The 72,089-nt window shown below is 45.4% G+C and overlaps 1 protein-coding gene across 1 annotated transcript; it reads right to left on the bottom strand.

The window, feature by feature from the left end:
• Positions 1-32,953: 32,953 nt before the first annotated feature.
• Positions 32,954-57,452, bottom strand: OSGIN1 (oxidative stress induced growth inhibitor 1). The gene is made up of 6 exons (XM_073659317.1): positions 57,217-57,452; positions 45,117-45,212; positions 41,488-41,624; positions 38,898-39,089; positions 38,611-38,702; positions 32,954-35,206 (listed from the first exon to the last, which is right to left on the bottom strand). Exons 2-6 carry the CDS (start codon positions 45,178-45,180, stop codon positions 34,219-34,221), a joined length of 1,473 nt encoding a protein of 490 aa, XP_073515418.1. The 5' UTR covers positions 45,181-45,212; positions 57,217-57,452; the 3' UTR covers positions 32,954-34,218.
• Positions 57,453-72,089: the final 14,637 nt, after the last annotated feature.

Genomic DNA, 72,089 nt, shown 5'->3' with positions numbered 1-72,089 from the left:
CCTGCCCTCTGCTAGGCAGGGACGCTGTTCCCCTCACCCCTCTGCTCCGAGCCCAGTGTCCTCCTCCCGCTCTGCTGGCAGCGCGCGCTCCTTCCCGGCCACTGTGCTTAGGGCGCGCACGCGCGCTCTCCTTCCCTCTTACAGGGGCCGCGCGCGTCGTCCTAAGGAGTCCCCGGCCAATGGCCGGAGGACTTCACCATATATAAGGCACCTCCTCCAAAATGGAGGTGCCCGAGCAATGTTGTTGCACTGTTCACTACTCTGCTTCAGCCCTCAGGTCCCGTTGCCAGTTACCTGCCAGATACCTGCCAGATTCCTGCCAGCTTGCTGTCTTATTCCTGCCTGATATTCTGCTACCTGCCTGCTAGCCTGAAGTCCGACGGTCTGCCTTACAACTCCTGTCAGTCTGTCTAAGGACCAGCTTGCCCGCTCACCTGGGAGCGCACATCAGCTACCTGCCTGCTTGCCTGAGGTCCGACGGTCTGCCTTCCAACTCCTGTCAGTCTGTCTATGGACCAGCTTGCCCGCTCACCTGGGAGCGCACATCTGCTACCTGCCTGCTAGCCTACCTGGAGGCTCCGCCGTCACGTGCTGTGACCACCTGCCTGTCCAGTGACTCCCGTCCGCTCACCTGGGAGCGCTCATCTGCTGCCTGTCTCCTAGCCTACCTGGAGGCTCTGCCGTCACGTGCTGTGACCACCCGTTTATCCAGAGACTCTCGCCTGCTCACCTGGGAGCTCACGTCTACCATCAGCCCCCACAGGTCGTACCAACCCTTTACCCAGAGACTGCCCCGGTCACTTGCCGTGACCATCTGCCCGTTCATCCAGAGACTGCCCCGGTCACTTGCCGTGACCATCTGCCCGTTCATCCAGAGACTGCCCCGGTCACTTGCCGTGACCATCTGCCCGTTCATCCAGAGACTGCCCCGGTCACTTGCCGTGACCATCTGCCCGTTCATCCAGAGACTGTCCCGGTCACCTGCTGTGACTGCCTGCCCGGTCGCCACCCGCTCCCTTACAAGGACCGCCCCCTTGTATAGTAGCTCAGAGGTTCCGCCTCCCAGACCCGTTACAGTTTGCTCGGGCCATGGAACCCGGTGGCACCCAAGCTCCCTCGCTCTCGGACCTGTGTCATGAACTGTCCCGTCAGAGATCCCAACAGGAGTCCATCCTGGGTCACCTGCGGAATGTCAATTCTCGCCTGGACACTCTGACTGCTCCGCCAGCAACCTCCGCCAGTGCCATGACTCGCAATCCAGCAGCTCCGCTGCCCACTAATACCATGGTATCCTACCCCGGACCCCGGCTTTCTGCACCTCCTCGCTTCGGAGACGACTCCGCCCAGGCTCGGGGCTTCATAAATCAGTGCACCCTGCACTTTGAACTATTGTCCCACCAGTTTAACTCCGACCGGGCCAAAATTGCCTTCATCATGTCCCATCTCACCGGGGAGGCCCTGGCCTGGCTAAATCCTCTATGGGAGAGAGGAGACCCCCTGGTGTCCGACTTGCCTGCCTTTCTCACGGCTTTCCGGAAAGTCTTCGACGAACCTGGACGGAAGACCTCATCCGCATCATCACTGCTACGCCTCCGTCAGGGAAGTCTCACCGTGGGCCAATATGCCATACGGTTCCGTACCCTTGCCTCGGAGCTGGCCTGGGATAACGACGCTCTGGTATCCGTCTTCTGGGAGGGTCTGTCCGGCCGTATTAAAGATGAACTTGCCGGTCGGGACATTCCTACCACTCTCGATGACCTAATAACTCTTGCCACCCGGATTGACCTACGGTTCCAGGAGCGTGCCAAAGAGGTCACCCGTGAGAGGAGGTTTCCACGTCTAGCTCCTACTCTTCAGAAACCCGTCACTCCCTCCGTCTCTCCCCAGGTACACTCTCCTGAGCCTATGCAGGTCGACCAGACCAAGATGGTCAAAACCCGTCAGGACTTACGCCGTGCCGAGGGGAGCTGCTTCTACTGTGGCAGTAAGGAGCACCGGATCCGTGCCTGCCCGGAGAGGTCGGGAAACGCCTGTGTCTAGGTTCGCTCAGAGAGGTCGACCTAGACAAGAATAAATCCTCTCCATCTCTGCTGCTGTCAGTCTCAATCGTCTGCGGGGAGAACCGTTATTTCGAACTAGCCCAACTTGACTCTGGAGCAGCCGGGAATCTTATTTCACAGTCCCTGGTAGAGAAATACCGCGTCCCCACCAAACCTCTGGCTGTACCCTTGTCTGTTGCTGCCGTGGATGGGGGTCTCTTACCACGCCCCATCCAACTCATCACCGAATCCATTACTCTGCAGGTGGGAATGCTGCATTCTGAGAGTATCTCCTTTCATGTTCTGCCTGGACTCTCTCACGCCCTCTTGCTAGGTCTACCTTGGCTCCAGAGACATGCACCCATGCTTGACTGGCAGACCGGAGAGGTCCTTCGCTGGGGACAGGACTGCCATAAGACCTGTCTGGTTCCCGTCCATCCCGTCCGTCCTTCTCCTACCCCAGCTAATCTACCTGGACTTCCGATTCCTTATTGGTCTTATGCTGATGTCTTTAATAAAAAGGAGGCAGAGACACTACCCCCTCATAGACCATACGACTGCCCTATCGACCTGTTACCCGGTACTACTCCTCCCCGTGGGCGTATTTATCCATTATCCGCTGCTGAGACCCGGTCGATGTCCGAATATATTGAGGAGAATCTGGCCAGGGGATTCATCCGGAAATCTACCTCCCCGGCGGGAGCAGGCTTCTTTTTCGTCAAAAAGAAGGACGGCTCTCTCCGTCCCTGTATAGACTATAGAGGCCTTAACCAGATCACGGTGAAGAATAAATACCCCCTTCCGCTCATTCCGGAGTTATTTGATCGTCTGAGGGGGGCTAGAATCTTCACCAAACTGGACCTCCGTGGGGCGTACAACCTGGTCCGTATCCGTCAAGGGGATGAATGGAAGACGGCATTCAACACCCGGGACGGCCACTATGAATATCTGGTAATGCCCTTTGGTCTCTGTAACGCTCCTGCCGTCTTTCAAGAGTTGGTCAATGACATCTTCCGGGACCTTCTCTACTCCTGCGTAGTGGTGTACCTGGACGACATCTTGGTCTTCTCTCCGGATCTCCAGACTCATCGGAGAGACGTTCGTCAGGTCCTGCTCAGGCTCAGGCAGAATCACCTCTTCGCTAAATACGAGAAGTGCCTCTTTGAGCAGACCTCGCTTCCATTTTTGGGCTACATTATTTCTCAGACCGGCCTACGAATGGATCCAAAGAAACTGTCTGCCATCGAGAAATGGCCTCGACCGGAGGGGTTGAAGGCCATTCAGCGGTTCCTGGGCTTCACCAACTACTACCGCCTCTTCATACCACACTTCTCTTCCCGGACTGCCCCAATTTCCGCGCTCACCCGTAAGGGTACTAATCCCAAAGAGTGGCCGCCCAAAGCAGAGGAGGCCTTTCTTTCCTTAAAACAAGCCTTCTCTTCCGCCCCGATGCTGCATCGCCCGGACGGCAATAAGCAGTTCTTCCTGGAAGTTGACGCCTCCTCCTCTGGAGCCGGTGCGGTACTTACTCAAAAATCATCTTCCGGGAGGATGGTAACTTGTGGCTTCTTCTCTAAACTCTTCTCCTCCTCAGAGCGCAATTATTCCATAGGAGACCGAGAGTTATTGGCCATCAAACTGGCATTGGAGGAGTGGCGTTACCTGCTCGAGGGGGCTCTTCACCCGGTAATAATTTACACTGACCACAAGAACTTGGCTTACCTCCAGCATGCCCAGAGACTTAACCCGCGCCAAGCCCTTGTTTTTTGCTCGCTTTGATTTTGTTCTTCATTTTCGCCCGGCTGACAAAAACGTCAAGGCGGACGCCTTGTCTCGATCCTTTCTGGTGTCTGATCTCGAGGAAGATCCGAAACACATCATCGATCCCGCCAGAGTAATGCAGGTGGCTCCCGGGAGTCTAAATCGTCTCCCTCCCGGAAAGACGTTCGTATCAGTACCTGATCGGGAGAAGATCCTTCACTGGGGTCACTCGTCTAAACTGGCTGGCCATGCCGGTCAGAAAAAGACCCTCCAGCTTATTACCCGGCACTACTGGTGGCCTACCCTGCACAAGGACGTAATAGACTTTGTTTCTGCCTGTGTGTCCTGCGCCCGCAACAAGGTTCCGAGACATCTGCCAGCCGGTCGCCTCCTTCCGCTTTCTGTACCTGCTACCCCCTGGCAGCATATAGCAATGGACTTTATAACTGACCTCCCAGTCTCTGCCGGTTGTACGGTCATTTGGGTGGTCGCTGACCGCTTCTCCAAGATGGCTCATTTCGTTCCCCTGCCAGGCCTCCCGTCTGCACCCGAGCTAGCTAAAGACTTTATTCGTCACTAGTGTTGAGCGATACCTTCCGATATCAGGAAATATCGTATCGGATTGGATCGGGCCGATACCCAAAAAGTATCGGATATCGCCGATTCCGATACCGGAAACCAATGCAAGTCAATGGGACACAAATATCGGAATGAAAATAAACCCTTTCTTTCCTTGTAGGTTAATTCTACATGAAGGAAAACAACTAAGAATAATGTAGAATGACATGAAAAGCCGGCAATTCATCAGCGGCATACACCGGTACCCGACAATTTACAACAGAAAGAATAGAGCTTCACACATAGATTAGATAGATAGAAACATGTCAGTCACATATATATGAAGTACAGTGACAGTGTTGCTTACTGTACTTGTCATTTAGTGTAAAGGATTTATTAAAAAAAATATTAGTGTTTTCGTGCACCGTCTCTTTAAAAAAGCCGGCCGGCAATTCAGCATCTGTACCCGACAATTTATAACAGACAGAATAGAGCTTCACACATAGATTAGATAGATAGAAACATGTCAGCCACATATATAAGAAGTACAGTGACAGTGTTGCTTACTGTACTTGTCATTTAGTGTAAAGGATTTATTTAAAAAAATAATAGTGTTTTCATGCACCGTCTCTTTAAGAAAGCCGGCCGGCAATTCAGCATCTGTACCCGACAATTTAGAATAGAAAGAATAGAGAATCACACATAGATTAGATAGATAGAAACATGTCAGTCACATATATATGAAGTACAGTGACAGTGTTGCTTACTGTACTTGTCATTTAGTGTAAAGGATTTATTAAAAAAAATATTAGTGTTTTCGTGCACCGTCTCTTTAAAAAAGCCGGCCGGCATTTCAGCAGCGGTACCCGACAATTTATAACAGACAGAATAGAGCTTCACACATAGATTAGATAGATAGAAACATGTCAGTCACATATACAGTTATATGAAAAAGTTTGGGCACCCCTATTAATCTTAAGCTTATTGTTTTATAAAAATTGGTGTTTTTTCAACAGCTATTTCAGTTTGATATATGTAATAACTGTTGGACACAGTAATGTTTCTGCCTTGAAATGAGGTTTATTGTACTAACAGAAAATGTGCAATCTGCATTCAAACAAAATTTGACCGGTGCATAAGTATGGGCACCTCACCAGAAAAGTGACATTAATATTTAGTAGATCCTCCTTTTGCAAAAATAACAGCCTCTAGTCGCTTCCTGTAGCTTTTAATGAGTTCCTGGATCCTGGATGAAGGTATTTTTGACCATTCCTCTTTACAAAACAATTCCACTTCATTAAAGTTTGATGGTCGCCGAGCATGGACAGTCCTCTTCAAATGACCCCACAGATGTTCAATGATATTCAGGTCTGGGGACTGGGATGGCCATTCCAGAACATTGTAATTGTTCCTCTGCATGAATGCCTGAGTAGATTTGGAGCGGTGTTTTGGATCATTGTCTAGCTGAAAGATCCATCCCCTGCGTAACTTCAACTTTATCACTGATTCTTGAACATTATTGTCAAGAATCTGCTGATACTGAGTGGAATCCATGTGTCCCTCAACTTTAACAAGATTCCCGGTGCCGGCATTGGCCACACAGCTCCAAAGCATGATGGAACCTCCACCAAATTTTACTGTGTGTAGCAAGTGTTTTTCTTGGAATGCTGTGTTTTTTTGCTGCCATGCATAACGCCTTTTTGTATGACCAAACAACTCAATCTTGGTTTCATCAGTCCACAGGACCTTCTTCCAAAAAGAAATTGGCTTCTCCAAATGTGCTTTTGCATACCTCAGCCGACTCTGTTTGTGGCGTGCTTGCAGAAACGGCTTCTTTCGCATCACTCTCCCATACAGCTTCTCCTTGTACAAAGTGCGTTGTATAGTTGACCGATGCACAGTGACACCATCTGCAGCAAGTTGATGCTGCAGCTCTCTGGAGGTGGTCTGAGGATTGTCCTTGACTGATCTCACCATTCTTCTTCTCTGCCTTTCTGATGTTTTTCTTGGCCTGCCACTTCTGACCTTAACAAGAACTGTCCCTGTGTTCTTCCATTTCCTTACTATGTTCCTCACAGTGAAACTGACAGGTTAAATCTCTGAGACAGCTTTTTGTATCCTTCCCCTGAACAACTATGTTGAATAATCTTTGCTTACAGATCATTTGACAGTTGCTTTGAGGAGCCCATGATGCCACTCTTCAGAGGAGATTCAAACAGGAGAACAACTTGCAAGTGGCCACTTTAAGTAGCTTTTCTCATGATTGCATACACCTGGCTATGAAGTTCAAAGCTCAATGAGGTTACAAAACCAAAAAAAGTGCTTTAGTAAGTCAGTAAAAAGTAGGTAGGAGTATTTAAAACAAGAAAATGATAATGGTGCCCATACTTATGCACCTGTCAAATTTTGTTTGAATGCAGATTGCACATTTTCTGTTAGTACAATAAACCTCATTTCAAGGCAGAAACATTACTGTGTCCAACAGTTATTACATATATCAAACTGAAATAGCTGTTGCAAAAACACCAATTTTTATAAAACATTAAGCTTAAGATTAATAGGGGTGCCCAAACTTTTTCATATAACTGTATATGAAGTACAGTGACAGTGTTGCTTACTGTACTTGTCATTTAGTGTAAAGGATTTATTTAAAAAAATAATAGTGTTTTCATGCACCGTCTCTTTAAGAAAGCCGGCCGGCAATTCAGCATCTGTACCCGACAATTTAGAATAGAAAGAATAGAGAATCACACATAGATTAGATAGATAGAAACATGTCAGTCACATATATATGAAGTACAGTGACAGTGTTGATTACTGTACTTGTCATTTAGTGTTAAAATAAAGGATTTATTTAAAAAAAAAATGGCGTGGGGTTCCCCTTAATTTTAGGCTCTAGCGGAGGTTAAGCAGACAGCTGGGGCAAATGTTTGAAGCCTGGGAAGGGGGTAATACCCACGGAGCTTCCCAGGCTACTAATATCAGCCCCCAGCTGAATACCTAGCCTTTACTAGCTATTAAAATGGGGGAACCCCCCCAAAAAAAATAACGTGGGGTCCCCCTTAATTTAATAGCTAGCACAGGCTAGGCAGACAGCTGGGGGCTGATATTAATAGCCCAGGAAGGGTGCCATGAATATTGGCCCCCTCCCAGGCTAGAAACACCAGCCGTCAGCCGCCCCAGAAATGGCGCATCCATAGGATGCGCCAATTCTGGCACTTAGCCTCGCTCTTCCATGCTGCCCTGGTGCGGTGGCAGGGGGTAATAGGGCTGGGGTTCATGTCAGCTTATAATGCCAGCTGACATCAAGCCCAGGTTAGTAATGGAGAGGCGTCTATAAGACACCCCCATTACTAACCCCATAGTCAAAGTTAAAAGAAAACACAAACACCCAGAATAAAGTCCTTTAATTGAAATAAAGACACAATTCTTTATTGTTCTAAATTAAACCATACTTACCATCACGCCCATTCCAGCTGAAGCCAACGATCTCCTGCAATAAAAGTAAAATAATAAAGCAACCTCATCCTTACCTTTCCATGGTTCCCACGACAGCTTCAGCTCTGCTACATCGAGATGACAGGCTGGACCGCAGCAGAACGCTGCCATCCAGCCTGTCATCCCGCAGACACTGAGAAGCGCAGGCATGCTTGCGCTCCTCAGTGTCTCTCTGTGACGTCATCCAGATGAGCCGAGTTCATGTCCAATGAACTCAGCTCACCTCATGCACGTCACTGACAGCGTGGGAAAATTCTCCTGCATTCAGCGCTTCAGCGTGAGAATTCTCCCACGCTGTCAGTGACATACATGAGGTGAGGTCATGTCCAATGAACTCAGCTCACCTCATGCACGTCACTGACAGCGTGGGAAAATTCTCACGCTGAAGTGCTGAGTGCAGGAGAATTTTCCCACGCTGTCAGTGACGTACATGAGGTGAGCTGAGTTCATTGGACATGACCTCGGCTCATCTGGATGCCGTCACAGCCAGACACTGAGGAGTGGAAGTATGCCTGCGCTTCTCAGTGTCTGCGGGATGACAGGATGGATGGCAGCGTTCTGCTGCGGTCCAGCCTGTCATCTCGATGTAGCAGAGCTGAAGCTGTCGTGGGAGCCATGGAAAGGTAAGGATGATGTTGCTTTATTATTTTACTTTTATTGCAGGAGATCGTTGGCTTCAGCTGGAATGGGCGTGATGGTAAGTATGGTTTAATTTAGAACAATAAAGAATTGTGTGTTTATTTCAATTAAAGGACTTTTTTCTGGGTGTTGTGTTTTTTTAAATACTTTACTAGAAATTCATGGTGGTCATGTCTAATATTGGCGTGACCCCATGAATTTCGGGCTTAGGGCCAGCTGATAATGCCAAGCTGGCCTTAACCCCTTTATTACCCAGTGAGCCACCGCACCAGGGCCCTGGATGAGTTGGGTACAGCGCCAGAAGATGGCGCTTCTATGAACGCGCCATTTTCTGGGGCGGCTGCGGACTGCAATTTGCAGCGGGGGTGGCCCAGAAAGCTTGGGTCTCCCTGCGCTGCGGATTCCAGCCCCCAGCTGCCTAGTTTTATCTGGCTGGGCACAAAAATAGGGCGAAGCCCCACGCATTTTTTTTTTAAATTATTTCATGAAATTCATGGAATAATTAAGAAAAAAAGGGCTTCCCTATATTGTTGTGTCCAACCAGGTACAAATAGGCAGCTGGTGGTTGGGGGCAGCCCATTCCTGCCTGCTGTACCTGGCTGGACACAAATATAGTGCGAAGCCCCACGTCAATTTTTTTTTAATTATTTCATGAAATAATTTTTTTAAAAAAGGGCTTCCCTATATTGTTGTGTCCGGCCAGGTACAAATAGGCAGCTGGTGGTTGGGGGCAGCCTGTTCCTGCCTGCTGTACCTGGCTGGACACAAATATAGGGCGAAGCCCCACGTCAATTTTTTTTAAATCATTTCAGGAAATTCATGAAATAATTAAAAAAAATTGATGTGGGGCTTCGCCCTATATTTGTGTCCAGTCAGGTACAGCAGGCAGGAACGGGCTGCCCCCAACCACCAGCTGCCTATTTGTACCTAGCCGGACACAACAATATAGGGAAGCCCTTTTTTTCTTAATTATTCCATGAATTTCATGAATTTAAAAAAAAAAAACGTGGAGCTTCGCCCTATTTTTGTGTCCAGCCAGGTACAACTAGGCAGCTGGGGGCTGGAATCTGCAGCGCAGGGAGGCCCAAGCTTTCTGGGCCCCACCCGCTGCAAATTGCAGTCCGCAGCCGCCCCGGAAAATGGCGCGTTCATAGAAGCGCCATCTTCTGGCGCTGTACCCAACTCATCCAGGGCCCTGGTGCGGTGGCTCACTGGGTAATAAAGGGGTTAAGGCCAGCTTGGCATTATCAGCTGGCCCTAAGCCCGAAATTCATGGGGTCACGCCAATATTAGACATGACCACCATGAATTTCTAGTAAAGTATTTAAAAAAAACACAAACACCCAGAAAAAAGTCCTTTAATTGAAATAAACACACAATTCTTTATTGTTCTAAATTAAACCATACTTACCATCACGCCCATTCCAGCTGAAGCCAACGATCTCCTGCAATAAAAGAAAAATAATAAAGCAACCTCATCCTTACCTTTCCATGGCTCCCACGACGGCTCCAGCTCTGCTACATCGAGATGACAGGCTGGACCGCAGCAGAACGCTGCCATCCAGCCTGTCATCCCACAGACACTGAGAAGCGCAGGCATACTTCCACTCCTCAGTGTCTGGCTGTGACGCATCCAGATGAGCCGACAATGAACTCGGCTCACCTCATGTACGTCACTGACAGCGTGGGAGAATTCTCCTGCACTCAGCGCTTCAGCGTGAGAATTTTCCCACGCTGTCAGTGACGTGCATGAGGTGAGGTCATGTCCAATGAACTCGGCGCACCTCATGCACGTCACTGACAGCGTGGGAAAATTCTCACGCTGAAGCGCTGAGTGCAGGAGAATTTTCCCACGCTGTCAGTGACGTGCATGAGGTGAGCTGAGTTCATTGGACATGACCTCGGCTCATCTGGATGCCGTCACAGCGAGACACTGAGGAGCGCAAGCATGCCTGCGCTTCTCAGTGTCTGCGGGATGACAGGCTGGATGGCAGCGTTCTGCTGCGGTCCAGCCTGTCATCTCGATGTAGCAGAGCTGAAGCTGTCCTGGGAACCATGGAAAGGTAAGGATGAGGTTGCTTTATTATTTTACTTTTATTGCAGGAGATCGTTGGCTTCAGCTGGAATGGGCGTGACTGTAAGTATGGTTTAATTTAGAACAATAAAGAATTGTGTCTTTATTTCAATTAAAGGACTTTTTTCTGGGTGTTTGTGTTTTTTTTAAATACTTTACTAGAAATTCATGGTGGTCATGTCTAATATTGGCGTGACCCCATGAATTTCGGGCTTAGGGCCAGCTGATAATGCCAAGCTGGCCTTAACCCCTTTATTACCCAGTGAGCCACCGCACCAGGGCCCTGGATGAGTTGGGTACAGCGCCAGAAGATGGCGCTTCTATGAACGCGCCATTTTCCGGGGCGGCTGCGGACTGCAATTTGCAGCGGGTGGGGCCCAGAAAGCTTGGGCCTCCCTGCGCTGCGGATTCCAGCCCCCAGCTGCCTTGTTGTACCTGGCTGGACACAAAAATAGGGCGAAGCCCCATGTATTTTTTTTTTTAATTATTTCATGAAATTCATGGAATAATTAAGAAAAAAAGGGCTTCCCTATATTGTTGTGTCCGGCTAGGTACAAATAGGCAGCTGGTGGTTGGGGGCAGCCCATTCCTGCCTGCTGTACCTGACTGGACACAAATATAGGGCGAACCCCCACATAATTTTTTTCTTAATTATTTCATGAATTTCCTGAAATAATTAAAAAAAAATTGACGTGGGGCTTTGCACTATATTTGGGTCCAGCCAGGTACAGCAGGCAGGAACGGGCTGCCCCCAACCACCAGCTGCCTATTTGTACCTGGTTGGACACAACAATATAGGGAAGCCCTTTTTTTCTTAATTATTCCATGAATTTCATGAAATAATTAAAAAAAAAAAAACGTGGAGCTTCTCCCTATTTTTGTGTCCAGCCAGGTACAACTAGGCAGCTGGGGGATGGAATCTGCAGCGCAGGGAGGCCCAAGCTTTCTGCCCCCCGCTGAAAATTGCAGTCCGCAGCCGCCCCGGAAAATGGCGCGTTCATAGAAGCTGGATGCTGTACCTGGCTGGCATACAAAAATATGGCGAAGCCCACGTCAAAAGTTTTGGGAAAAATTAATTAAAAAATAAATAATAATTTAGGGACTGCATCTTTATTAACTCCTCAAATGTCATTTAGTGTTAAAATAATGGATTTATTTAAAAAAAAAATGGCGTGGGATCCCCCATAATTTTAGTCTCTAGCGGAGGTTAAGCAGACGGCTGGGGCAGATGTTTGAAGCCTGGGAAGGGGTAAAACCCACGGAGCTTCCCAGGCTACTAATATCAGCCCCCAGCTGAATACCTAGCCTTTACTAGCTATTAAAATGGGGGACCCCCCCCAAAAAAATGACGTGGGGTCCCCCCTATTTTAATAGCTAGCAAAGGCTAGGCAGACAGCTGGGGGCTGATATTAATAGCCCAGGAAGGGTGCCATGAATATTGGCCCCCTACCAGGCTAGAAACACCAGTCGTCAGCCGCCCCAGAAATGGCGCATCCATAGGATGCGCCAACTCTGGCACTTAGCCTCGCTCTTCCACGCTGCCCTGGTGCGGTGGCAGGGGGTAATAGTGGTGGGGTTCATGTCAGCGCCAGCTGCCATGAAGCCCAGGTTAGTAATGATGGGCGTCTATAAGACACCCCCATTACTAACCTACAAAGTGTTAAAAAGAAAAAACACACTACACCCAGAAAAAAATAATTTATTTGAAATAAAACACACAATTTTATTTAATTCTTAGTTTACTAAAAATAATAGTTACCTGTCCACGTTCCTGCGCTGATCTCCCATGCACAGCTGTCACATCTGGAAATGGTGACAGCTGTGCATGGCTGCTGTAAGCTCACGCTGCCGGGAACACGTCCGCTCCCGGCAGCGGGAGTCACTGACTGAGGTCACCGGAGTGCATTCAGGCAGCGCAGCTCCGGAGACCTCCTTTACGGCACTGCTGTACCGTGGGAATTTCTCACGATACAGCAGGGCCGTAAAGGAGCTAACCGGAGCAGCGCTGCCTGAACTCCGGTGAACCCTTACGGCCCCGTCATTCTAGCGGCGGCAGCGGTTCAGAGCGGTCACATTCTATGTGGCTGCTCTGAACTGGAGATCTTCGTGGGACACTCGTGGACTGCTACGGAGGGGTAAGGATAAGGTTGTGGTTTATTATTTTATATTTTATTACAGGAGATCGATGGCTTCGGGGAATTAGGTGTCTTGGTGAGTATAGGTGTAGTTTTTTATTTTTTACTTTATTTTAGGTGGCGATCGGCGGGGACAGGTAATGTATGAACTAATTTCTTTTAGGTAACCACTGGCCACCAATGACATGTATTTAAAATTTATTGGGGACACAGTAGGGCAATTTAAATAGCAGGATCAGTCTGATGGGAACTACTGCTCCCATCGAGCTGATCCTGCTGGCAGGAGTGGACGGGGGACAGACATAGGCCGATGGGAGTAGTAGTGTCACATCGGCCTATGTCTGCCTGCACGCACACACCCGCACACACACCGCACACACCCGCACACATCGCACAGACACCGCGCACACCCGCACAAACATCGCGCACACACCCCGCACACACACCCCGCACACACACCCCGCACACACACTAATCATGACGGTCTGATCGTCTGGGAGGTGAGGCTGACCTGTGCGGCCGTGGGAAAGTTCATGTGAGTTCATGCAGTCAAGCATGAACTCACATGAACCCTCTGAGGGCACCGCGGCTAATTCAAATGAACAGCTGATCGGCATCAGCTGATACCTCAGCTGTTCATTTGAAATAACCAGCGGGAAAGCGCAGCACAGAACGGGAAAGCCGGCGGTGAAGTCTTTTCACTGCCGGCTTCCCCGCCCGGGTCCTTCACTCCCCGCTCCTTGGAGCTGCGCTCCCCGCCCGGTCCTAACTTACGATCGGGATGGGAGGTGGCGAGGGGAGCGGAGGATCGGGGTGGGAGGCTGCGGGGAAGCAGTATGGGGCTGTGTGATTGTTTAAAAGCCGGCGGCTTTATACCGCCCGCCGGCTTTTAAACAATCAGGAGAATTCTCCCCCGCTGGGATGGCATTCTGATGACAGGCTGGATCGCGCTGCCATCCAACTTGTCATCCTTCACAGACACTGCAGAGCGCAGGCATTATGGGAACTTCCGATTCCGGTATCCGATATTGTAAAAGTATCGGAATTAAGTATCGGAATTCCGATACCGCGAATATCGGCCGATACCCGATATTACAGTATCGGAATGCTCAACACTATTCGTCACATCTTTCGTCTTCATGGCCTGCCCCTCCACATCGTGTCGGATCGTGGGGTACAGTTCACCTCACGCTTCTGGAGAGCCACTTGTAAACTGCTAGACGTCACCCTGGACTTCTCTTCCGCTTACCACCCTCAGTCCAATGGTCAAGTGGAGCGGATCAATCAGAACCTGACCAGTTACCTCCGGCACTTCGTTAATGCTCATCATTCAGACTGGGTGGATCTCCTACCATGGGCCGAGTTCTCTTATAACAATCACGAGAGCGAATCCTCCTCCAAATCCCCGTTTTTTGTAGTCTTAGGTCAGCATCCTCAGATTCCTTTTCCTGTCTCCACCTCTGTGGACAACCCGGCTGCGGAATCTCTCGTTAGCAAATTTTCCTCCATTTGGGAGAGTACCCGATCCGCACTCCTTCAGTCGTCCGAACGGATGAAAAGACACGCTGACAAAAAACGCCTGGATCCTCCACAATTTCGTCCTGGAGATAAAGTCTGGTTCTCATCTAAATATGTCCGACTCACAGGGCCGGCCTTTGGGGCGTGCCAGCTGTGCAACTGCACAGGGCGCCTCAAACTTGAGAGTGAAGGGGGGCGCTGCGCTGGCTCCCTCCCCGTCGGTATTTTTCTTATGGAAGAGCAGAGAGGGAGCGCCCAGCGTTTCTTCTGTGCTCAGGCGCCGGCGCCCCCTCTCTGCTCTGAAATGTCCGGCCGGGACCCGGGCGCGCTGCACTCTCTCCTCCTCACACACAGGGGCGGAACTACCGCCCGTGCAGCCGGTTCATTGAACGGGGGCCCCGAGGGAGAGGGGGCCCCTTCAGCCTCCAGCAGGGCCGCCATCAGGGCATGACTGCCCTGACTCCAGTATGGGGCCCGGCCGGTAGGGGCCCCCTTGGGGGCCCCCCTCTTGTGTGTCTCTCTCCTCATGGGGCCCCCGGCCCCATGCTAAGCGCCGGGGCCGGAACATCTCTGTCATGATTTCTCTGACTTCCGGTCATGTGACGGCACCGTCACATGACCGGAAGTCAGGAGAACCTGGTGTCATCGATTTGGACGAGGATTCTGCAGGGATCGCATGGGGGTAAGTATAACAAGTTTTTTTTTTTTTTTAAATACAATTTACTAGGAGTGGGGGGAATGGGAGGTGCACATGTGGGGGAGGGGAATGAGAGAGGTGCACATGTGGGGGAGGGGGATGAGAGAGGTGCACATGTGGGGGAGGGGGATGAGAGGTGTGCACATGTGGGGGAGGGGGATGAGAGAGGTGCACATGTGGGGGAGGGGGATGAGAGAGGTGCACATGTGGGGGAGGGGGATGAGAGAGGTGCACATGTGGGGGAGGGGGATGAGAGGTGTGCACATGTGGGGGAGGGGGATGAGAGAGGTGCACATGTGGGGGAGGGGGATGAGAGAGGTGCACATGTGGGGGAGGGGGATGAGAGATGTGCACATGGGGGGGATGAGAGAGGTGCACATGTGGGGGAGGGGGATGAGAGAGGTGCACATGTGGGGGAGGGGGATGAGAGAGGTGCACATGTGGGGGAGTGGGATGAGAGAGGTGCACATGTGGGGGAGGGGGATGAGAGAGGTGCACATGTGGGGGAGGGGGATGAGAGATGTGCACATGGGGGGGATGAGAGAGGTGCACATGTGGGGGAGGGGGATGAGAGAGGTGCACATGTGGGGGAGGGGGATGAGAGAGGTGCACATGTGGGGGAGTGGGATGAGAGAGGTGCACATGTGGGGGAGGGGGATGAGAGAGGGGCACATGTGGGGGAGGGGGATGAGAGATGTGCACATGGGGGGGTGAGAGCTGCACATGGGGGAATTGGGAGAAAATGAGCTGCACATGGGGGAATTGGGAGTAGGGGGATAATGAGCTGCACATAATGAATGTGGGGTGGGGGACAGTAAATGATGATGGGGTGGGGAGAGCAGGACATGATATAATGAATTGGGGCAGGGGGTGCATGTAAATAATGAATGCGGGGAGCAGGAAGTATAGAGTAGGGGGCGTTGCGGATGCAGGAGTGTAACTGGTAACAAATTGGCGGAAAGAGTAGAGGTTCTAATTAAATTATATATTAAGTGCCTATTTACAGTTAATGGGGGCACCGTGGTGGATTACAATTTATATTTGGAATGGTAGGTTGTATAATAACTAACCATATATTGATGGTGGATACACGTCTGTATTCAGCTGCGTAATGTAGAAGTTGGGGAATGTGCTCTAGATAACTGTGTTATTTTATGCAGAGACGAGTCCTGGCTGGAAGACGTAATGGCGGTCTGTGCTGGATGAAGGAGAAAAGCGTAGCTGAAGGACTTCACCTAGAGACGTCACCAGTGAGTCAGTGTATTACATGTACACTTACACTATATACTATGTACCGGGCTCCTGTGTATAATGTCACTGGTGATCACTGTATTACCTGTACACTGACACTATATACAGAGCTCCTGTGTATAATGTCACTGATGATCACTGTATTACCTGTACACTGACACTATATACAGAGCTCCTGTGTATAATGTCACTGGTGATCACTAGATTACCTGGACACTTACATTATACATACCATGTATAGAGCTCCCGTGCATAATGACACTTATGGTAATATTAGTAATGTGGTGGTAATATTAGTAATGTGGTGGTAATATGTGGTCTGGTCATGGTGTGGCAGTTTTTCCCCCTTCTGTGTGGTATTATTCGGTCACTATGTTGTGGTAATATGTGGTCTGGTCATGGTGTGGCAGTATTCCCTGTATGTGGTATTATTGGTCATTTTTAAAAAAAAATGTATATGACACATTCCCTTAAAGAAAACTAAATAAAAATATATCTAAAAAGAGTATTGGATATTTTAAGAAAATTTTAATAGGTTAGAGTAGGGCCCTGCCAGAAGAGTCTACCTTATCGTGGTGGCGGCTTTAAAACTTTTCAACTTTTGTTGCTTGTTATTACTTGATCATTTGATTAATAAAAAATGCACTTGTTGTTTTCACCTACATGAGTTTAATTTTTTTTCTTTGGGGGGGGGCGCCAAGAGGGATTTCGCACAGGGCGCCATATACCCTAAGGCCGGCCCTGCCGACTCAAGATACCTTCTTACAAGTTAGGGCCTCGGTTCATCGGTCCTCTGGAGGTCATCAGTCAGATCAACCCGGTGGCCTATAAATTGAAACTCCCGGCCAACTTACGGATCCCTAACTCCTTCCATGTATCTCTCCTCAAACCTGTGGTACTTAACTCTTTTTCCAAGTCTACAGGTACGCCTCCTGCTCCGGTTTCTGCTGAGGACGAGTTTGAGGTAGAGAACATTCTTGCCACCAAAAGGGTAAGAGGAAAGACCTTTTTTCTAGTAGATTGGAAGGGGTTTGGTCCTGAGGAGAGAACGTGGGAGCCCCGGGAGAACATCCATGCCCCTCTTATCCTTGCTAAATTTCTGTCTGGCCTAAAAAAGGGGGGGCGTAAAGGGGGGGGTACTGTAGCGCCGGCGTCCCTGCCCTCTGCTAGGCAGGGACGCTGTTCCCCTCACCCCTCTGCTCCGAGCCCGGCGTCCTCCTCCCGCTCTGCTGGCAGCGCGCGCTCCTTCCCGGCCACTGTGCTTAGGGCGCGCGCGCTCTCCCTCCCTCTTAAAGGGGCCGCGCGCGTCGTCCTAAGGAGTCCCCGGCCAATGGCCGGAGGACTTCACCATATATAAGGCACCTCCTCCAAAATGGAGGTGCCCGAGCAATGTTGTTGCACTGTTCACTACTCTGCTTCAGCCCTCAGGTCCCGTTGCCAGTTACCTGCCAGATACCTGCCAGATTCCTGCCAGCTTGCTGTCTTATTCCTGCCTGATATTCTGCTACCTGCCTGCTAGCCTGAGGTCCGACGGTCTGCCTTACAACTCCTGTCAGTCTGTCTAAGGACCAGCTTGCCCGCTCACCTGGGAGCGCACATCAGCTACCTGCCTGCTTGCCTGAGGTCCGACGGTCTGCCTTCCAACTCCTGTCAGTCTGTCTATGGACCAGCTTGCCCGCTCACCTGGGAGCGCACATCTGCTACCTGCCTGCTAGCCTACCTGGAGGCTCCGCCGTCACGTGCTGTGACCACCTGCCTGTCGAGTGACTCCCGCCCGCTCACCTGGGAGCGCTCATCTGCTGCCTGTCTCCTAGCCTACCTGGAGGCTCTGCCGTCACGTGCTGTGACCACCCGTTTATCCAGAGACTCTCGCCTGCTCACCTGGGAGCTCACGTCTACCATCAGCCGCCACAGGTCGTACCAACCCTTTACCCAGAGACTGCCCCGGTCACTTGCCGTGACCATCTGCCCGTTCATCCAGAGACTGCCCCGGTCACTTGCCGTGACTATCTGCCCGTTCATCCAGAGACTGCCCCGGTCACTTGCCGTGACCATCTGCTCGTTCATCCAGAGACTGCCCCGGTCACTTGCCGTGACCATCTGCCCGTTCATCCAGAGACTGTCCCGGTCACCTGCTGTGACTGCCTGCCTGGTCGCCAACCGCTCCCTTACAAGGACCGCCCCCTTGTATAGTAGCTCAGAGGTTCCGCCTCCCAGACCCGTTACATCTCACTCCCTTTTGCTAGGTCTACCCTGGCTACAGAGACATGAACCCGTTCTGAATTGGCAATCCGATGAGGTGCTCCGTTGGGGGCAGGATTGCCATGAGACCTGCCTGGTCCCGATTCGCCCCGGCTCAACCTCCGTCTACTCCGGCTAATCTACCTGGTCTTCCGGCACCTTATTGGTCCTATGCAGATGTCTTCGACAAGAAGGAAGCTGAGACACTGCCACCTCATAGGCAATATGATTGCCCTATCAACCTGGTACCCGGTGCCACTCAACCCCATGGGCGTATTTACCCGTTGTCGTTGGCCGAAACCCGGGCCATGTCGGAGTACATCGAAGAAAATATGGCTAGGGGATTCATCCAGAAATCTACCTCCCCGGCGGGAGCCAGATTCTTCTTCATAAAAAAGAAAGATGGTTCACTACTCCCCTGTATCGATTATAGTGGACTCAACCAGATTACTATCAAAAACAAATACCCTCTGCCGCTCATCTCTGAGCTGTTCGACTGCCTTAAAGGCGCGAGGATCTTCACCAAGCTCGATCTTCGTGGGGCATATAACTTGGTCCGGATCCGCCAAGGAGACGAGTGGAAGATGGCATTCAATACCCGGGACGGCTACTATGAATACCATGTGATGCCCTTTGGCCTTTGTAATGCTCCAGCTGTCTTCCAAGAATGGGTTAACGACATCTTCCGTGACCTCTTATATTCTTGCGTGGTGGTATACCTGGACGACATCTTGGTCTTCTCTCCGGATCTTCCCACACACCAAAAAGATGTTCGTCAGGTCCTGCTTAGGCTCAGGCAGAATCACCTATACGCTAAATTTGAGAAATGCCTCTTCGAGCAGACCTCTCTTCCGTTCCTGGGCTATATTATCTCTAAGACAGGTCTACGGATGGAACCCGAGAAGGTCTCTGCCGTCTTAAAGTGGCCTTGTCTGGAGGGGTTGAAGGCGATTCAGCGATTCCTGGGATTCGCCAACTATTACCGTCTCTTTATCCCACATTTCTCTTCCCGGACTGCTCCCATCTCTGCGCTCACCCGTAAGGGAGCAAATCCTAAGGAATGGCCGTCTGAAGCGAAGGAGGCCTTCCTCTCCTTAAAACAAGCCTTTTCTTCTGCCCCAGTGCCGCACCGTCTGGATTGCAACAGACAGTTCTTTCTGGAGGTTGATGCTTCCTCTTCCGGAGACGGAGCGGTGCTCACCCAGAAATCTCCGTCCGGGAGAATGGTTACCTGCGGCTTCTTCTCCAAGCTCTTCTCCTCGTCCGAGCGCAACTACTCCATATGTGACGCTCGCAGCCCTCACCCTCGGAGCCGGGTCAGATGTTGGGGGTTGCACTCATGGCCCGGACCGGTCCGTGCCCAGGGCGGTCACAATAAAAGATGTAATGGGCTTTCAGGGTTGAGTGGTATTTTCCGACTACGCCACCTACGGTTCCCGGTGATGGACACCAGCGCTATTTCAGTCCACTGAGGCCGGTGTTACAGACAGCTAAGATGGGACGGCTCCCCGCAGACGGAGCGGGCCTCAGGGCAGTGTGAGGAAGGAATGGTGGGTGCAGTGCCGTGCAGGAAATAACAGGCTGAAGCGGGGTGTGAAGTCATCTAGGGTTTTTACTCACATTAAGATGAACTTTAGCCGCAAGCTTCCCTCTGCTCCTCGCGGCGTGCTGCGGCCCCCAGGAAGGGGGGGTCCAGCACTTTCCAGATAGATCGGGAGCACCTGTCGAGACCCCTCTGGTGTGTGTTCCTCTCCTTGTTGAGTTCTCCCACTAAGTCTTCACTGACCGTATGTGTGGTTAGAACTAGGTGTAAGGCCGGGTCCCACTGGGTAAACGCAGGTAGAGAGTTACAGGTGGTGTATGCCGATCCGTCCGTATCCCTCCTGGGATCCACTAAGCCTCCGGGCTTTTCTGACAGAGACGTGAAGTAACAGAGTCAGATATCGGGGGCTGGTACCCCTCTTGCAGCAGGAGTCCCTCTGACTAGGCCAGAATAAGAAATACAGGTGGCGTGTGCCGCTCCGTCTGCATCCCCCTGGGATCCTTTTGCCTGTGGAGCTTGTCTCCTTTGCTCCCCTCCAGGCCTTCCTAGGTTGGGACCTTGACCGGGTAGAGGCAGTGGTTAACTCTAACCCGCTCCTCGTCTCAAGGCCAGAGAACGAGGACCGTGTAACTTCAATAGGCTGCAGGTTCTATCAGAAAGCCACATTCAGCGATGAAGATCACAATCAAAGACCTTGAACCTAAGATGGCTGTAGATTAAATATGAATGGTTAAGTGCACCCTAAAAGTGTGTTCTCCACCCTCACCCACTATATGGTTCCCCCTATCTTTTGGTTCCCCCCATCTCCTATATCCCGGGCCGGGGCAGCACCCTGGTGCATTTAGGCCCCTACAGGACAGGAGTGGTGAACTGTTGAATGGTAAAGTAGGGTCCTGAGAAGTGCTCCATCCTTACCCGGAAGAGGAAATACCACACCTCTACTGAGCTGCAGTACCCCTGTGGCGACTGAACCCTCAGGGGCGCCACACATAGGGGACCGAGAACTGCTAGCCATCAAATTGGCACTGGAGGAGTGCTGTTACCTGCTTGAAGGGGCTCTCCACCCGGTGGTCATCTACACTGACCACAAAAACCTGGCATATCTACAGAATGCCCAAAGACTCAATCCACGTTAGGCCCGGTGGTCTTTGTTCTTCGCCCGCTTCAACTTTACCCTACATAACCGCCGTGCGGACAAGAACGTTAAAGCCGATGCCTTGTTCCGATCCTTCCTGTCTTCCGATCAAAAGAAGGAGCCTATGCATATCATCGATCCCTCCAAAGTGATGAATGTGGCTCCCTTGGACCTGTCTCGTCTCCCACCCGGTAAGACGTTTGTAGCGGTTCCGGATCGCAAGAAGTTTATTCACTGGGGTCACTCATCTAAACTAGCTGGCATGCTGGCCAGAAGAGGTCCTTCCTGCTCATTACCCGGCAATACTGGTGGCCTACCCTGCGCAAGGATGTGGTAGACTTCGTCACGGCCTGTTCGTCCTGTGCCCACAACAAGATTCCCAGACATCTTCCTGCCGGCCGTCTCCTGCCTCTGCCCATACCTGCTGCCCCGTGGCAACACGTTGCTATGGACTTTATTACTGATCTCCCTGTTTCTGCCAGTTATACCGTCATTTGGGTGATCGCTGACCGCTTTTCTAAAATGGCCCACTTCATTCCTCTGCCTGGTCTCCCATCTGCATCTGTGCTGGCTAAGGACTTCTTCCATCACATCTTTCGTCTCCACGGCCTACCTCTCCACATTGTGTCTGATCGCATGGTCCAGTTTACTTCACGCATCTGGAAAGCTACGTGTAAGCTGCTGGATGTCACCGTGGATTTCTCCTCTGCTTACCATCCGCAGTCCAATGGCCAAGTGGAACGTATCAACCAGATCCTTACCAGCTACCTCCAGCACTTCGTAAATGTTCACCATACCGATTGGGTAGAGCTCCTACCATGGGCCGAGTTCTCCTATAACAACCATGAGAGCGAATCTTCTTCCAAGTCCCCGTTCTTTGTGGTCTACGGTCAACATCCCCGGATTCCATTTCCCGTCTTCACTTCAGTGGACAACCCTGCCGCGGAGTCTCTGGTCAGCGAATTTTCCACCATTTGGGAGGACACTAGATCCACACTTCTCCAATCCTCCGAGCGGATGAAGAAACATGCTGATAAGAGACCACTGGACCCATCTCTATTCCGGCCGGGAGACAAGGTTTGGCTCTCCTCTAAACATGTTCATCTCAAAATACCCTCCAATAAGTTGGGTCCACAGTTCATCGGTCCATTTGAAGTCCTCAAGCAAATCAACCCAATAGCCTACAAGTTAAAACTCCCAGCCACCTTACGGATTCCCAACTCCTTCCACGTATCTTTCCTCAAACCAGTTGTGCTTAATTCTTTTTCCGACAATCCAGGTACCTCCCCAGCTCTGGTCTCCGCTGAGGACGTCTATGAGGTAGAGAACATTCTGGCCACCAAGAGGGTAAGAGGAAAAACCTTTTTTCTGGTGGATTGGAAGGGGTTTGGCCCAGAGGAGAGAACTTAGGAACCCAGAACATCCACGCCCCGCTTCTCCTTAAAAAATTTATTTCCGGCTTAAAAAAGAGGGGGCGTAAAGGGGGGGGGTACTGTAGTATCAGCGTCTCTGCCCCCTGACAGGCAGAGACGCAGTTCCCCTTACCGCTGCGCTCCCGGCCCGGCGTCTTCCTGCTCTCCTGCTGCTGCTGCCGGCGCGTGCAGCTTCCCAGGCACTGTGCTTAGGGCACGCGCGCACGCGCTCCCCCCCTCTTAAAGGGGCCGCGGGCGTCATCCTAAGGAGTCCCCGGCCAATGGCCGGAAGACCTCTCATATAAAAGGCACCTCCTCCAAAATGGAGGTGCTCGTGCAAGGTTGTAGCTCTGTTTTCTTACCTCTGCTTCAGCCCTCAGGTCCCGCTGCTAGTCTGACTACCAGTCTAGTCCGCCAGCCTGACTACCAGTCCAGTCCGCCAGCCTGACTACCAGTTCTGTCCGCCAGCCTGACTACCAGTTCTGTCCGCCAGCCTGACTACCAGCCCAGTCCGCCAGCCTGACTACCAGTCCAGTCCGCCAGCCTGACTACCAGTCCTGTCCGTCAGCTTGACTACTCTACAGTCCGTCTACAGTCCAGACCGCCAGTCTGTCTATGGGCTCTGCCCGCCTGCTTATCTGGAAGCACCTGCCTGTTACCTGCCGTGCCTACCAGCCAGCCTATCTGGAGGCTCCTGCTTGTTACCTGCCGTGTCTGCCAGTCCGTCTACCCGTATCATCCGTCAGCCTGCCTGCCATGCTCATCTGCTGTACCGGTCAGTCCCTGCCTTCTGACCCGTGGGAGTCACCTGCTCTCATACAAGGACTGGCCCAGAGTAGCACCTGGTCCCTCTCCTCGGTCCTTCCCTGGTCACGGAGTTGATTGAGCCGCCGTACGACCTTGGTCAGTCCGAGTTGATACCTAGTTACGCCCCTCTAGTTACTCCTTGCACCGCAGCACAGAGGTTCCACCACCCAGATCCGTAACGTGAGCCAGTTTCTTTGTAGAGTTTGATGGTTTTTGCAACTGCACTTGGGGACACTTTCAAAGTTTTCCCAATTTTTTGCACTGACTGACCTTCATTTCTTAAAATAATGATGGCCACTCGTTTTTCTTTACTTACAGTATCTTCCTGTAACACCTGTGCTATTTATAAAACTCCCCGCACATCACCAATGGGATTATTGCAGCCTCTGAAGACTCCATCTTATCCTTGGGGCTCTACATTTATGGCTTTTATTGTGGAACTACCATTTTCAAGGGGAAAGAGTTCAATCCTAGTAGTGGTGGACCGACTCACCAAAGCAGGACATTTTGTCCCCTGCACTGATTTACCATCTGATAAAGAGACTGCTGATCTTATAATAAATAATGTGTTTTTCATCTTCATGGGGTTCCAGATGAAGTCGCCTCTGATCGTGGAACAAAATTTACATCTAGATTCGGGGAGAATTTTTGTGCAGCATTGGACATTGATGTCAGTTTATCTTCTGCATTCCATCCCCAATATCAGGCCACGGCCCCACTATCAGTATTTGGTTATTATTCGGTCAGTATTTTTTCTTAGGAGTGGGAAACAAAACCAGGTGAGGAACAATCAGAGAAAAGGTATAATAGAAACAAGTCACCAATTCTGCATTTATCACCCACTTCTGGTTTTGTCTCCCACCTCTGAGAAAAAATACTGACCGAATACTGACCAAATACTTATAGTGTGGCTGTGGCCTAATGGTCAGACTGAACGCACAAACCAAACCTTAGAGCAATATCTCAGATGCTACATTTGTCATATCCAGGATGAATGGTTTGATTTGCTTCCTATGACAGAATTTTCATGCAACAATTCTCAAAATGCTTCAACAAAACAAACACCATTCTTCGCAAATTCTGGGTACCATCCAAGTATCCTTCCTAATTTTCTAAGAGAAATGCCTATCCCTGCTGTCACCGACAGAATACAATCCCTGCAACAGAATCTGAAAAAACTAAAAGACACTTTAATAATTGCCCAGGAGAATTATAAGGAAGCAGCAGATAAATCTTGCAGACCTTCTCCAAGCTTCCAAGTGGGTGATGAAGTATGGCTTTCCACCAAGTATTTGAAACTCCATAAACCCTCATCAAAACTGGGTTTAAAATGCATTGGTCCATTTAAAATAATTGGACAAGTTAGCTCAGTAGCTTTTTGCCTTCAACTTCCCAGAACAATAAAGATACATCCAGTGTTCATGCCATTTGCTCGAAATCCTTTTCCAGGGCGTCGTCTACCTCCTCTTGATCCTATTGAAGTGGATGGGCAAGAACATTACACAGTTGAAAAGGTCATGGATTTCAGAACATTCAGAAACAAGTTGCAGTACTTAATAAAGTAGCAAGGTTCCGGCCGTGAAGATAACTCCTGGGAACCTGTAGAAAATCTCAGTGCTCCACGACTACTTAATGAGTTTCACCAAAAATACCCACATAAACCAAGCCAAGCATCGTCCAGAGGCCGCTGTTGAAAGGGGGAGTAATGTCAGGATTTCTGTTGCTCTTCTACAGTTTGATCACTATTGGCTGCTATTGTTTACGTTAACATTGTGCTGCAGTTTCATCTGGAGGCTGCTGTTGTGTTCTGCAATTGCGGATTCTGAATCTATGGAATCCATCTTGTTTCCTGTTTGGGCCTACTTAAAGCCGCATGGATCTCTCACTCATTGCTTGAGTATTGTGTCTAGCTGTTAGCCTAGTTTCAGTCTTCAGCTCTCGAACATTCTTAACCAGACTGCTCTATTCATCTACGGATTGTTTCCTGCAAACTCCTTGCTATCTCCAAGAACTTTTACTACAGCTTGCTGTTCCTGCTTATGCTCCTTCGGCCACTGGTTTTCAGTAGTACTACACAAGTATCATAACACATACTGAAGCAGAGCATGATCCACCTCCTTTTCGGAAACTGGGCCGCAAGGCAGTACTCCAACATGATAACAGCCTCAAACACCTCCAAGACGACCACTGCATTGCTAAAGAAACTGAGGGTAAAGGTGCTGGACTGGCCAAGCATGTCTCTAGACCTAAACCCTATTGAGCATCTCTGGGGAATCCTCAAATGGAACGTGGAAGAGCACAAAGTCTCTAAGATCCACCAGCTCCATGATGTCGTCATGGAGGAGTGGAAGAGGATTCCAGTGGACACCTACATGTCCAATAGATTTAGGGCAGTGCTTGAAAATAATTGTGGCCCCGCAAAATATTGACACTTTGGACACAATTTGGCCATTTTCACTTAGGAGTGTACTCACTTTTGATTCCAGCACCGCACTCCTCCCCTGGCCTCCGGCCCAAACATAGGCGCCTCGGCAGCACTCTTCCCAGTCAGGTATGTACTTATGGTGCCGGAGAACGCGGTATGTGTTCAGTGTCTATGCATACCGTGATCTACGGTGTCATACACTCCTCTTACCTGTAACGGCTGGATGTGTTCTTCTGTCATGAGCCAGATTGCGCAGGAGCATTGCGCACACTCAGTCTATCGAGCTATGGAGGCTTCGGACAGAAGGACACATCCTTGATTATATTATAGATGTCCCCCAATTCTGTTAATATCCCCCATCCTGGTATATATGCCCCCCTTCTTATTATATGCGGCCCCCATCCCATCCTGGTATGCATGGCACCCCTCACTCCCAATTCTGATATGCATGGCACCCCTCACCCCCAATCCTGGCATTCATAGCGCTCCTCATCCCTCATCCTGGTATGCATGGCTCCCTCATACCCAATCCTGGTATGTGTGGCCCCCTCAGCCTTATCCTGGTATGCATGGGCCCCTCTCCTCCATTCTGGTATACATGGCACTCCTCATCCCTATCCTGGTATGCATGGAACCCCTTAACCTGGTATGCATGGTACCCCTCATCCCTATCTTGGTATACATCATACCCCTCATCCCTATCCTGGTATGCATGGCCCCTCATCCGAATCCTGGTATGCATGGCCGCCCCACATCCCTATACTGGTATGCATGGCACCCCTCATCCGTATCCTGGTATGCATGGCACCCCTCATCCCTATCCTGGTATGCATGGCACCCCTCATCCCCAATCCTGGTATGCATGGCACCCCTCATCCCCAATCCTGGTATGCATAGCACCCCTCATCCCCAATCCTGGTATGCATGGCACACCTTATCCCCAATCCTGGTATGCATGGCACTCCTCATCCACAATCCTGGTATGCATGGCACCCCTCATCCCCAATCCTGGTATGCATGGCACCCCTCATCCCCAATCCTGGTATGCATGGCACCCCTCATCCCTAATCCTGGTATGCATGGCACCCCTCATTCCAAATCTCATATACATTGCACCCCTCATCCCAATCCTGGTATGCATGGCACCCCATCTCTCATCCTGTTATGCATGGCTCCCTCATCCCAAATTTGGTATTCATGGCACCACTCATTCCAATCCTGGTATGTATGGCACCCCTCAATCCCCAATCCTGGTATGTATGGTACCCAATCCCTCATCCTGGTATGTATGGTACCCCTCATCCCTATCCTGGTATGTATGGTACCCCTCATCCTGGTATACATGGCACCCCTCATCCCAATTCTGGTATGTATGGCACCCCTCATCCCCCAATCCTGGTATGTATGGCCTCCTCATCCCCCAGTCCTGGTATGCATGGCACCCCATCCCTTATCCTGGTATGCATGGTACCCCGCATTTCTATTCTGGTATGCATGGTATCCCTCATCCCTATTCTGGTATGTATGGTACCCCTCATCCCTATCCTGGTATGTATGGTATCCCTCAGCCTGGTATGCATGTCACCCCATCCCTCATCCTTGTATGCATGGTACCCCGCATCCATATTCTGGTATGTATGGTACCCCTCATCCTGGTATGCATGGCGCCCAATCCCTCATCCTGGCATGCATGGCTCCCTCATCCCCAATCCTGGTATGTATGGCCCCCTCATCCCTATCCTGGTATGCATGGTCCTCCTCATCCCCCAATCCTGGTATGCATGGCACCCCATCCCTTATCCTGGTATGCATGGTACCCCTCATCCCTATTCTGGTATGCATGGTACCCCCACCCCCCAATCCTGGTATGCATGGTCCCCTCACCCCCCAATCCTGGTATGTGTGGTACCCCTCATCCTGGTATGCATGACACCCCATTCCTCATACTGGTAAGCATGGTTCCCTCACCCCCCAATCCTGGTATGCATGGTACCCCCCTTACCTTCCAATCCTGGTATGCATGGTCCCCTCACCCCCCAATCCTGGTATGCACGGTACTCCTCATCCCCCAATCCTGGTATGCATGCCATTCCTCACTCCCCAATCCTGGTATGTATGATACCCCTCATCCTCCAATCCTGGTATGTATGGCACCCTCATCCCTCAATCCTGGTATGTGTTGCCCCCTCATCCCCCAATCCTGGTATGTTTGGCACCCCTCATCCCTTTCCCGCTGCACACATACAAAAAAAATAAACACTTATACTCCCCTTTCTTCTCTGTGCTCCAGTGCTGCTGTATACTGTTCTGCCGGAGGCCGGGGGACGAGTGCGGCGCCGGAGTACGTGCATGCCCATACCACGCTGCCCGGCGCCATTTTGCTGAAGACACACTGCAAATGTGTCTGCAGTAAAATGGCACCGGATAGCGCTATGCGCATGCGCCGATTCCAACGACTCACTCCTGCCCCGGTCTCCGGCGAGAAGAGATGATCCGCGGCAACGCTCCTCCCGGTCAAGTAAGTATGGCGCCGGAGATCACGGTATGCATTCAATGTCTACGCATACCGTGATCTCCGGCGCCATACACACTCCTCTTACCTGTAACGGCTCCATGCCTGCTTCTGTCTGGAGCCAGACTGCGCAGGCGTGTCTCGCTTGTGCAGGCTATAAAGGCTTCAGACAGAGGTACGCATCTCCGGTTATATTATAGATATATATATATATATATATATATATATATATATATATATATATATATATATATATATGAACAAAATAGTAGAAACAGCACTCCAAAAATAGATGATTTATTAGCTCAGCAAGAGCTGTGGCAACGTTTCGGCTGAATACAGCCTTTTTCAAGCTTGAAGAAGGCAGTATTCAGCCGAAACGTTGCCACAGCGCTTGCTGAGCTAATAAATCATCTATTTTTGGAGTGCTGTTTCTACAATTTTTTTCATATGTAAGAAGATTTGGTATTTACCTGGAGGATGGGCACCCACCCATGTATCAGAAGAGGTATAGCTGCAAAGGATGAGAACATTGTTCTTCCACTGTACAAAGCACTGGTCAGACCACACTTGGAATACTGTGCTCAGTTATGGGCCCCAATATATAGAAAGGATATAAATGAGCTTGAAAAGGTACAAAGGAGGGCAACAAAATTAATAAAGGGAATGGAGGGACTGCAATACCCAGAGAGGTTGGCAAAACTAGAACTATTCAGCCTGGAAAAGAGAAGGTTGAGGGGGGACATAATAAATGTGTACAAATATGTTAGGGGACAGTATAGAGATCTTGCCCGAGATTTGTTCAAAAGGAGGGATATTACGGTAACAAGAGGGCACTCACTAAGACTGGAAGAGAAAAGGTTTCAGCACCAGCATAGGAAGGGGTTCTTTACGGTAAGAGCAGTGAGAATATGGAATTCACTGAGTGAGGAGACGGTAATGTCGGATTCACTACACCAGTTCAAGCGGGGACTGGATGCATTTCTAGATACCAGGCAGATTTCAGCATATACTTAAAAATAAAATAAAATAGTAGGTTGATACAGGGATTTATTCTGACTGCTGGTTTCAGAGTCGGGAGGGAATTTTTCCTCAGGTGAAGATTGGCTAAATCATTTGGGGTTTTTGCCCTCCTCTGGATCAACTTTAGCAATTACAGAACTAACAGGTCGAACTTGATGGACGCAAGTCTTTATTCGGCTTTACAAACTATGTTACTATGTTACTATTTACAAGTTGTTCGCTTGTGCTGCTCTTTTTCTTTTTTTTTTCTATATATGTGTATATATATATATATATATATATATATATATATATATATATATATATATAAAATATATATATATATATATATAAAATATATACTGGAACAGCACCATTTAACAGTTACTCATGGTGGGTGCCAGGCCTCCAAACAATCTGTCCAAATTTTGGCATAATAGAGAAAAATAGCAGAAGGCAGCACTCTAAAATACAACTGAGTTCTTAGAAAAACTGGACTTTATTGAGCCCAAATGGCTCAATAAAGTCCAGTTTTTCTAAGAACTCAGTTGTATTTTGGAGTGCTGCCTTCAGCTATTTCTCTCTCTCTAAATATATATGTGTATATATATATATACAGGGTGGGTCATTTATATGGATACACCTAAATTAAATGGGAATGGTTGGTGATATCAACTTCCTGTTTGTGGCACATTAGTATATGGGAGGGGGAAAACTTTTTCAGATGGGTGGTGACCATGGTGGCCATTTTGAAGTCGAGCCTTTTTGGATCCAACTTTATTTTTTTCAATGGGAAGGGGGTCATGTGACACATCAAACATTGATAATTTCATAAGAAAAACAATGGTGTGCTTGGTTTTAACGTAACTTTATTCTTTCATGAGTTTTTTACAAGTTTATGACCACTTATAAAATGTGTTCAAAGTGCCGCCCATTGTGTTGGATTGTCAATGCAACCCTCTTCTCCCACTCTTGACACACTGATAGCAACACCGCAGAAGAAATGCTAGCACAGGCTTCCAGTATCCGTTGTTTCAGATGCTGCACATCTCGTATCTTCACAGCATAGACAATTGCCTTCAGATGACCCCAAAGATAAAAGTCTAAGAGGGTCAGATCAGGAGACCTTGGTGGCCATTCAACTGGCCCATGACGACCAATCCACTTTCCAGGAAACTGTTCATGTAGGAATGCTCGGACCTGACACCCATAATGTGGTGGTGCACCATCTTGCTGGAAAAACTCAGGGAACGTGCCATCTTCAGTGCATAAAGAGGGCAACACGTCATCATGTAGCAATTTCAGATATCCAGTGGCATTGAGGTTTACATTGATGAAGAATGGCCCCACTATCTTTCTACCCCATATACCACACCATACCATCAAGATACGAGAAGTGCAGCATCTGAAACAACGGATACTGGAAGCCTGTGCTAGCATTTCTTCTGCGGTGTTGCTATCAGTGTGTCAAGAGGGTTGCATTGACAATCCAACACAATGGGCAGCACTTTGAACACATTTTATAAGTGGTCATAAACTTGTAAAAAATAATAAAGTTACGTTAAAACCAAGCACATCATTGTTTTTCTTATGAAATTCTCAATAAGTTTGATGTGTCACATGACCTCTTCCCATTGAAAAAAATAAAGTTGGATCCAAAATGGGCGACTTCAAAATGGCCGCCATGGTCACCACCCATCTGGAAAAGTTTTCCTTCTCATATTATACTAATGTGCCACAAACAGGAAGATGATATCACCAACCATTCCCATTTAATTTAGGTGTATCCATATAAATGGCCCACCCTATATATATATATATATATATATATATATATATACTGTATTTATATATAATGTACTCTGAATAAGTTAATATTACATGTTTACTTTGTAAATGAAACGGACACCCTTGACATGGAGAAATGTTTACATAGCCTTTTAAACTGATTAAGCAAACTTAGAAGTGAAAGGTATCCATGTGTTCAGTGCACTGTTTTTTTTTCACTCTTGTGGGTTGTTACATCTTCCTTGTTTGCGAAATGCTTTGGGCTTATAATGTGGCAGATAACATATATTAGAATAAAAATCTTCTATCAAAGTCTACATAGCTTTGGAGGCTTATTAAGGCTATGTGCCCACGATGCAGAAATGCTGCATATTTTTTCCGCTTCTCCCTGGCAGGAAAAACGCATGCGGATTTTACATGCGTTTTTCCCGCCAGGTAGAAGCGTTTGTCAAGCGTTTTTGCATGCGGGTTATCAAGCGCTTTTCCAAGCGATTATAGCATTACTTGGAAAAGTGCTTGACAACTTGTTCACGCTATATAAATCCATGCAACCGGCATGAATTTATAGTAGTGTGACCAAGTTAGTTTAAAAAAAAAAGAATAAGAATGGTGAAAAATAAAAAATAAAGCTTATACTTACCTTCTGATGTCCTCCCGGTGTTTTCTCCGCTGCGTCCGGTGTCTTGGGCGGCTCGCGGTGGTGTGAAGGACCTGCGGTGACGACACTGAGTATGTGTCAGGTCACATGACTCAATGACGTCATGGCAGGTCCTTCACAACACCTCGACCCATACAGCAGACCAGACGTAGCGGAGAAAACACCGGGAGGACATCGTAAGGTAAGTATAATCTTTATTTTTTATTTTAAATTCTTTTTTTTACAGTTTCTATGATACCCAGGTCTGGATGAGAGTCTCCTCTTCTCCAGACCTGGGTACCATCCGCACATTGAACCATGTGATATCCGCATGTGCAGATGCAGTGAAGCGGATGTCACGTGGTCCAATGCAAGTCAATGGCGGTGATTACGCTGCGTGTCCGCAAAATTAATGGACATGCTGCGGATTGTTCCGCTATGATAATCCGCAGCGGAAATTTCCGCAGCATGTGCACAGCACATTCAGATTATCATTGGGGACCACGGGGCACGTATTACCAAGCGTTTTCGCTGCGGAAATTCCGTGGCAAAGATGCTTGAAAAACGCATAGTGGGCACACAGCCTAACCGTTTTGTTCTAGTAGTTGTAATTTAGTATCTGTTTAAGTGGTTAGCACTATTGCTTTGAAGCACTGGGGTCCTGGGTTTAAATCCCACCAACGAAACATCTGCAAGGAGTTTTTATGTTCTCCCCGTGTTTGCATGGATTTCTTCCAGGTTCTCTGGTTTCCTCCCACACTCCAAAGACATAATGATAGGGAATTTAGATTTTGAGCCCCAATGGGAAGAGTAAAGCTAATGGCTGTAAAGCGCTGTGGAATTAATGATACTATAGAAGTGAGTAAAATAAAAATAAATAAATATTGACTTGTACGTTGAGAATTTTGTATTTCATGCATCCATTCATCTTATTCATTCATCTCATCCATCCATCCATCCATCTAAAAGTAAGGTACCAAAATAAAACTGATGTTTTTAATGTGTAAGTTTTAGATGATCTGTGAACTGAATTTGTCATCCTTACCAGAACAAGTGCAGTACCCAATTGTCCACCAGTAAGAGATACTGTACATTTTGCTTTCAGGTATGTTTGAAACAATTTCATTATTTGATCCTATAATATAACTCCTCATTGTGATGTGATATCAGTCTCTATTGTGATTCCAACAAAGGATAATTGATAAAAATACTATTTTGCTTATTTATATCTATATGCACAAAAGTTCATTTAGATACAGAACATGAAGACATTTAAGTCAGTTTAATATAAATGCCTTTTATTGTACAAATAATAAAATAGATTAAAATATAAAAACTTTGAACAATAGTTACAAAAATACAAACATCAAGAAGGAATAGGATACAATTACAAATAACAATATATTAACCTTTTAAACAGAATGTAGAATATACAGTGAGTATACAATTAGTTTAGCGTTTCATTCAGTGCAGTTTTATTTCACGTCAATTTTGGACACATTTTTTTTAGTTTAAAGCATCTTTTGACAATGGGAGATCACATTTGCCCAACACTAGCACCATCCTCAGCAACAGTTGTAATTAGTGGCTTTAACCCACAGCTAGGGAATAATGTTCCTAAAGTGCCATCATGGGGAAGACAAAGTATTACAGGGTTTCAATGATATTTAAGGTCCAGGCAATGAACTCTCATTATAGAAGCAATCCGCTCTGGCTAATAGATGGGGGTCTTGAATAAGAATTGTATTTCAATTACAATTAAACCAGCCACTCCCTGGGGGGAACATTTCCTATGGACACACCTTTAGCAAATTGGAACCGCTCGCAATAGGAAATTACATTATTTTTTTTAAAGAGCAACGGTGTTACTTAATTTCTTTGGCTCATTTGTATCTGACTGAGGTCATTCCGAAAAATGTTTGAAAAGTCATAGGTAATGTTTCATGCTCTAGGCACTAATGCCATGATGTACATGACTAAATAATAGCAAATGCAATCTGGTGAAATAAGATTCACCCTCATTCAAAGTGTAAACAAGGGCTGAGGTTTAGTAGTCTGTTATTTGGTTTCTACCTAAAAACTTCAATTACATCCTTCTTACTAGAGACTATGTAGTCTGACAAGGAAGTTTTGGAATGGTTGTCCACTGAATAGGCACCAAAGTGATTACCAACCTTAACCCAGTATTTTAGCCTTTTTACTGGTAAGTTTTTTTCTTTTATGATAAGTGCTTATGGTTTAAGTGCTTTAGATATGCTAAATGACATCAAATAATATATTTTGGCTGAGAACTTTTGCAATGAGTTATTAATACATGACTGAACTATATAATCCCTTCAATATCAAAGAAGCTCTCAATAGCAAAATCTAGCCTCGTGTAACAGTAACAAGACGGATCCCCTGGAAAACAGTTTTTTCTACAGAGCCGGAATGTTCTAAATACTAAGACATTCTGTCTTTTTTCATGTAAAATCTCTGCTGATCCTGAAATTATTGACCTGAGCAGCAGCTCCTTAAAGTATCCCCTAATGTGTTATTGTACATCATTAGGGGGGCCTCTTCTGAGATTTTTGGAGAGCGCTGGCAACAGCTAATGCACCACCTTGAACAAAGCGTACAAAATAATCACCAGCCAGGGGTCCCACCGCATATAGTCCCTTCTCCTGAATACATTCATATGTGAATAGGTCAATGTCAAGAGGATTCCTTTTAGAGTTGACTGGTTGCTCAATATCCAAAGCTAAATCTGTACCATTTTTGGGTAGAAAAGACAAGTTTGGATTAGAACCAATGAGAATCAGAACCATTGAAACATTAAATGACTTATGTTGACCATGCTTATCTCTGAAGGTACATTTCTTCTCATCATTGAAACACACAGCATGGTGCTCTGGAAGACTCATGTAGCCCTTGTAGGGTCCTCCTTGAAAGACTGATTGTTCTTTCATCATTTGGTATACCTTATGGTACTCTGGGTACATGACATGTGGTAACTGGTTGAAGATGAGAGCTGGATCATTAACTCGTCTTCTGAAAGCATGGATTACTGGGATGTTGTAATGATGTGCAAGCAAAATGGCATCTGCAGCCGTCAGTCCAGCACCTATGATAAGCACAGGGTCAGAACCCTGGTGGACTTTCTTTGATTTTACTGCCTCCTCAAGAGCAGATATCTCATGTGAGACAAATGGGAGGTCTTCTCCTTGGATACGCAGCCATGAGGGGCTGTCAAATGTGCCTGTTGCCAAAATGACATTCTCAGCGTATAAACAGAAGTTCTGCTTGGGACCAATGTCATTTTTGATAAATCCACTAACTTGAAATACACTCATTCCCTGGCTTGGCTCTTCGTCAAACTCTGCACTATTCCAAATGATTTCATTCCCAGAAGTGTTTTCCACGTCTTTGCTTATTTTTATGACAGAGGTGACAACTGCACCAGATAAAAAATTATTCTCCAGTCTTTTATTCTTTACGTAGTATTGGTAGTAATTCAAGATGTCCCCTGCCGTGGACCTATCATTCCTGAGGTTCCTAAAAATAAGAATAGTGAAACACATATTAATATTCCATTATATGGCCAACATTAACGTAACTGATATACATATCGAGTGATTTATATTGTTGGAGAGATTAAAATCCCACTAGAAGTCATTGCATATTACCATACAGACTTAGCATAATGTAGGCTACACAAGATCAATCTCTTTCTTTACAGAATATTTCTGTTACCAAAGTAACTGAAGATCAATGACATATTCAGGTCTTCCCACTGTAGTGAATAGGGAAATATCACCTTCATAAGGGAGATCATTCTAAGAAGTCTGCTTTCTTTCACCGATGCTACATTTTATATAAATGACAATGGATCCTGCAGACTGGGTTCCTTTATACAGGAATAGAGATGAGTGAACCTGAACTTAAAAGTTCAGGGTTCGTACCGGACCGTTAGCGTCCGGTGCTAAACGCCACACAGGGATTTCTTCCGTTAGTCGGTTGCGATGTTCGGAGTTCCGGAGGAAGTCCGTTGCAGAGAGAAGCGCCCAGTGGTCGGCACTCATAGTAAGTGAGCATTTCTCCTACACACAGGCGATCTGATGATCGCAGCTTCTAGTCATAGATTTCATATTATATTTTATTGTATGCATTTTGGATTGATCTTGTTTTGGGTTAATTGTGTATTTTTAAGTCTTTATTAAGTGCTATATAGATAATTATACCTGACAAAGGAGTCAGACCATTGTGCAATTAAATAAAACGCTCAGTTTTTTTTTTTTTTAATCTCTACAACACTATGTCAGCTTTTTTTTTTCTGGATGTACTATATATTGGATATGTACCAGTCCCAAAACTGGGACCCGTACCTATGTCAAGAACAACTACATGAGCTCTGGTAGTTTAGCTTTATTTAATACATTTATAGCCCATAGGAAAAGTGTTTTGTTTCTGGAAAAAAAACAGGCAAGGTAAAATTATTCTATGTATTGGCCAAAAACACCAGTAGATCCAGTTTGTTAAACCTGTAAACCTGTTTTGTAAGTTTTTTGTTAATTTTAAGCAGAAATGTGAAGAACGTGTTTTGGATGTCAAGAGGTTAATTGTGCCTGAACAAAACCCATTATTTTGAAATGTCCATTATAATTAATCACTACTCAGAACGAGGAGAGGGAAATGCGGAAGCATCAAGCGGCAAGCAATTTTTTGTGATTTGGAAAATCGTCGATTTACTACCATTAAAACTTTTCCTAATTATTTAGAGAGCAAAAATCATTAACGGCATAAAAAAAAAATTAAGGGAGCAGCGTACATAATATTTGGCACTATTACCACTGGTATGATTGTATAGTTGTCTGTGCATGACATTGTGCATTCACATGCGGGTTATGCGCGATCTGAATACCTGAGATAAATCGGGCCGATTACAATGTCTGCAGGCGGAGTGCTAATGTTACAGCAATTACCTGATTCAGATTGTATCTGCTGACTTGTAAAACAGAACGGTTTGTACATTACTTATGATCACCGCTCCGTGCCTGAAGTAACGTAATGTGTAGATCTGACTATGAGCGGATAGGTGATACAAGGTGTATCCTTCAGCTGGCCATACACATCAGAGTAGTGTCTGATTTCAGCAGGACAAGCCCATTTCATAATAGGAATGGAGGACACCATGTTCCCTGACAGTAGATGTTGCGAACCAGAAGGATGAAGCAGTTGTATTTCTACATGAAGCTACATGATGAAGCTTCTGAGATGCCTAACGATAGAGCCGCGTCCGTTCCTTATCACTGGCTTTCTCCTCTGGCTAAGAGAAGAGAACCCTGAGTCAGGAATCTTCATCTATGATGTCCATACGCCCTAACATGTGTTAACCCTGAGGATGAAACCGTTCCATTTCTGATTATTTACATATATTAAAGCGTGGGAAACTTTAGAAGAGATGAAAAGGTCATTTACATTCTCCCAGTTAGGCCTCATTCACACATCAGTATTTTTGATCAGTATTTCTATGCTAAAACAAAACAGTCTCCAAAACACAGAACAAGTGTCAATCTTTCAATTATAGTTCTTCTCTGTAAGTTCCAATCCAGGTTTTGGCATACAAACAGGGATGAAAAGTACTGACCCAAAAACTGACGTGTGAATAAGCCCTGAGGGGTTGTCAATGTAAGACCACCCCTTTAAGGTATAGGAACTCTATTCAGAGCTACCACTAAATGCTGATACCATTATCTAATGTCTGTGGTAGGCTTTCTTAACCCTTCAGCTTATGGGGCTGCTTCGCTTTGGACAATTATACTTTAAAAGATATATTTAAATGTTCTGTACGAGTTTATGAGACATCAAAAAAGGAAATAGCGCCAGTGATTATCATGGGGAGTGTGTAGTATTACAGCTTAGCCCCATTCAAGTAATTAGAAAAGTTCCTATACAAGCAAACCCCTTTTTTCTGAATTTAGACAGAGCATTTACTCCAGTAAATTACAAAGTCCCCCAGTTGCCTCTTCAATTAAAAGGAACCTGTCAACAAGTGTTTTCACCTAATCTTAGAGACGCCTGATGTAGGAGTAGAGACGCTGATTCCAATGATGTGTCACTTACTGGGCTGCTTGCCATAGTTTTGATGAAATCATAGTTTAAGAGATTATCACTAGAAGACTAGTAAATTTGCTGCCAGGTAGTCCTCCATATTCATGATCTTTGTATAACCCTGCATCCAACACTGATTGGCAGCTTTCAGCCTATGCACAGTGTACACAGAAAGCTGCCAATCAATGATGCATTCAGACAACTGCTAGATCTGCAGCAGATAAATCAGTGATTTTATCAAAACTGCAACAAGCAGCCCAGTAAGTGACACATAGCTGGAATCAGGGTCTCTGCCCCTACATCATGCTGCTTTCAGATGGGGAAGCAAAAAGCTCGTGACAGATTCCCTATTTGTTAGGCAATCACTGCATGTGTCGCAGCTGTTTAACAGCCGCGACACATGCAGCCGCGGGGGATCAAACCTAGATGGTGAGCATGCCGCAAATACTTGGCGAGCACCCGAGCGTGCTCATTTAAAGGGTTAAACGAGCACTCTCACTCATCACTACTCTGGAGTGCTCACTGCTTTTGGCTATTTCCAGCAGTCCCTTTGACATTGAGTGGAGGAGTGATGAAAATGCGAGTCCATTGCTCCATTAATTGCAGAGTCTGTAGGGGTGCTGGTCCCAGTGGGAGACAAGTTATCACTGGTGAATCACCCACTTTAAAAAAAAAAAAATAATAACTTTAAAAAATAACGAAATAGTGAAAATAATCATAATTCGACCAAAGAGCACACATCAAAGATTCATATACTTACTGGTGAGTTTTATTTTAGTGCACCTCATGCTTATACTATTATTAGAAGTTTTTTTGTATATTTAACAACCAAATATTTGATATCTTACCTTTTTTTCATCCTCATCCAGTCTTTGAAAGATAAATCAGGCAGCCCCATCCAGTCTCCACGGCTAAGAGTTATCATTGATCCCTCAATGGCCTGAAACAGTAAATGTAATGTTAGTTAAATCTCTATCTGAAATACATTGCTCCAAATGTGGTCACAGTGGGCGGCCTAGTGACCATGTTGTGTAAAACAATGCTATTATTCAATGCATGTAAGATTAATTCTGATAACAAAGTCCAGATTGGTCTCTAATTCTAGCCGTTGTTGGTTTCCACCAGGAATACCTACATTCCATGCTCCTCCGGGTGGGCCTCGCCCAAGCACCAGGTGAGGAATCGCACTTTCAGGTTCTAGAGTCCACTGCAACACAGAAGCCACATCTCCTAGAAAGTCAGTGTCTGGTCTGAGCAGAGTATCAAACAACACAGCGGCCGGACTGTTGGAGCGACCTTCCAAGCCCTCAGACAAATACTCCAGATCCTGAAAAGGTAAAAAAAGAATTAGTTCATAAAGGTCCACAGAACACAAGATGTACAAAGTATTATCATAATATAGTTTCGCCTTTTTAAAGCAAATATTGACCAGTGGGGAGATCTCTGTTGATCAGAAGAACCAGAGATTGTGAACACAGAGATGTGGAAATCATCGACACAACTGCCACATTGGCTACACTATTAGCTCACTAAGCGTATGCGCACAAGATGTGTTTTACAGGCTGTAAATGCTCTGAAACGTAAAAAGAATGAACATATGCATTTCCATGCAAATATGACTTGCTTCAGTTTTTTGATCATCTTTTAACTGCTTCAAGATTCCAAGCGGTTATAAGAAATGATAGGACCATTCTCCAGGTGTTTTCCACTCTGCCGACGCTCTATACTTTACAATACAAGTCAACGGGAAGGCTGAAAATACAACCGGAAAAAGTCCACGCATCGTTTTGAGCTGTTTGCCGGCATTTTTGGTTTTTAAAAAAAAAATAACTATTGGTTGATTCCTTGTTAAAAGCAGTTGAAAAAAAGTCTGGAAAATGTCAGCAAACAATACAACCCAAAAAAACAGGGAGAAAACCCACTGGATGCCCATAACGTTGACAGGGCTCAGAAAACGACTAAAAAGAACAATAAAAAAGACTGTTAATTAAATAATACAACGAAGCATCTTCCTCTATAAAAGACGTCATGTGCACATACTCTAGTGCTGTCTATGTATGTAAAACACTACATTAATGAGCCTGAGCTATGCCAATAACAGTACCACGGAGCTCGCTGTGTTAATAGTATAGTGCACAGGTGGCTGCTTTGGGTATTGTATCATCTATAACAATGCAATTTCCATTTGGTTGTGTCTAGTGTTTCAGCTCAGCATTATTATTATTATTATTATTAAATATACTTCCTTCAGGTCATTTTCACTGTCATTTTGGACGGTAGATGCAGCAGTATCTGTAACCCACAGAAGTTTATTTTCCATTTCTGGTTTTGACTTGCAAATACTGATGCAAAATACAGACCTAAATACTGCCTTGTAAAAATGGCCTTAGGGGAGAAGATGTGTTAATAGCTGCCTGCATGGAATTTCAGATTGCAAATGCCCCTGCACCTGGAACCAAGGATGTGTCAGGTTTTACAGATTTCAGCTCTAAAGCAATCAGAATTGTAAATGCAGCTCTGGAGTGTAGTACCTTTTGTTCAGTACCAATAAGATAGGTAAAGAAGTGTTTATGAAGTTACTCAAAGGGAAACTGTCACCAGGTTTTTGTTGCCTAATCTTTGAGCAGCATAACGTAGAGACAGAGAATCTGATTCCAGGGATGTGTCATTTATTGGGCTGCTTGTTGTACATTGTGTAAAATAATTCTTTTATCTGTATCGGGGTGGAGGTGTTGCCCACGTTCATGAAGACACGTGTATTGTTATAACGTATTTTTGATGTGCAACGTGGTTAGTAATGTGTGTTATTAGTGATAGGTTGTGTTCTGCCAGCACTAGGTGGTAGCTTACAGCTTAACAGCTGGGACTAGCCCAGGGAGAGGAGCTTAGTGTGGGCACAATGGGGAGTTTCCCATCAGGAAAAGAGATAGGGCCTAGCTTTCAGCTAGAGCAGACCTTAAGTTTGATTGCTCAGAGCCACATGGATTGGGTGTCACAAAACTGAGCGGAGACCGAGATAACAGATAGCATGATCCTGAGAGAGAAGCATGAATACCTCGCCCATGGCTATTGCCCCGCACTATGCTACATATCAGCAGGAGATTATCACTATCACTAGAGGACTAAAAAACCTGCTGCCAGATAGTCTTCCATATTCATGAGCTGTATATAACCCCGCCCCCACCACTGATTGGCAGCTTTCTTCCTACGTACAGTGTACACAGAAAGTTGTCAATCAGTGGTGTGAGTGGGTTTATACAGAGCTCAGCATTCAGATTCCTGCTAGATCTGCAGCAGATAAATTAGTGATTTTATCAAAACTATAGCAAGCAGCAAAGTAAGTGACACATAGCTGGAATCAGGGTCTCTGACCCTACATCATGCTGCTCTCATTTAGGATTGGAAAAACCTGGTGACGGATTCACTTAAACATTTTATGTAGAGCATTCGTGTTAACTAAGAATGTGAGAGAATAATAAATATTCACATTCTAAGGCCACGTTCACACGTTGAGTATTTGGTGCATTTTTTACCTCAATATTTGTAAGCCAAAACCAGGAGTGGGTGATAAATGCAGAAGTGGTGACGTGTTTCTTTTATACTTTTCCTCTGATTGTTCCACTCCTGGTTTTGGCTTACAAATACTGAGGCAAAAACTCAGCAAATACTCAACGTGTGCACAGGGCCTCACAGTTACAACTGAGGATTTTTTAGTCTATACTGACCTGTTGAGTGATAGGAACATTCGGAAGTTCTTCCAGCTTCCTTTGCAATAAGGGGTTTGGATGGATAGCATCTTCTTTCATATAAGGGGTATATCCAGACAACAGGTAGGAGAGGCAGATGCCTGATGGGCCGTTACCTGGAATAAGAGATACAGAATTGTATGTAAAATGTAATGTTATAAAGCATCACACATTGCATGCAGCCCTTGATCACAGGAGCGGACATGCTTTTACAGAATGTGACCTAATAGGTAACCAGTAGATTGTAACCCTTCGCGGGCAGGGTCCTCTCTGCCATCGCACCTGTCTGTTACTTATGTTTAGTTGAACTTTTTTTTAAACTTATGTATTTTTCTCAGTTTATTGTAAGCTTATTTTTGCAAGTACAGTACATTGGAATTAAAATGAATAAGTAAATAATAATAAATAATTATCTAAATTTGTCAGATAAAGCTCTGAATGTGTTATTACAGTATTTGAAGTAACATTAGTAGTCAGGCCCCTTTCAATGAGGCATCACTAAAGAATATATATGACCATGTAATGTGTATGAGGGGTTTCCGGAGTCTCCCCTGACATCATTTGAGAAGGATCAGTTACTTTAAATTTGTCACTCAATGATTTTTTTTTACTAGATGAACCACCGCCGGGTGCTGGAAGCAGCTCTTTCCAGGACCGTACATGGTATAGGATATCTCCCAGAGGAGGACGTTCCTCCTCCACATGTCCATAGGTTCCTGCGCTAATGACATTCCAGGACAAGCTTGTGTCAGTATAACAGCACAGTGACCACGTTAATTCTATAGTGATTACCCCCTAGACAAAATGATTGTGAGCTGCTAATTAAAAGTCTTTAGGAGTTTATTTATAATGGCATTTCCTTTATTCATTCTCTATTACCAGAGAACCCTTTTAAAAAGGTTGTCTGGAAATACAGAATTCAAGAACTATCTGCAGGACAGGTCATAAGTAGCAGATCGATGGGGGTCCGACACAAGACGCCTCCACCGATCAGCTGTTTTTTGCTCTGACTGCTGGATGTAAACACTGTGAATGGAGTTGAGGAGCGCAGCTCCGTTTAAAGTGTTTTCATACAGCTTTCGTAGCAAAAAACGTCTGATCCAGGTGTCAGATGCATTTAGCAAAGGGTTAGCTACAAATGTGATGCATGAAGCAAATGTAGATTGTTGAAGCAAACAATGGAGAAGACACGCACTGTTGTAGTAGCGATAGAGAGGCGCTTGCTATGCTTAAGGCCCCGTCACACATAGCGACGCTACAGCGATCCCGACAACGATACGACCTGTCAGGGATCGTTGCTGCGTCGCTATGTGATCGCTGGTGAGCTGTCAAACAGGCACGCTCACCAGCGATCAGGGGAGCAGCGACATCGTGGAAAGAATCTTTCCACGATGTCCTGCTCCTGGTTACCAGCCTGCTGAATCAGGAGCAGGCTGGTAACCATGATAAACAGCGCATTACTAGGGGCACCTGCGCACCTAGTAACCCGCTGTTTATCATGGTTACCACTCTGCTGCGGTGAGCTGGAGGTTACTGCTCAACGTAGCAGAGTGGTAACCATGATAAACAGCGGGTTACTAGGTGCGCGCGTGCCCCTAGTAACGCTCTGTTTATCATGGTTACCAGCCTGATCGCTGGTCCAGCTGGTCACACACAGCGATGTGTGCTGACCAGCGGGAAGGCAAAGACCAAAAAATGGTCCAGGACATTTTGCAGCAATCAGCGACCTCACAGCAGGGGCCTGATCGCTGCAAAGTGTCACACATAGCGACATCGCTGGTGAGGTCGCTGTTTCGTCACCAAAACTGTGACTCAGCAGCGATCTCGCTAGTGATCTCACTATGTGAGACGGGGGCTTTAGATTTGAGCCAGGGAGCAAATGTAGATTCTAGCAATGAGATGAGATGATGAGATGATACCAGCTGAGTAAACTAGTGGGACAAAAACCAATGCAGAAAGTAACCACAAGGCCTACTTAAAGAGGTTGTTCAGTACTTTATATTGATAGCCTATCCTTAGGATGGATCATCAGTATCAGATTGGTAGGGGTGCAACAGCCATCACCCCTGCTGATCAGCTGTTCTCTGTGCCAGTGGCGGCCAGATGTGGTTTGTCGCTGAGCATTTGAATAGGAGCAGATGTGCAGAACCCAGCCACTGTCAGTATTCACTTGACAGAGCTGTGCTGTGTGCTGTAAAGCTCTGCAACTGATCACAGTTAGCCACCGCGGGTAGCCCAAACAGCTAATCAACAGCGGTGCCGGGTGTCGCACTCCCAGGGATATCTCAGGGATAGCTCATCAATATAAAAAAAACTGGGCAACCCCTTTAATACTCAGACACAAGTGTGTCCACATTGGCTTTAAAAGGTCTTGGGTGGTAATGTCATTGAAGTTTGTTGGGTACCTTGTGAAACCCGACAAAGAGCACAGCAAAGGGCGACAGGCAGAGGTGAAGAGAGCAGAGCCCGGCTCAGGAGCCAAGATAGGTGCGTAACAATTTTTTGGTTAAAATGTTTGGTGTTCCGGGGAACCATAATATCGGAAGTAGATGACAAAGATACGTTGCATTTCTGCACTGGGAAGCCAGAGTCTGAGAAGGTGTTCAACAGAGATTGTTCCTAATATCATTTAAAGATAATTCTTTAGGAATCCTATGTTTTATTGATTTTTTATTTTGATGCTTGACAGTTGGGGGGCTGAATGAGACATCAATGGTGTGATGGTCTGACTACATAACAGGCCTTACAATTACATTTGATATTTCCAGCCCTCTGTAGAATAAAAAGACCCTCCCTGTCAGTGGCTGAATGGACTGCTTGAAAGAAACCGAGTTCATCCTGGTACTAACTAGCTGTTTAAACTGTGAGAGAGTCATTCATCCAAGCATTGAAACCTCCAAGAATGATCCACCCTTGGTGTTATAGGGACAAGACTGACAAAGTTCTCCAAATTAATTGAGAACTGCCGATCCAACACCTTTCGATATTTTGATGACCAGTTTTGATGTTTTTCTCTGCTGAAATGTGACCACCAATACACTCAAGGGCTCAATGAGCCCTGAAGATGGGACTGTAAGTAGGAACAAATCTATTTAGCTAAAAGAAATTAATTACATTGTTTCATTTCTGATCTGTTTTATTCTCCCCAGACTATTAGAATTCAAGGGCATTTATCTCGCTCAGCAGAATATTTAGCAGAATGATAAGTCTCCGCGGTGCGTTATTTTCTTCAGTAATGAAAACATTTTCCTTCTCTGTGGGAATATGTCACACATTTGTTGAATGATTTTCCTACTTTGATGGTCAAGGAGATACGTTTAGACCCATAACAATAGAGTTTTGCTCTCCCGTGGAGAACCTGCTGGGCGGCTTTCTCAGCTGGTTTATAGTGACATCAGCTGGCATGGGCACAGCCTGGTTATGTAATGAAATACAAGCTGTAACTTGTCCTCGGTACCTATGAACCAATGATTATATTAACAAAGATAAAATGGAGGTCACTGGTGTATTGGATCAGTCAGTGGCACGCACATGGCCACATAGCCAATGACATTATGGCGGTTGGCGAGATGTGAGTTGCCCGGTTGTATGATGATTCAGAAACGTACCTATTACAAGCACTGGCAGAGGAGATACCATACTGGTGTGGAGCTCTGCTAATTTTGCAGACATATTGGTCACTTGTGGGAATCCAATCAAAGGTTCTGTAATAAGAGGAAATTGCTGTTACTCACATAGAAGTTTATTTTGTACCATTTTATAACATATACAATAAAAGGAGACCTATAATACTATTACAATCATATATATTTTTAGGTATGCTGGATAAAAAAAATGTGCATAAAACCAGCCACAAACCATCTCCTAGTGTTTTTAATTGGAGATCTACATTGTCGGTCTTATCGGCGCAGATTTTTCTGATGCAAATTTGAGAACAGTAGTGGAAAAATAAGCTGACAAATGGCATGGCAGATACTAGTAAGATTTTGTCATACCCTTAGCAGCACCATTGTGTTTTTTATTTCATTACCTCAAATGTACATTTCCATAGATTGGCTGAAATATTCCAATTTGGGACAAAAAAAAGCCTCCGGGGATCGAGCGGCGCTGGGGACTAGCTGAACAGGCGGGTCCCCAGCGGCTTCTCCCCGGCCGTCGCCATGAATTGACAGGTTTCTGCCTATATGCGCACCTAGGCAGAGACCTGTCAATCCAAGGAAGCGGGTGGGGAGAAGCCGCCGGGGACCCTCCTAAGATAATACAGCCAGTCCCTGATACCTGCTATCCATGGATAGGGCAGCATGTACCAGCTGTCAGTTCTCTATAAGAATAGACAAAGCAGCACTGCCAACGCCTACAGATATTTCTTGAGTGCTGTAACATATAATGATCTGAGGAAGCTGCCAGCTTCTGAGTGTAGGATTGGCAAAGTGAAGAGATTTCATACCAGCAGCAAAGAAAGGAGATTTCATCTGTCAATGCCGCTCAAACAGCCCTGCCCATTACTATACCCACTCATAATGCCACTCCTCCACACCACAGATTAGTTATGATTACATTACCATAGATAAGCTTATGTTTATGCCAACAAACCATAATGGCTTTATATAGGCTAATAAATGCCAGTGATCTGCGCCTGTAGAGGATAATATGGATTTTAAAGCCCCAGTGCATTTGTGAATGTGACATATACACTGGTTTAGAACATTATCACCCACAACGCTGGAAAAGTTACCCCTGATTCTTAGGATACATTCACACATGCGAGTGAGTGTTACCATGATAAACAGACCAATATTTTTCTCAGGCGTTATCCCAGTTGCTTCCATTTATCTCACCCATTTCTTTCACTGAAGCAGGTGGGCTGTCAAAACTTTTTTGGTGTTTGATGCATCATCAGTTTTACATAGATCCCAATAGACTTTAATGGGTGAAAATGGAAGAGAATAGGACCTGCTGTGAGTCTCACGGACTGATCAGTTTTTAAAACAGATGTGTGAACGGATTAATAAAACTCTTAGGGTCAGTGTACTGTCCGAGAGACAAAGTGGACAGAACTAGGACATGTCATACAGATGTGTGAATGCCGCCTTAAAGAGCCTGAGCTTTATTTATGGCTTATGATATGGCCTCAGCATCATACAGGGACAGACTTAGCATCAGTAAGTTTCTGCCAGGGTACACTTTTTCTTGCTACCTGGGTAAATATGATCTTCAATTGTGACGTTGAATGTGGGGTACACAAGAGGCTTTTCTGCAGATTGGCCAACAGATTTGCCCCTTATATTAGTATATGCATCATCTAACTACTGAGACAAGTGGTTGGCTGCAACAGTCACGGGGTGTCATCACTTACATTATCGGTGGGGACCCCAGGAGTGGCATCACTAAAGCAGTAGGAGACTCAAGGGGTGATCACTTCTTACTCCTGGGAAAATTTAAAAAATCTCAGAATACTCCTATGTGTAGCCTGAAGGGCCGTAACCCCTGGTGTAAAGTGACAGCTGGACATGATGGATGGACATTATGTTATCTGCTCTGAAAATGTGACATGTGCAACATCTCAAGGTTATCCTTGCAAAATGTTGAAAAACTAGTTCTAAGAAGGTAATAAGTCCGCCACGTTCTAATCAGCTTTAGCACCATATACGGCCTATTTTCCTTTTTGGAATTTTTAAAATGTAAGAGATGAAAAAATACATATTTTTTTGCCTAACATAGGAAATGTGTTAACTTTAACTTTAGGCCTTTTAGAGATAATTTCATCTTCAACTTACTTAACTGTTCACAATACCAGTAATTTTGACCAGGGGTGCCCAAACTTTTACATGCCCCTGTAAAATATAACTGTGAACATGAGACTATGACATGGCAGCTTTCCTACAGTCAGCCGTGCTATAACAGCAGCCAAATTTCTCTAGTCAAATATACTGTATTACATCGCTGTCATTTGAGAAGCTCTTACTGTATGGCATAATTCCCAGACTCCTTGAGAAAGCCAAGAGCGAAACGTGTGTTGGAATCTTGGGGTCCTAATGTCTGTGTTGTTCTCTTTTCTAATACTTATGCTGTGAACTTTCTTTTATGCATTGCCCCCATGACTTTAATGTATATATGTTTAATCTTTAAGTATTAATAAAATTACATATTTTCTGACATTTTTTTGTGGTCATTTGCCTCCCCTTCTTATGCGTAGATTATCATAATTCCCAGAATACAATTTCAGTAATGTAAAGTAGATAACGAGAGGCGAAGTTTAACAACGTGAGTGTTTAAAGAGCTCTTAGAGTGACTGGTCTGAGAACAGTTTTTCAATGTATTAGCAGCATTTCTGTCGTCTGTGTCTTGGGTGATAAGGGGCCAGTCTTCACCTATGGGTGAAACTCTGGCAAATTCTAAGAATTAGCTTTCTGGGCAGAAAACTTCCCGCAGTTTTACATACACTATATATAATATACTTGAGTTTTACATAATGTTTTGCATCTATTGTATGATGTATTATAAAGAACGTTCAGGTAGACATTTACTCTGCAGTTATAGTATTTATGGCATTACGCAAGATAGATAAAATTATCTTTATGTCATTAACACATCTCCTCTTCTGTAACTTGCTATATATTAATGTTTAACCAAAAAAGTTGATGTATACTGTAATGTTCAATATATGGAGCGAGCTTTGCCTGTCTTACCGAATGCTTACACAATTCTATATTAAATGCGGTCAATTACTACCAGAATATTCCAGACTGATCTGCTCAGTGGATATCTCCATATCAGCATTCTTTTTACTGTGCAATGGCCTTGAGTAGCATGCCATTATCATGTCTACGAGGAGCACATATCATGCATATTAAGGGCTCATTCAGACGTCCGTATTATTCACGTACAAGAAGATCATATTGATTCTTATCAGAGTCTGATCAGAGATTGATCAGATTGTGGAACGAGTGTCTTGTTTATTTTTGAAAAAATTTTAAAAAAAAATAAAAAAATTTCCACTGTCTTCATTCTGACAGTCTTTGAAATCGGAACGCACTCGGATGGTCTGATTTTTTCACGGACCCATTGACTTGCATTGCAAATTTTGATCCTACCTTCAGATAATTTTCAGCACCAAATGCATTTAACGAAGAAAAAATATATAATCTTCAAAGGAGAGCAGCCCCTTTAAGTTGTGTTTGCTGAACATGTAGATTTGCAGTAATAGCAATCCCTTAAAGGGGTATTCCCATCTCCAAGATCCTATCCCAATATGTAGTAGGTATAATAATAATATTAACAAATACCTCCAATTAGAAATGTAGTATAGTTTTTCTTATTCGCTATGTCTGTTTCCTCATGTGCAGGCATTGCAGGATCTTAGGTATCCATGGTTACGACCTCTGATATAGTGACCGTGAGTAAGCTAGTTGCTAGTGGTCATAACCATGGATACCTAAGGTCCTGCAATGCCTGCACAAGAGGAAAGAGACATAGCGAATCAGAAAAACTATACTACATTTCTAATTGGAGATATTTGCTAATATTATTATTATTACACCTACTACGTATTGGGATAGGATCTTGGAGATGGGAATACACCTTTAACTTCAATACTGCAGCCTTTACAAGTGAGTATAAAAAGCACAAGTATAAGAAACACAAGGAGCAGATTCTCAGTCACATGTTCGTCAGCTTTAAAGAAAGCAGAATTCAGCGATTTGACAGCTGATCCTCAGACATGTTGTGTGACAGCAGGTCTGCATTTCCTGTACATGTCCGCTAATCACCGAAGGGTGGTCTATGATTAGCATTGCCTTCCTTCCAGGTTGGCATAGTACCGCTATCACAATTACCCATACAGCACAAATGTAAATTCTTAGACAAACAATATTACACCTGGATACTATTATACCAAATATATCTGTATTGTTCTGTATGAAATGTATCTACATGAACTGGGATTACACAAGAAAATGATTCGAAGTTGCAACCTTTCGGGATGGATTTGTCGATTATGGTGCTGAGGGCAGATTCACGACAGGGTTCAAAAATGCACTTAGGGCAGTTGGCGCACTGCTTGATCTAGGAATCACACAGTGATTTTACAATCCCTGACAATCCTTTAAAGGGGTTGTCCTGTTTTTGCCTACAAATCTGCAGTCATTCTATGTGACTGCAGACTTGTGAATCCTCACATTGTGCACACTGCACGCTGTGAGGATTCTACACTGCTGGTGCCGGGAGCGGGCAGTCATGTGACCACAAGTATGCGATAAGCATACTGCTGCCACACTCCGACTAGACTGTTTCCAGCCTTGCTCAATGCACTTACATTGAGCTAGGCAGCGTCTATCTAGTCGGAATGTGGCTAGAAGTATGCACTGCGGAATCCTTACAGCGCATTGTGTGCACAATGTGAAGATTCACAAGTCTGCAGTCACACTAAGTGACTGCAGACTTGTAGCTCTAGACCGGACAACCCCTTTAAGGCCAATCATATTTTTCTTCTGTGTGAGGTGCAGATCTTTTGGACAATGCGGGTGTTTACTTTATTTTGCTATAAAAATAGCTCTTTAAATGTCATATGACAAGGACTTTGTATGTGACAAATAGACTTGAGATTCAACGGCTTCTGGGACTGCAGCTTTTTCTTCTGCTCTGGCAGCAGAGGCAACTTTGGATGTTACTTAGTACATGAAAGAATATTTCTAAGATGATCTCAGACATTTGAAATATGTTGTTACTTGAGAATTGGGCTGGTTATACAATGAAGAACATTCCTCTGGTATCTGCCAAACGTGTACAAATTACCTTTCAATAAAGTCCCTGGAATGAATTGAGTCTGCAGTGTAGAACGCCAGAGGCGATTATTTAGTGTGATCTGACTCACACCCTCTACTATAGTGCTAAGCCTTTACCAAGGCATCCCGGAATGCTTCAATGAGCTGTTATAGTTTTCTGTAGATGAAACCTTACTACATGTTCCCAAAATCTGCAGTGGAAAAAAAATGTTTTGGATTTTTTAACTTAATGTTGCCGATTTTTTCCAGATTTCACCCTTCACATCATTGCAGTCTTCACCCTTGCAATGTATAGGGCTTAGTCTGTGGCAAATCTGCTCAGAAACCCACCTGAAAAAGCACTTGCTAAACGCTCAAAATAATGAACATATGCATTTCTGTGTAAAAATGACTTGCTGTTCATATGTTCAGGCTTTTTAGCGTCTTTTAACCTCACGTTTCCAAAGACTCCAAGCGGTTAAAAGAAGTGAGGATATCATTCTTCGGGCGTTTTTTTGCTCTGAAGTCACACTATACTTTAGAATATAAGGCAATGAGAAGGCTCAAAGGATGTGTTTTTGAGCATTTTTCCAGTGTTTTTGCTTCCATGGACTGAAACAAAAATTCTGGAAAACACTGGTAAAATAGCCGTCCAAAAAACACTGTAAAAATGCTCAAAAATACAACAGGAGGCCAAAAATGTTGAAAAAGTGCTCAGAAGACAACCAAACAAATGCTATAAAGATACTTCAGGGAAAAAATGGCAGTGTTTCCTGAAACATCTTCCCTTTGAAAGGCTTGCCAGATTCACCCACCTGGAAAAAATATCATGTGCGCCCACCCTAAGGGGTTATTAACTAGATAGTTTATTGGATATTGAGAGGAACCCTAATAATAAGTTTTATCAAGGAATGGATTTTATTCCATTATTTCTTAATTATATCTGTAAAACTTGGTGACCTTTATGGTTGCAAATACACCATTTAAGAGGGCTGTCCTTTTCCAAGAGGCCTAAATGGAAATCTGCCTGATTAGTCACCAGCATGGGATGCAATGTTGGCCATACATACTTGTTATCAAGCTTTCCTAGAGTTCTGAATGACAATATTTCAATGTCATGATGTGAAAAATCTCCCATCAGTACCTCAGACTAAGGCCATGTTCACACGTTCAGTATTTGGTCAGTATTTTACATCAGTATTTGTAAGCCAAAACCAACAATCAGCGGAAAAGTATAATAGAAACACGTCACCACTTCTGTATTTATCACCCACTCCTGGTTTTGGCTTACAAATACTGATGTAAAATACTGACCAAATACTGAATGTGTGAATGTGGCCTAAGGGTGCAGTCAGACTGCTGTATTACTCGCTCAAGGATCACATCGCAATCCTCGGACTGGCCGTCGGCAATCCTGACCTGAGAGTCACAACTGCATAGAAATAGACACTCAGGTCAGGAGAGCCGACGGCCAGTCCGAGGATTGCGATGTGATCCTTGAGCGAGTAATACGGCAGTCTAACTGCACCCGTACTAGGACTCTGACCGAAGAGTGATAAGGACTCTGACCGAAGGGTGAGCTCATCATTACATCAATATTATGAGACCGCTGGTGCACTTTTACTTGGTGGCTATAAAGTTCTAAACTCTACATGACTTTTGAGATAGTTATTATCAGCCCGGTATCACTTACTCTCTCCTCCTCCTGGATCCCTCCAGCTCAACTGTACTGCCCTCATTAATCATTGCTCGGCACACAGATATGTAGAGCCTCACCCAACCATGTGAACGTTCTGGCACGTGCTCCTTAGTACAACCGTGAGTTTGTAAATAAAGGCTAAGTGGAGAGAAGGAGCGCAGGCCCCCGCTCATGCACCGCCATACACGGAGGTCCTACGTGTGGCATGTGAGCTGCAAATATCCATACATGAGAGTGAGGATATGTCAGCAAACATTTAAGGAAATGAGAATTCATACTTCTGCATTCTTGGTTGGCCAAAGTGCAGGGACAGTGTATTAATACTGGTTCCACAGGCTACACCACCTCTGGGGCAGGGAGACATGTTGGAGTCACCCACCATTGGGAGCAATTGAAGCTTGAAGCGGCTCTTCAAGTCTATGTTTGACCCGTCTAGCAAGTATTGCACTTGGAAAGAATTTACAGTCTTATGCTTTCGACATGACATGTCTCAGATGCTAATATACCTTCACGTTTTATTGCAGCCCTTGCGATAAGTTTAATATGACAGTGTGACTCTTGGACCAGAAAAGGTGGCATAACCGTGGTATGAAACCAGAGAAATAATGTATATAATTCACTATAAAAATCTATATGCAAAACTGATATATTAATTTGTTTTATGGCTACCACTACAGCCATTGTCTGCACTTAATTCACTCATTAAGGTTGTAGAAAAGTACTTTCCCATAAAGATGGAAATATTTTTACAAGAAAGTCACAGGATCAGAGATATAGCACAGGATCAGAGATATAGCACTCACAACCTTAGTAACAGTGACTCTGCAGAATGTATATTGACTGTGATCTCTGCAGGTTTATACAATGCAGGTCACACCTACGAAGACTATTCAACAGCCGTTTCAGGTAAATAAATGCCTTTACTGATATTATGTATGAATATTACATTATATTATTCTCAGTTACAAAACAGCAGCAGATGATGCACAAAAAAATCGAATAATGAGTGAGAAGAACTTACAGCACGCACCAAGCTGCATACAAAGCTTCCTTTATTTCCAAAATAAGCGCAAATCACAGGAGAGTTACATGGTGTGGGACTGGGTAACAGCGTTTCGCATTCACTTGCGCTTCATCAGACACTCAGGGGTCAGACCTGTCATATGCACTTATTTTGGAAATAAAGGAAGTTGGATATAATCACATTCAATTAATATCATACAGTAGAACAATTGCATTAAAGGGGTTGTCCCCTTTCAGAAAGCTTTTTATAACATGCACATTTTATTGTCAAAATAATAAAATGTGCTTTATTCACCCTACCCAGGTCCAGCTCTAAGTCAGTGCCTCTACTCCATTCTCTGTGACTTGGCAGAAGTGGTGGTGTCATGTCAGCATTGCTGCAGCCAATCACTGAGTTCAGTGGCTCTGAGCGGCTCATGCCTATTAAACAGGCAGAGAGTACTGAGCTCACCGATTGGCTGCAGTGAAGTTCGTGTAACGACAGAGCTGCAGCCACGGAAAGGAGACCAGGGCAGTAGAAGAACCAAGTGATAGACCGGTGGAGGGTGAATACAGCACAGTTTTTTGGAAAGGCTTGTAAAATTGTGCCCTTTTCCTCTGTGGATAAAGAACACCGAAGGATGTACAACAATGTAGAAAAAAGTGCAGAATATGGGCGCTGCCAATAATGACCCTCCAAATAATAGAGCATGTAGTTATTCTTCAATTGTCAAAGACATCACGAAGAAGGATATCCTAACAGAACACTGTAATTTCCCTCCTAACAATAGAAATGTATTGGTTTTGTTGTGTTAAATTAAAGGGGTTCTCCATTGAAAATAAGCTATTACCTATCAGCAGGATAGACAATACCTTATTGATTGGTGGTGGTACCACTGCTGTGACCCGCACCGATTGGCAGCATGGGGAACTTTTCCCCCTATCAGATTGTAGCGGCAGTGTGGAAGCCCAACCTACGCTCAACTCATTCCCTAAGGGGCTGCGCTCAGCTTTTTCTTGAAGCCCACACAAAGAATGAATGCAGTGGATTACTGCCATGGGCAATGCCAGTCAGGTCTAACAAGGGCAAAAGTTCTCCATTCTGCCGACTGGTGCAGGTCCCAGCAGTCGGACTCCCACCGATCAATACGTTATCACCTCTCCACAGGACAGGATAGGTGGATAGGTGAAAACTTGTTTTCACCAGAAAACTCCTGTAACTTGCTGCATAGCGATCTCTTTCTTGTTCCTAGGTAAGAATGGTTACATCTATAATGAATATATCTTGCTACTTAAAGAGGACCTGTCACTATGTCATGTGGACAGTTTTTGGCCTTATTTTATTCTTGCTGCTCTCCTGAGTATTCTGGTGTGTGTTTTTTTTCATTTGCCATACGGATCCAGACATATGGGCCCTTTTATTCAGTGCTTATTTTATGGTCTTTACAAGGGGGCGGGGCTCACATGATCCTCAGGGGCGTGTCTTTAGGCTGCTCTGCATAATTACCCTGTGTGCAAATCCCAAAATACTAGAATAATCAGGAAGAATAAAATAAGAGCAAAAGCCGGGCACTTAGTACATGAGGGGTCGCCTGTAAGTAGCTAGGTATAATTACAGATCTAACCATTCTTCAACTAACACACAGGAAGGATAGTACTGGTAAAGGGGGTTTCTGGTGAAAACAACTTATCACCTATCCACCTGTCATATCCTGCAGAGAGGGGATATCTCATTGAATGGTGAGGGCCCGATAGTTGGAACCTGCATCAGGTGGCAGAATAGAGAACTTTTTATACACTTTTTTCTGTATGGTGACTGCTGCTCTTCAGAGTATTCTGTTGCTGTTTTTTTTTTTTTAAATCTGCCATTCGGTTCCATATTTTTATTTTTTACCATTTTTTTATGGCCTTTATCAACCTGAAAAAACGCCCCCAGAGACTCCTGTGAGCCGCGCCCCTTTGCTAACAACAATAAAAAGTAGGGCTACATAAAAAGCCCCCTATCTTTGTATCCACGTGGCAGATTTAAAAAAAAAACTAGTCATGGGAGCAGCACGAGTAAAACAAGAGCAAAAACTGGGCACTTCTGATAGATCCTAAAAATCATCTTTGCAATTATGTTGCAATAATTTTTTCTGCTATTTGCCTTTTATAGCCTCTGTGTAGCACGGTGGCTGCAGAGTGAGCTAACTGACAATCCATCAGCAAGCTCGTTCTGACGGTTTGTAACTTATCTGTCTTTTTCTGAGCTCTTCTCAGCTGATCTATGATCACAGACCACATCAACGTTAAATGTGCAGCAAAACAAAGATACCGTAAAAGCCAAACGGTGCAACATTTTTAATAGATACCAAATGCAAAAATAATTTATAGCCCAAAATACATGCATTTAGGTAAAATAAACATTATTCTAAAAAGCCGACACCCCCTTTAAGGAAGTTAATATATGAAGATATATATATATCTTTCTTATAACATTCTATTCAGTACACAACCTGTCTGAAATCTTGGTGATATATTAACTGTGTGATATGTCACCAGAGGACTGTGCTTCTGTTCGGCCTGATTGTGTTATCACGTCTACTTGGTACGATGGTGTTTTTACTCAGTGACTATAGATATGATGTGCAGCTTTACAGCGCGGTCTATGGTCTTCTTATATTATCACTGTAATGTGCTCTCACCAGAGCATCCAAGGCGCTGAGACAGAATGTGAACATTCCAGACTAGTGAGGTGATATTATACACACATTCCTAATCCTGCATTGTAACGCAGCTAGTCTTGCGAAAAAGCTTTACTTTACAATTGCTTTGGAGAACGTAAGATAAATGCATAAATAACAATTCCCAACAGTTCCCTTTTTGACTGCCGGCGAGCTGAATTTTTCTTTTTTTTTTAACCAGTTAAAGACAGTCAGGTTGCTTTGTGTACACTGCCTCATTGCACCAGCTTTTATAGTGGCTGTCAGGCCATAGCAACCTGTCTGACTCACGTAGGATTTCAGAATTGGTTTAAATCTAAGAGCAAAAATTGCAACCACCATTATATCATTCAAAAGGTCACTGTCATTTCAATAAACATCCACTCAGTTGATGTCCATTGCAATGACAAATACAAAGTACTTCACTTATCCAACACAGGGATGGACATACCATTGGTGCAACCTGTGTGGCCGCACAGGGCCAAAGAGGTCAGGGGACCCTTTTCCACCTCCAAAGCAGGTGGAATTGTACATTATGCTGAGGTATTGGACTGAAAAGTGCCCATATATTGCTCTTGCACAGGGGCCCTCTACTGTCCGAGTCTACAAGTAATCCAACATTACGTTTTCACCCAAAAAAATTGCTCCAAAGTGGCAATCACAAGATGTCTCTCTTATGTCTAACCTGCCATCCTCCACCTGTTGTCCAGTATAATCCATCTCTAGCAGCAGAGAAGCAGAGTCTGATTATGAACAGTGTCTTGATTTTCTCTAATCCTGCTTTCTTGTCTGTCAAACTGTAAAATGATATAGCAGAGAGGCAGACTTGTTCAGGATAAGGGCAGACATAAAATATGCTGTCAAGTAGGAGAAAGGAAATTTCTGCACCTATAGTGCTGGCAGAATGTTGATAAAGAGAGTGGATGTCAGGAGAATCTGGACAGTTTCCTGACACACTATACTTAGTGTGTGCTGCAAAAGTACCTTTAAATTGTTGTAAAGGCCAATTTTATAAGTACAATGATCAGTTTTTCATAACCGCATGTACTCTATGATGCGGTCTAACGCTGCATTCGCAGGTGTGACATTGCGTTTTGCAATTTCACGACTGCAGACATCCAGCAAAGTTGAATTTTTTACAATTATTGCATAAAATTAATTGAATAGCTAGTCCGTATCACTTATTCAATGGAATATTGCTGAAATTAAATCGCCTGTGTGATTTGTATATATGTCATTACCCTATAGCAGTCTTATCAGTGGTCCCCAAACTGTGCTTTTTCATATTTTGGAAAGCTATAACTCTCAGCATGCATTGGCGGTCGACGCTTCCAGAGCATGCTGGGAATAGTAGTCTTACAACAGCTTACTGGTCTATATGGACATTAATGCAGCAGCAGAGACAACTTCAGCACCTGAGGACCAAACTTTACCATAGAACTTCATTGATTTCAGCAATATTTACATGAAGTGACACTGAAGAAGCCTGTAATAACCCCATAGATGAAGAACAGTATTCTGCTTTGTTCCATCAATGTCTTACCAGTTGCAGAGCAGCAGTGAGGTGGTCAGTCCTATGGCAGAGCTCAGGTCTATGGCAGAGCTCAGGTCTATGGCAGTGCTCAGATCTATCCATGTGCAGCAGAACCTGCTCTATATAGCTGGGAGCAGGTAGATGTTGTAGGAGGTGGAGCAGGACTTAGAGGAGGTCTTCCACATTTCATGGGATAAGCATGAGTCAGCATGGCTCGTGTTACTCAGCTTATGAATGGGCTCAGCCTCAGTGACATAACTAGCATGACAGCGATGAGGCTGGCAGATAAAGCGGGCTTGTGGGCTGACAAGCCCAACCCAATGAGGAAAGAACAATCTGGAAAAGAACAGGGCTGCGATGGGAAGTCAGGACCATGAAGGCTTCTAGTATTTTTCCTTTTCGCATGTCGTGCAAACCTCTTCTGAATGAGGAAGTTCTGCACTAAACTTACGGAACTGGCAGAGCTGACTTGGCCATTTGACACCGTTGTTAAGTAATCACACTGGTTTTACATAGGACTGCCGGTAAATGTGCTGTGTTTTCAGACACGTATGACAATGCACAAACAAATGTGGGACCAAAGAATGAAAAGAAAAACTGAGCTCTTTAAAAGGAGGTGAGCTACAGCTGCGAATAGTTCACTAAATGAATCCTGGAATATTAGGTACAATTATCTTATAGTTGTAAATATGGACACAATGGGTTAAACGAAACTAGTCTGTGACCAAATGACAGAATCTCATCAAAGGACTGAAGTGTTCAAGAGTCTATTTTTTGATACATGTTTGTTATGTTATTTCCAGACACTATGTTAAAAAAAAAAAAAAAAACATAAGTACATAACACAGGATCGAAAACAAGCTAGAGACTAAAGGAGAGACCACTGGTACAGAGGGAAAGACCACCCTGCCTAAAAGCTTACTGATATTCTATTTATATGCCATCCATTCATTCCCCGTAAACAATAAATACGACTCCCTGGAATAAGAAGACCTTGGGTACTCTGAGATATTTGACTATACTACTCAGCCATTTCTTTGTTAAAGGGGCTGTCTCACAGCAGACAATTATAGAGTGCGATTGTCTGTATTCGGAACTCTCATTGGAATGGATAGAAAGAGCCGACACATGCAGGTCCCCTGTCCTCTCCTGTCACTGCAGATCAGGCATCAGACAGACATGGGGTTGGGCCAAAGAGGCAGGACTGCATCTATTAGACATCGATGGGATATGCCATGAAAGTCTGTTGTGAGACAACAGTTAACAGATGCAGGACTTCCAAAACAGCCAGCACTAATTTATTTTAAATTATTGTATAACTCAAATACAGTATTATGGAGATATATTAAAGGGCATCTGTCAGTAAAATCAACCCCCATCCTCCCCAAAACCTCACATATGAGTATGCAATTCTTTCAAAGTTAAATCCATCATCTTTTGACTTCTATCTACCTTTATATCTTCTATCTGTTGCTGCATTCCCCAAAAATCAGCATTTTAACTTATAAGCAAATGAGTTGTGAAGTGCTCTGGGCAAGAAAGAGCACTTCACAAGAAGTTGTTTCCCATACCCGGTACCAGCCTCTTTAGCTTGTTTGAACACTAAGGCCCATGATGCGGATTTAATGCGAAAACGCATTAAAAATGCATGTTGAGTTGTCTGCTATGTTTCCCAATGATAATTTTCGCTGCGGATTATCATTGCGGAAAAATCCGCAGCACTACCATTCATTTTGAGGAATCGCGGTGAAATCGCCGCCATTGACTTGCATTGCGGATGTTATGCGATTCAATGCGCGGATGGTACCCGGGTCTGGAGAAGAGGAGACTCTCCTCCAGACCCGGGTACCATAGTACCTGTAGTTAAAAAAGAATAAAATAAAAAAATAAAAAAACTTACCTTCTGATGGCCCCCTGTCTGCTCTCAGCGACGCTGTTGGCTCTTCGGCTGCTTGCGGTGGTGTCAAAGGACCTTGCATTACGTCATTTAGTTATGTGACAGTTCACGTGACCGCTGATGTCGGCGGTCGCGTGACCTGTCACATGACTAAATGACGTCATGGAAGGTCCTTTTACACAACCGCGAGCCGCCAAAGACACCGGACGCACCAGAGAAGAAGACCTGGGGCCATTGGAAGGTGAGTATGTTTTTTTTTTTTTTTCAACATTTTTATTCTTTTTTTTTACTATTGATGCAGCATTTGCAGCATCATAACTTGGTCACACAACACAAATCCATGCCGGTTGCATGGTTTTATATAGTGTGACCAAGTTGTCAAGCACTTTTCCAAGTGATGCTAAAATCGCTTGGAAAGCGCTTGACATCCCGTATGTGGAAATGCAAGTGAAGAACGCTTCACAAACGCTTCTACCTGGCAGAAAAAAACGCATGTACAATCCGCATGTACAATCCGCATGCATTTTTCTTGCCAGGGAGATGCAGAAACGCTCCGCAGCATTTCTGCATCTTGGGCACTTAGCCTTACTGTCTGATTTCCTTGCCTGGCACCTGACATCAGACAGATAGTGTTGATGGATTTAACTTAAACACTTGTGGATTTGGGAGGTGGTAAGCTTACTGTTAGATTCCTCTTTAAAGAAGCACTCCCATTCAAATTTGTATTGGCTAAATCTTTGTATATGTAGTGTAGTGTATGTATAAGTGTGTTAATATTTTCACTGATCGCCATCTTCCCCAGTTTCCAGCCCCGCTCCGCTCCTCTTCTCACTCACATGATGACTATATTGACTTACTGGCTCACACTGGGGTCTATGTGTGAGCTGGAAATCACTTTTACAATGAAAGTCTATGGAGACTCGTTCCAACGTTCCATAGGATCACATTGTAAAAGCCATTTCCGGCACATACATAGAATCCAATATGATCCATGGAGTTGGACTAGAGGTCATGTGACCCAGAAGTAGACTGAAGCAGGACTGGAAACGAGTTGACAGCGATCGGTGAGTATATAAACACATTTACACCACACTACATGTACATTTACAAAGGATTAGCCAATAAAAATTTGAATATGCTTCTTTAACCAATTATTTTTCCTAACTATACACCAAATACAAACAATACTTTCTTTCTCTACATGGCCCTTACCCCTTCGCTACTAAGCTGCTATGGGCAGGTTCATCTGTACTATTATATATTTTTGCTGACTTTTATACATTTGCTGTATTATGCTGAGTTTTTCTGTAATTGTACTATTATATTATCCTCTTTTTTTGCACCACTTTGTGTAATACCATTTAATGTATGCGCCAGTGGAACCTGTTCCTATCAGATATTTATTACATTTATGCTGTTTAGTGGCAAAGGTATCCAAAGAATACATCCATATGGATTTATGGGCTCAGCAGACGCCAAAAGAGTATTCATCTCTGTCAGACACGTATACAGTAGTTTATCACCAATAATATGTATTACAGTCATGGCCGAAAGTGTTGGCACCAGGAGTGGATTAAGAGTAGCAAGGGCCCCCCCCACACAAACCTGATTTATCACGTGACATGTCACATGATCCCCTGTGATAGATCATGTGATAGTTCACGTGAAATTAATTTGGCACAATATTAATTATAATATTTTTTTTAGGCTGTGTGTCCACTATGCGTTTTTTAAGCGTTTCCGCAGCGGAAATTCCGCTGCAGAAACGCTTAAAAAACGCTTGGTAGAAGGTCTGCCATGTTCCCCAATGATAATCCGCATGTGCTGTGTACATGCTGCGGAAATTTCCGCTGCGGATTATCATTGCGGAAAAATCCACAGCATTACCAATTATTTTGCGGAAGCGCGGCGTTTTTTAGCCGCCATTGACTTGCATGAGAACGCATGGAATCCGCATCCCTGCATCTGTAGATGCGGAATCCATGCGTTTCAATGTGCGGATGGTACCCGGGTGTGGAGGACAGGAGACTCTCCTCCGGACCCGGGTACCATAGAACCTGTAAAAAAAGAATAAAATAAAAAATAAATATTATACTTACCTTCTGATGGCCCCTGGTGTCTTTATCCGATGCGTTCTGGCTTGCCGGCAGCTCGCGATGGTCTGAAAAGGACCTGCCGTGACGTCATTTAGTCATGTGAAGGGTCACGCGACCGCTGACGTCGGCAGGCCATCAGAAGGTAAGTATATATTTTTTATTTTTTACCATTCTTTTACGGTCACACTATATAAACCCATGCCGGTTGCATGGATTTATATAGTGTGACCAAGTTGTCAAGCACTTTCCAAGTGATGCTAAAATCGCTTGTTAACCCGCATGCGGAAATGCAAGTGAAGAACGCTTCACAACCGCATGTCCCTGGCAGGAAAACGCATGTACAATCCGCATGTACAATCCGCATGCGTTTTTTCTGCCAGGGAGATGCAGAAACACTCAAAAAAAATCCGGAACATTTCTGTATCGTGGGCACATAGCCTTACATTAATTGTATGACTCAATATTGAGCACACGTAGCCATCTATACACAGCAGGAGGCCGCACGGCGCCATCTATACACAGCGGGAGGCCGCACTGCGCCCCCCCCCAGAGACAGCAGGAGGCCGCACGGGGCCATCTATACTCAGCAGGAGGCCACACGTAGCCATCTATACACAGCAGGAGGCAGCACGGCGCCATCTATACACAGCGGGAGGCCGCACGGCGCCCCCCCCAGAGACAGCAGGAGGCCGCACGGCGCCATCTATACTCAGCAGGAGGCCGCACGTAGCCATCTATACACAGCAGGAGGCCGCACAGAGCCATCTATACACAGCGGGAGGCCGCATTGCGCCCCCCCAGAGACAGCAGGAGGCCGCACGGCGCCATCTATACTCAGCAGGAGGCCGCACGTAGCCATCTATACACAGCAGGGGGCCGCACGGCACCATCTATACACAGCAGGGGGCAGCACGGCACCATCTATACACAGCAGGAGGCCTCACGGTGCCATCTATACACAGCAGGGGGCCGCACGGCGCCATCTATACACAGCAGGGGGCCACACGGCGCCATCTATACTCAGCAGGAGGCCGCACGTAGCCATCTATACACAGCAGGAGGCCGAACGGCGCCCCACCCAGAGACAGCAGGAGGCCGCACGGCGCCATCTATACTCAGCAGGAGGCTGCACGTAGCCATCTATACACAGCAGGGGGCCTCACGTAGCCATCTATACACAGCAGGGGGCCGCACGGCGCCATCTATACACAGCAGGGGGCCACACGGCGCCATCTATACACAGGAGAGGGCCACACGGCGCCATCTATACACAGCAGGGGGCAACACGGCGCCATCTATACACAGCGGGAGGCCGCATGGCGCCATCTATACATAGTGGGAGGCCGCACGGCGCCCCCCCCAGAGACAGCAGGAGGCCGCATGGCGCCATCTATACTCAGCAGGAGGGCGCACGTAGCCATCTATACACAGCAGGGGGCCACACGGCGCCATCTATACACAGCAGGGGGCCGCACGGCACCATCTATACACAGCAGGAGGCCGCACGGCGCCATCTATACACAGCAGGGGGCCGCACGGTGCCATCTATACACAGAAGAGGGCCGCACGGTGCCATCTATACACAGCAGGGGGCCGCATGGCACCATCTATACACAGCAGGAGGCCGCACGGCGCCATCTATACATAGTGGGAGGCCGCACGGCGCCCCCCCCGAGACAGCAGCAGGCCGCACGGCGCCAACTATACTCAGCAGGAGGCCGCACGCAGTCACGCATGCAGTCACGCACACACACAAACATATACAGACATACATACACGCATAAACATATTTGAAACACAAAAATACATATAAACAGACATCACACAATGATATCTGCCTGCACACACACACACACACACACATACACATACACATACACATACAGAGACTCACCATCCCCCGGCTCCATTCCTCCTGCCTACTCTGACTTCTCGGTTGCAGCAGTGCAGGCCGGGCGCGCACTGCGTGACGTCACAGCTAGGAGACACGGCCGCGCACAGGGCCGTGTCTCCTAGCAGTGACGCGGCCGGGCCAGCACAGGGAAGTTAACTGCTGCAGTGCTGGCCCGGCCGATGAAGAAGTAGCGGCGGCCGCTGCTGGGGGAGCGGTCCGGGGCCCCCCCTCCCGCCACTGCTACCGGTATGTGCCGCGGCGGCCCGCACATATAATGAGGGCAATCCGGCATTAGACACCCCACCCGGAGCCGCGGGCCCCCTGCAGGCTCGGGGCCCCAGGCGGTAGCCCGGATTGCCCTCATTATAATCCGCCTATGGTTGGCACCCTTGAAATTGTTCCAGAAATTGAAATATATTTCTTCCAGAAAATTATTGCAATTACAATTGTTTTGTTATATACATGTTTATTTCCTTTGTGTGTATTGGAACAACCCAAAAAAAACTGAGAAAAAAAGGCAAATTGGACATAATTTCACACAAAACCCCAAAAATGGGCTGGACAAAATTGTTGGCCCCTCAATTTGGTCCCACGCTCTTTTGAATAATTGACTTTAATCAATTGTTTCCAATAACCTTCAACAAGCTTCTTACACCTCTCAGTTGGAATTTTGGAACACTCTTCTTTTGCAAATTGCTCCAGGTCTCTCATATTTGAAGGGTGCCTTCTCCCAATAGCAATTTTAATATTTCTCTACAGGTGTTCAATGAGATTTAGATCTTGGCTCATTGCTGGCCACTGCAGAATAGTCCAGCGCTTTGTTTCCATTCATTTCTGAGTGCTTCTTGAAGTATGTTTGGGGTCATAAAAAAAATAAAAAAATAAAAAATAAAAAAAAGATTATTATTATTATATTGTCCTGCTGGAAGACCCATGACCTAGGATGCAAACCCAGGTTTCTGACACTGAGCACTACATTGCACACAGTCAAGGCACCCAATGCCACAGGCAGCAAAACAACCCCAAAACATCTTTGAACCTCCACCATATTTAACTGTAGCTACTGTGTTCTTTTCTTTGTAGGCCTCATTCCTTTATTGGTAAACAGTAGAATGATGTGCTTTACCATAAACCTCCATCTTGGTCTTATCTGTTGTGCCAAAGTCACTGGCAAAGTACTGGAGGGGAGATATGCAGCGCTGAGATTGATAGCTCCAGTAATTAAACATAGGAAAAAGGTTCCAGCACACAAAGGAATAAGAGCTTAATCAGCATTCTTTAGTGCTAGGATGACTGAACAGCTGTGGACAGAGAAGGCAGCTGTGAGCATGGAACATCGGTCAGACAAAATGGAGGAGCTGATCAAGCACCTGGTCCAAAGCCAGCACCAGCAGCACCTGCAACAGCTGCAGCGGCATCAGGAACAGCAGCAGCTGCAGCAGCACTGGGAGCAGCAGCTCCAACAGCAACAGCTGCAGAAGCATCAGGAGCAGCAGCTGCAGCAGCAACAGCTGGCACAACAGGAGACAAGCAAGCTGCTTATGCAACAGCTGCAGCAGCAGCAACAACAGCACCAGCAGCAGCTCCAACAGTACCTGCAAGAGTCAACAACAGCAGCAGCAGATTGATTTACTCACAGAGGCGGTTTGTGGCACGGCAGCGGCTCTGACTCCAATATCAGCTGATGATTTCTCTGTTCGAAAAGTGGTGAGGAGAGTCTTACAGAAAATGACCCCGGGTGATGACACAGAGGCCTATTTAACCCTTTTTGAAAGGGTCACCGATTGAGAGAAAGTGGGAGGAAGTCCTGGCGCCATACTTAACGGGCGAGCCTACTATGATTTGACCTTACAGGATGCCAAAGAACATGACAAATTGAAAACAGAAATTTTGGCGCACTTGGGGATGACAATGTCTGTCAGGGCACAACGGGTCCAATATCACCGTGACAAACCCCCTCGCTCCCAAATATTTGATCTGTTGCACTTTGTCCAAAAGTGGTTACAGCCGGAGTCCTCTACCCCAGTGCAGATGGTGGAGCGAGTTGTAATGGACTGGTTCATGCACTCTCTTCTGAGCCCGATGCAGACTTGGGTTTCCCAGGGGAGATCCCCGGAACGCCGATGACTTGGTCGGACTGGTCGAAAGGTATCAGAGAGTCGACAGGTCCGTGAGGAGGCAACCCATTCCATACTGGGGAACGGAGGTTAAAATGGGGGTGGGGCGTCCAAAGTCCAATGGGGCGGCGGAGGTCATGCCAAAGGCCTCATCGGTCGATTTAACTTACTGGAGATGTCATGGCCCAGGTCATATAGCTAGCTGCCCATTGTCCCCTGACCACCAAGCAAATGGACTGTGGCATAGGACGATGGTGTTCCTTCTTTGCATATCCAGCTTGCAGTGTGGACTGTCCACCCGGCAAGAGGCTGCAAGCTTGTTCTGTCAAAGGGAATGGCCTGAAAATTACTGGACTACTAGACTCAGGGAGTTTGGTGACCCTCATGAGGGACACACTCCCTCTCTAATTGACCCATGGGAAGAAGGTGGGCTCCTGCTGCATTCATGGGAATGGAGTCCAATGAGGTCAGCGTGATCCAGAATTTGTTGCACCCAATTATTATAGGTCAGGACTTTGTGTTGTTTTGGGATTTGTGGGGGAGGGGCGGATACCTCAATTGCTCAGGTAAGAAATGGGTTGGCCCTAAAAAAAGTCACACCAACCTCAGAGTCTGACGGATTTCCCTTCTGTTTGCTGGGTGAAGAGGAGAAGGTAGTATCCCCTGAGGCAGACATTCCTGAGATAGGAGTGACCAGAGAAAATTTTGGCTTCACGCAACATAGGGACCTATGAATCCAAAAATAACAAATACTAGTGACTATGTGTCCTTCAATATCTGTAAAACCTACAACTATGACACATGGTCAGACGTAAAAGCTCATTTATTCAACAAAAAAAAAATCACAAAGAATATATATTTATACAAAAATGAGTAGACACAGAGGAAAAAAGTCCAGAGAAATGGATATTCTGAGGGCAGGCAGAAAAATTATAAAGTATCAGAATCTATGCAAGACATACTACTAAATACCATACTAGGGTCAAAAAGTTTCAATCATATAGGAATAACAGTTAGATTTAAAGTGCATAGTGCAATAAATATATTCCCAGATACATATACATATATATAAATAATAAGCTCATAAAGATGAGATAATAATAGAGAGACACAGTAACTAGGCAAAGAGGTATGTCAAAAAGTGAGAAATGTAAATAGATAATGAATTACCTGTAAGTCCCTCAGAATCCACACAGATCCGACGAGCGTTTCGCCGTTTAGCTTTAACCAGGATATGGTGAGATAAAGGAAGTAGGGTATATATAGAAAGAATTGGCCAATGAGGAAGATATGACAGTGTGCTGACATAGCGCTATGCCCTGATGAGCCAATCACCGCCACATCTGGGGATCGCGTCTCCGTGGAGCGCGGTCTGCCAGAAGCGGCGGCATTGGCGTGCGTGTCATGCTGGAACGCAGGCCAGGAAGTGACGTATGCGGAACATCCGGAAATAGAAACGGGCCGAGGGACTGAATAGAATACATGTCGGTGTGACAGATGCGTGCCACCCTGGAACGCAAATACCGGAAGTGATGTATACAAAGATACATAGTGGAAGATGGCCAGGGATTGGCTAATAGGTATGTGAATGTGACTAGTGCGTGCCACACTGGGACGTAAAAACAGCTGCTGTGACTGATATGTGTAACAAATACATATAAGAATATGTATATGCAAAATATATAAAGCATGTGCAAAATGTATAATATGTATATACACATCCTAAACACAATAAAAAATATATATATAAAATAATATATACAGTGAAAAAAGGGGAAGTGCACATAAATGTGTTGACATGTCCGTTAGTACAGTCCATCACATGAAGAACTTGAGTAAGGCCTGCTACTTCATTCATCCGACACATAAGGGCGGCCATCTCCCTCCTCATGGATAGATATGCGGAATAGGCGAAAGAACTAAAAAGAGTAAAAAAAGTAAATAAAGTAAGTAAACGTAAAATTAGAATACAAGACTAGAACACATAAATTAAAAACATCATAAAATAGTGACCAATAAAGAACCGGAGATCAAAAGACCAATGGAGAGGAGAATAAATACCAGAAAAAAGGGGGGGGGGGGAGAAAAGAAGGGTTCAAAGGAAGGGAGCAAAACTATTGGATTCGTTAAGTCCATTAGGTACCATGGTGTTAAGAATGGTTATCCATTTTACTTCCTTTTGGGCGAGGACAACATTCAATACCCGGAGTGGTGAAATGTGGAATGCTTTAAAGAAACATTGGCAAGTGCTGCAACTGGACAAAACTCTTTCCTCATACATTTCCCGAAATCCCACGGTCACATATAGGCGGTCCCAGAGTCTACGAGACAAACTAGTCCACAGTCATCTACAAGAAAATAACAAAAAAACATACATTTTTGGATCCAGAGGTCCTGCATGGGGGTGCAGACCTTGCGGGTCCTGTGTGGCTTGCCCAAATATCCTCTCTACGAAGGGATTTACTAACGCAGATCAAACCAGAGAGTATAAAATTACTCATACCATCACATGTATTACAGCAGGGGTTATCTATAGTGCAAGATGCCCCTGTGGTAAAATGTATATCGGGATGACTACCCGAGGGCTCCGTAGGCGGACGAGAGAACACGTCCTTGACTTTACAACAGCCAGGGAGATAGAAAACTTGGATGAGCTGAAAACTTTACCTCGCCATTTTAAAAGATATCACGGATGTGACGCTTCTCTTTTAAAGGTCAGTGGCATTGATCGGGTCTATGTGGGGATTCGTGGTGGGAACTGGAAAAAAGTCCTCGCCCAAAAGGAAGTAAAATGGATAACCATTCTTAACACCATGGTACCTAATGGACTTAACGAATCCAATAGTTTTGCTCCCTTCCTTTGAACCCTTCTTTTCTCCCCCCCCCCCTTTTTTCTGGTATTTATTCTCCTCTCCATTGGTCTTTTGATCTCCGGTTCTTTATTGGTCACTATTTTATGATGTTTTTAATTTATGTGTTCTAGTCTTGTATTCTAATTTTACGTTTACTTACTTTATTTACTTTTTTTACTCTTTTTAGTTCTTTCGCCTATTCCGCATATCTATCCATGAGGAGGGAGATGGCCGCCCTTATGTGTCGGATGAATGAAGTAGCAGGCCTTACTCAAGTTCTTCATGTGATGGACTGTACTAACGGACATGTCAACACATTTATGTGCACTTCCCCCCCTTTTTTCACTGTATATATTATTTTATATATATATTTTTTATTGTGTTTAGGATGTGTATATACATATTATACATTTTGCACATGCTTTATATATTTTGCATATACATATTCTTATATGTATTTGTTACACATATCAGTCACAGCAGCTGTTTTTACGTCCCAGTGTGGCACGCACTAGTCACATTCACATACCTATTAGCCAATCCCTGGCCATCTTCCACTATGTATCTTTGTACACATCACTTCCGGTATTTGCGTTCCAGGGTGGCACGCATCTGTCACACCGACATGTCTTCTATTCAGTCCCTCGGCCCGTTTCTATTTCCGGATGTTCCGCATACGTCACTTCCTGTCCTGCGTTCCAGCATGACACGCACGCCAATGCCGCCGCTTCTGGCAGACCGCGCTCCACGGAGATGCGATCCCCAGATGTGGCGGTGATTGGCTCATCAGGGCATAGCGCTATGTCAGCACACTGTCATATCTTCCTCATTGGCCAATTCTTTCTATATATACCCTACTTCCTTTATCTCACCATATCCTGGTTAAAGCTAAACGGCGAAACGCGCGTCGGATCTGTGTGGATTCTGAGGGACTTACAGGTAGTTCATTATCTATTTACATTTCTCACTTTTTGACATACCTCTTTGCCTAGTTACTGTGTCTCTCTATTATTATCTCATCTTTATGAGCTTATTATTTATATATATGTATATGTATCTGGGAATATATTTATTGCACTATGCACTTTAAATCTAACTGTTATTCCTATATGATTGAAACTTTTTGACCCTAGTATGGTATTTAGTAGTATGTCTTGCATAGATTCTGATACTTTACAATTTTTCTGCCTGCCCTCAGAATATCCATTTCTCTGGACTTTTTTCCTCTGTGTCTACTCATTTTTGTATAAATATATATTCTTTGTGATTTTATTGTTGAATAAATGAGTTTTACGTCTGACCATGTGTCATAGTTGTAGGTTAAACATAGGGACCTAACTGTAAAAGAGGCATTCAATAAGGTAACAGTCATAAACGGCATAGCACAGGAGTCGAGAGCTGACACCAGGTTTCCCTATTTCATGTTAAGTGGGGATTTATTGTAACGGGTCACTAAGGTGAATGAGGAGATAGTGGAGCAATTATTGGTATCAGGACCTTGTAGACAAAGGATGTTGGACAGGGCCCATTCACTTGTCTTGGGTGGCCATCTGGGGGTGGACAAAACTTAACGACGGGTCATTGAGAGGTATTATTGGCCCAGATGTCACCGTGAAATCCTAAAATATTGCAAGTTCTGTCCCACCCGTTAGTTAACCGCTACCACCTCTCCATTCCAAAATTCTCTCGTGCCACTATCCGTCAAGGCAGTGCAACAGAGAAACCAAGTTGAAACTCCATGTGGGCTAGACAGACCAGAAGGTGACGCTAAGGGTGTCCCCATGGCAGAGACACTGTCACAAGCCAAGAAACAATAGTGCTGAGAACTTCAGCAGAACTGGGACCTGTTTTCGGAGTTACCAATACGTACGCAGGTTGGTGAACATGGGATCCTGACAGAACCACATGTACAAGTGAACCAAAAGCCGTATAGAATCCCCGAAGCCCACTGCAAAGTGTTTTCGAAGGAAGGGGCTAAAATTGATGCATATCTGATACACTGCGATGATGAACTCATATCAAAACTAGCATCAGGCAGATACATCACCTCCCTGGACCTAACGAAAGATTACTGGCAAATCCCTCTCTCTCAAAGTGCCAAGAAGAAGATGACGACCTTTTTTACACCTGACAGTTGCTTCCAGTATACCAGAAGCCCATTTGGCCTGCAAAGAGACAGAGCTACCTTCCGGAGGGTCATAGAGCGGATCATAGCCCCTTACAAAAAGTATGACGCAGCTTACCTCGACGATATTGTGATATTCAGCCCGGATTGGGAAAGTCATATGCAGAAGGTCAAGGCCGTACTGAATGTGCTGAAGAAAGGGGAGTTCACCATAAACCTAAAGAAGTGTGCCATCAGGAAAAAGAAGGGAAAATACCTGGGCTACGTCATTGGAAGAAGCAAAGTAAAGTCGCAAGTGAATAAAGTGGAGGCAGTCCAAAATTGTCCGAAACTGGTCTCCAAGGAACAGCTTCGGGCATCGCTAGGAATGGTGGGATACTATCAGCGGTGTATCCCGAATCTTGCCATGATAGCCACACCCCTGACCGACCTTCTTAAGGTCACGAAGATGTCAGTGGCCAAATGTCCTCTTGAAGCACGGATGACGTTCCAAGAGTTGAAAATCAAGGCTATAGGTCTTCATCTTTCATGTGGAACACAGGCCTGGGAAGCTGCACAGTAACGCAGATAACACTAGGTTCCAAAAGCAATTATTCTTGGAAAACATATGAATATTAAACCACAAACATTATTAAAGAATAATTAAAAACACTATTAAAACATATACATTCAATGGAGTTCTTCCATGAAAGCAAAGGTAAGGACCTGCATGATATCATAAATTGTATAAGGCAATTTTGGACACAGTTATCTCTAGTAACAGGATTATTCAATTTACATATTACTATATAGTTTAATAAATAAATCAATGATCAAATCCCTATATTCAGTACGATTTGGACCAATGATTATAAGGAAAAAGTGCTATGTGCTATATATAAAGTGCACAGCCTGTGTTTGTGATTTACAAAAACACTAATTAAGACTTAGAGTGAGTGCTCATAAAGATAGGGATTAGAGAAAGATTAAATTCATAATAGATCAATGATTACCTATAGTTTCAGAGTTTAGCGCCCATGTACTGTCCACCTCGCTGCCCCTATGCGTGTTTCGCCCATATCTTCATCAGGGGGCGTAACGCAGATGCCAGTTTAGACTCCCCTGTTTGGTGAATGAAGGTGCCAAAACCTACAGCTTTGGGCAGTGGGGGGGGGGGGCATATGTGACAAAGTCTCGGGCGAAGTACTGGAGGGGAGATATGTAGCACTGAGATTGTTAACTTCAGTCATTAAAATTAAAAGGTTCCAGCACATGAAGGAATAAGGCGTTAATCAGCCATCTTTAGTGCCAGGATGATTGAACACCTGTAGAGAGGGAGGAGGTCAGAGGATTACCTTCTGCCGGACAAAAGCTGTATTTAAGTTTTATGGTGACATGGTGTATGAAGATTACAATAAACCAGACACATTTTAAATAGAAATGGTTCCATTGTCTGCCTCTTTAAGAAGTCGAGTTAGTCTATCTACCACACTGTCCACAAGACACTTTCCCAGAAGAATTTTGGCTTGCTCATGTACATTTTGGCAAACTGCAGTCTAGCTTTATCATGTCTCTGTGTCAGCAGTGAGGTCCTCCTGGGTCTCCTGCCATAGCATTTCATTTCATTCAAATGTCAACGGATAGTTTGCGCTGACACTGTTGCACCCTGAGCCTGCAGGACAGCTTGAATTTGTTTGGAACTTGATTGGGGCGGCTTATCCACCATCAAGACTATCCTGTGTTGCAACCTTTCATCTATTTTTCTCTGCAGTCCACATCCAGGGAGATTAGCTACAGTGCCATGGGTTGTAAGCTTCTTGATTATGTTGCACGCCATGGACAAAGGAACATCAAGATCTCTAGAGATGGGCTTGTAACCTTGAGATTGTTGATATTTTTCAACAATTTTGGTTCTCAAGTCC

The sequence above is a fragment of the Phyllobates terribilis genome, unplaced genomic scaffold, assembly GCF_046119375.1.
Source record: "Phyllobates terribilis strain yellow unplaced genomic scaffold, ASM4611937v1 Scaffold_13__5_contigs__length_258822181, whole genome shotgun sequence".
Classification (NCBI taxonomy): Eukaryota; Metazoa; Chordata; class Amphibia; order Anura; family Dendrobatidae; genus Phyllobates; species Phyllobates terribilis.
This window is presented reverse-complemented; position numbering and strand designations above follow the sequence as displayed.

Excerpts from the sequence above, each read along its gene's own strand:
- OSGIN1 (XM_073659317.1), bottom strand. The coding sequence starts at position 45,180 with ATGTCTGCAAAATTAGCAGAGCTCCACACCAGTATGGTATCTCCTCTG. Across the intron at positions 39,090-41,487 it reads ATGTTCCTATCACTCAACAG|GATCTGGAGTATTTGTCTGA; the intron begins GTCAGTATAGAC and ends TTACCTTTTCAG. Across the intron at positions 35,207-38,610 it reads TGGATGAGGATGAAAAAAAG|GAACCTCAGGAATGATAGGT; the intron begins GTAAGATATCAA and ends TCTTATTTTTAG.